The sequence below is a fragment of the Ictalurus punctatus genome, chromosome 21 (genome assembly GCF_001660625.3).
Source record: "Ictalurus punctatus breed USDA103 chromosome 21, Coco_2.0, whole genome shotgun sequence".
In the NCBI taxonomy this organism is placed as follows: Eukaryota; Metazoa; Chordata; class Actinopteri; order Siluriformes; family Ictaluridae; genus Ictalurus; species Ictalurus punctatus.
In genome coordinates, this window is record NC_030436.2 from 2,333,480 (window position 1) to 2,405,568 (window position 72,089).

A 72,089-nucleotide genomic window follows, 5' to 3' on the forward strand; every position below is an offset into this window, starting at 1 on the left:
GGAATGTTGAGATCTGAGGGAAAAAAATGTGTCATAAGAGCCACTAGCAATTACTTGCAGGCCATCTTTTTTTCAGTTTTCAATTGAAGTGAATGACTAATGGTCTATGTCTCATTAACAACTGACATCATTGAAGCACAGCCGCCGGGAAGGGTGTTGCGGGGAGGCAAATCCCACAACACTTTCAGATGAGGCTCAGAACGAACATGTTTGTATCATCGACTAGCTGACAACTGAACGTAAGTGTACATTGTTAGGAACAGAGACTTAAACGATGTAACTAATGTTGGAACAAGCTAGTGTTATTTAATCTACTTGAGAAAGATTGCAATAATTCCAGTATTCTCAAATGGAATGGAAAGTTAGCTACTAAACTGTTTGCTAGCCAGCTATGTTGTTATCAGCTAGCTAGCTGGTCTAACAAGCTAGCTATCAGAGAGAGAAAGACCAGTTATGATGGTTGAAGGTGACGTGCAGCTAGCTAGCTAGCTAGTAGCTACCTACCAAGCCAACTATCAGCCAGATTGGAATCCAGGTCCAGATGATCCCGTATGCAACTTGTGCTGTGAAACCGGGTCCAAACATTCTCAGGTGTAAATGCAGCTCTAATACACATTGACATTTTTGAGTAAAAGTTTTATATCCGTACATAATAATTGAATATTATTAAAAACTAATGGTGGTATTGATATCTGTGTAAGACTGTCACTTCTATAGAACAAGGGCAGGGGAATGTGAATATCCAGCGAATATCGAAAAATAGTGAAAAACTAATTTTATCCTGGTGGACATGTCATCCTCCAATACTGTAACCTTCTTAATGCATTTGAAAAGCATGTAATGCATGTCATAACTTCTCAGAGCAAAGCAACATTTTTTACAAAGGCACTGACATTTTTCAGTTAGTTAAATTACACTTGGGTTATGCGAGCCACAAAACAAAATAACTCCAACTCCAACAAGCAAAAACAGGTTTTAAACATTGTTAATTAGTAATTTTCAATATTAAGACAAAAAATTAGTGAGCACATCGTTATTTGTATTTTGGTTTTCAACACGGACCGTGTACTTTTGCATTAATTCATTATTCTATTTTTAATCTTAAATTTTTTTAAACTATTTTTAATCTTAAAAAATGAAAACCAACACACGAATGCTTTTATGATTTTTTAAAAATGCTGTAATTGATGTTTTAATGAATAATTGTTCCTTTTTCAAATGATTTCGAAATGTAAAATTAAATATGATCTGTTTTCTCAATTTATTAAATGAATGTGCTGATATCATAAAACAATAATAATGAAAAATATCAATTCTGCTCATCTCCAGGGGTAGGTCTCTGGGATATGCTGTTTGTAGCATGGAAGTAATTTAGGCCCCTAGGCTCAGCTGAATATGACTTCACTTGAACCATATTCTGATATCACTGAATATATGTTGAGAAAGCAAACAATCAGGGATGCAGAAAGGTGTTTTAGGCTGGGGGTTCTGTCCAGTTCAAATATGTACGTATATATATATATATATATATATATATATATATATATGTACATATAACGAGTTATTTCTTTTTTCTGTACTGTTATCTGGAGATCACATGAAAAATAAGTTGTGATCTCCAGATAACAGTACAGAATTTGTTTTCTTAAGGTGACGAGTTATTTTTCTCATGATGTCAAAATGCATGCTTATCATCATGGATTAGCACATCCATTTTTACTTTAATAAATGCAGTTTCTAAAAGCAAAGTAAACCCTTTAATGGTTGCTGTAATTATTCTTATGAATAAGGAGAGACCATTGTCCAAATTTTATTTCAGTTTTAAAAATAGAAAATTGAATGAACACAAAGGAACATGGACCACAAACATTTTGTTGCTTATTTGAATTAATTTCATATAAACAAAGCATAAAATTTTACACCTACAAATTTTTTTTATACAGAAAAAAAGACTCTCAAGTATCCCAAATCATGAGGGACAGTCCTGTTGTGATGTGATTGAAATTATCATGGAGACGCGGAGGTTTTATACACAAACAAAGTGTGCAAAAATGGTAATGAGAGTTCTCATTCTCGTTACTGAACTGCACACAAAGACTGATTATGTGTCTTGTCTCAAACACCCCCCCCCCCTCCCCTTCAAGATCAGTGTAATCTGTACATTTTCCATATAACTCTAAAAGACGTACAGATTCAGTCCTTAAAATCACAGATTTGAAAAAAATGGAAGGCCTCTGATCATCTGGAAAAATATATTGAGACATTTACCATCTCACACCACCAGATCAGTTCTGATCAGTCATAAAATTTAAATTCCAGTAATAACTGGGCAAATTCAGTGAAAGATTTTGTAGTGTATGCCCAGCTTTGAAGTAAAATTTGCCTCAAGAACAACTTAATAGGGAAAAATTAAGCAAAAGTCTACATGTTTACATCATGTTTACACGAACAGGATATCTGTATTTTGGCTTTTAAAAAAGTTTGAAGAGAATTGATTCATCCATCCATCCATCCATTTTCTATACCGCTTAGCCTACACAGGGTTGCAATGGAGCCTGGAATCTATCCCAGGGAACTTGGGCACAAGGCGAGGGATACCCTGGACAGGGTACCAATCCATCACAGGGCACAATCGCACACATATTCACACACTACGTACAATTTGGAAATGCCAATCAGCCTACAGCACATGTCTTTGGACTAGGGGAGGAAACCAGAGTACCTGAGGAAAATCATGGGTTCAACAACTATGATGTAAGATTTCAATCATGCAGATTTAGAGTTGGTCAAAAGTGACATACCCTAATGTTTCTGCCATTTATTCTGCCATATACTGCACAGTCTCTAGTTTTTTTGGATATTAGACTTCACTTTGAAAATATGGGTCTGTGGGTGATTCGGACCACATTGTAAGTGTTCAAACCTGGTGCATCAAAGCCAGGGGATAACCCAAATTTACCAAACATATAGAAATTGAAGAGCTGTCCATCCTGGGCTTCCAATGACACTGAGGCAGAACCCACCTGTAAAATGCAGGGGTATTGTTTCTCAAACACAACTCTAAAAACTCGATCTACAAGGTAAGACAACTTTATGGTTCGATATTTCTCAGGAATCAAGCTCTCAATTTGAGGCCCAAACTGCTGCATGATGAGGACTCCTTCTGGTCCAGCTTTGATCTCATAAAAGGTGATGTTACTGTATGTGTAGAACCCTACATATGGCACAGGATTGGGGGGAGGCACAAGGACCTGCTTGGCATCTCTGAAAGCTTTCTCCATGGCTGGAATGATATATGAATAGGCCTTGGATATCACATCCTGGTTCTGAGGCCTTGTACCTGCCATCAGAACAACCATACTGATTTTGAGTCGAGGTACTAGGGAGAATGTGGCGGAGTACCCATCCAAGTCCCCATCTTTACGAAGTAACTCATAACCAAGCTGTTCGTTCACCTCCCATGGAGTTCCAGTGCGGTTGGCAAAGTAATCTTTATCACAGTGGAACAAGGGAGTGAGCATTATCTTTACAGTGTCTGGCTCCAGAAGCTTGCGATGATAAGTGCCAAGAAGCATCATGGCTAGTTTGGCCAGATCAGCAGCTGTAGAGAACATCTGCCCCGATGGCTGATACCAACCTAGGTCATAGAGTGGTGCAGGTTGGCCGTTGGCATAGACGCCAACAGCCATGTGACTCTGAATGCTGGGGGTGATATCAAAGCCCGTGTCCTCCATTCCCAACCGGTCAAGGATGTTGTCAGTAATCCAGCGCTGGTAATTCAAACCCAACACCCTCTCAGCCAGGACATGGGCCAACAAGGAAAAAGCCAAGTTGCTGTAGTGACATCTTAAGGAAACAAAATAGATTTCTTAAGAAACAATGAATGAAATATTATATTAATGGTGTTTTACATGGTTTACATAGGTCTACTTTATGTCCAGAACTGTGTTACACTATATGGCTTAAAGTATGTGGACATCTGACTCACACCCTTATGTGGTTTTTGAACATCCCATTCCATAAATAGTCCTCCTTTGTTTATATAATAACCTTCACTCTTCAGGGAAGGCTTTCCACTAGGTTTTGGAGCATTTTTTGCATTGCAAGGGCATTATTGAGGTCATGCAGTGAAGTTGGGTGAGAGGGCCAAGGGTGCTGTCAGCATTCTAGCTCATCCCAATAGGGTCGATGTTGGGACACTGTGTAGGCCACTTGAGCTCTTCCACTGCAACCTTGGCAAACCAAGGTCTTCTTTTACTTTGCTTTGTGCACAGTGGCATTGTCATGTATTTGGGCTAGGCCTCTTAGTGCGAATGAATAGAACTTATAATGCTTCAGTATATGAAGACATTAAGACATCATATACAGGGTTGGAAGCTCTACTTTAAAAATGTATTCCGTTACAGTTACAAACTACTTCATAAAAAATGTAAACAATATCATAATCCAAGTATCACAGTATGAAAGTAATGTAATCTGATTACTTTTAGATTACTTAATGGTCACATACAGTGGTGCTCGAAAATTAGTGACCCTTTAAACATGTTAAAAATATCTGCATAAATATGCCCTAAAACATCATTAGATTTTCACACAAGTCCTAAAAGATGATGAAGAGAATCCAATTAAACAAAGAAAAATCTTATACTTGGTCATTTATTTATTGAGGAAAATGATATTACATATCTGTGAGTGGCAAAAGTATGTGAACCTCTAGCATTAGCAGTTTATAGGTGAAAATAAAGGCGAAATTAGAGTCAGGTGTTTTCAATCAAAGGGATAACAAACAGGTATGGGTGTGCGCCCTGATTTATTTAAAGAACAGGAATCAGAATCAGAGTCTGATCTTCACAACACATGTTTGTGGAAGTGTATCATGGCATGAATGAAGGAGATTTCTGAGGACCTCAGAAAAAAAGTTGTTGATGCTCATCAGACTGGAAAAGGTTACAAAACCATCTCTAAAGAGTTTGGACTCCAGCAATCTACAGCCAGACAGATTGTGTACAAATGGAAGACCATTATTAACCTCCCAAGGAGTAGAGACCAACAAAGATCACTCCAAGAGCAGGAGATGTAATAGTCCACGAGATCACAAAGTAACAGCTAAGCAACTACAGGCCTCTCTCACATTGACTAATGTTAATGTTCATGAGTTCACCATCAGGAGAACACTGAAAACAATGGTGTGCATGGCAGGGTTGTAAGGAGAAAGCCACTGCTCTCCAAAAAGAACATTGTTGCCTGTCTGAATTTTGCCAAAGATCATGTGGACAAGCCAGAAGGCTGTTGGAAAAATATTTTGTGGATAGATGAGACAAAAAGAAAAAATTTGTTTCAATGAGAAGGGTTATGTTTGGAGAAAGGAAAACACTGAATTCCAGCATAAGAACCTTATCCCATCTATGAAATGTGGTGGTGGTAATCTCATGGTTTGGTCCTGTTTAATTGCATCTGGGCCAGGACGATTTTATCAGTGATGGAACAATGAATTATACCACCGAATTCTAAAGGAAAATGTCAGGAAATCTGTCAATGATCTGAATCTCAAGAGAAAGTGGGTCATGCAGCAAGACAACGACCCTAAGCACACAAGTTGTTCTTCCAAAGAATAGTTAAAGAAAACTAGAGTTGATGTTTTGGAATGGCTGAGTCAAAGTCGTGACCATAATTCAATAGAAATGTTGTGGAAGAACCTGAAGCAATCAGTTAATTGAGGAAACCCAACAACATCACAGAGTTGAAGCTGTTCTATACTGGAGAACGGGCTAAAATTCCTCCAAGTCGATGTGCAGGACTGATCAACAGTTGCCAGAAACGTCTAGGTGCAGTTATTGCTGCACAAGGGGGCCACACCACATACTGAAAGCAAAACTTCACATACTTTAACCACTCGCAGATATTTAATATTGGATCATTTTCCTCAACAAATAAATGAACAAGTATAATATTATTGTCTCATTTGTTTAATTGGGTTCTCTTCATCTATGTTTAGGATTTGTGAAAATCTAATGACGTTTTAGGTCATATTTATGCAGATATAGAACAAAGGGTTCTAAAGGGTTCAGAAACACCACTGTGTGTAAATAAAGTCAAGAGAAAAGCAATATGATTTAAAATACTTCTAGTTAGAGCTTATTTTAGAGTTAGAGCATGTGCAATGTTTGGATTTGTTTTAAGAAAATAAATAAACAAATGAATAAATAAAAGATCACTGTCCCTGACGTGGGTAACATTACATCACAAAAGTTAGGGTGACCATACTCTGGTTTTCCAAAAAGAGGATGCCTTTTTTTCGTGTCTTAATAACATTCAAAACAGTGTTACTATGAATGCAGATTTTAATACACTGAAAAAGTCACACTATTAGCATCACATAAATATATATAAATTCCTACGTTATTTTGCATGGAATAAAATAAAATATTAGATGCCACGAGTGTACCTTCTGCCCCGTCTGCCATTATTTACACATTTGAATGGCCATGTAATTCGAAACAATGTGATAACTTGAAATTAAAAATGGACTTATATGGCCATGGGCATTGTTTCGACTCAGGACAGCTGTTTGCTGCTATTGTCAGACAACTGTTTGACACCGTACACAACAGTACTTCACCTTCGTGTGTTCGCTGAGAGTAGAGTAATGGTTGAGAGGCAGAATTTGGCCAATAGTTTCTGCAAGCCTTTTATAATCGACCAGCTGGTGTGCGAGAAGGTGGGAATTACAGAGAGGGGTTAAACCAATGCAAATATGTGCACACATGTTGCAGTATTACACCATAAGCACATCATAAACTAAAACCGAATCCCAGTCATTTTCTCAAAATTAGAAATCTTTTTTAAGGTCTCAAAAAGAGGACGTATGGTCATCCTAACAAAAACATTTCAGAGGACGATGTGTGTTCATTTCTACCAAAGTAACTGTACCAGGAGACCGCTCATGTGAGTCATGACTGGCAAGAGAGAACCAGAATTATAATCAAATAGCTGTCTATATTGTGTTTTGTCAAAAGATTCATTTATTTGGTTTTAAATGAAAAAATGTAATCCTGATAGTATTCACATTTTAATTTTTTAGTTTTTTTTTTTTTTTTTTTTTACAAAATGTACCTGCAATCCGATTACGTTGTTTTTTGACATAACTGTAATATATTACAGTTACCAGTTTTTTGTGTACTGATTAAGTAACGCCATTAAATGTATTCCGTTACTCCCCAAGCCTGATTATATACAATTGTGTGCTTTCAACTTTGTGCCAACAGTTTGGAGAAGGCCCACATATGGGTGTGATGGTCAGGTGTCCACAAACATTTGGCCATGTAGTATATTTCTTTCTTATTGTGTTATTTTCTAACTCACAATGTCAGTCCTATGGTGTAATAGAATAGAGAGGAAATTAAACTCTACAGTGTGCTGTACTATCATGAATTTAAAAAAGAGACATACTTGGTTCCTGGATCTGCAACCAGCACATCATCCTGTAGAAGATTGATTGCAGCTTGAGTCTTGCCCTTCCACAGCAGGTTAGTGGAGCGAAGTCTTCTTGGTAAACCTACATATCACATAAAATGGTTAGAAACTCATGCAGAGATAAAAAAAAAAAAGTTTGTTTATTTATTGCAAGGTTGGATATATTTGTATAAATGCTGTGTGGATTGGTACAAAGAGAAGGAGTCTGCACAAGCCAAATCATGTTTAACCCCTTTTATCTCATTATTTGGAAAATCCTTTTTTTCAGTTTATTAGAATATTGACTTGGGTTTTGTATAACAGGATTACAAACTTGCATAGAAACAATCTTAAACTACAATAGTATGATTATTTTAAAATATGCATAAATAGTAATTATGAAGAAAATGTACATGATATAGATGAAGCAGCACAAGTAAAGATTTCACTCATATCAGATTATATGCTATAAATAAATGCCTTGAGGATTATTTTGTGTTTAGTGGAGGGGGGCTCAGGCTGATTCTTTCTAGCCCAGAGAGTTGATTCATTTTGCCTTCCAGTGACAGTCATGTTTCAGGTAATTACACAAGGGAAAACACTCCCTAGATTTAGTGTGCTTTGGGGCTAATATTTTTCAGCGTGTGTTGCTGGCACATCCATAACAATGCCTAGGGGCACTTAGGCACTTATCAGAAGTGTGTGGCTCCCCTACCAAAAAGTACTGAAAGGCAGGAGTGCTTTCTGTAGTCAGTAGAAGGTGGGACCAGGGTGTGGTGCTCTAAAGGCATCTTGCAAATAGATTGTTTGGGGCATGCTGGGGCAAAAGAACCTGAACCCTCATTCTTTTGCAGCAAGCTTAAAGAGCGACCCAGACACACAACTCAGGTTCTGCAGAGTTCATTTGCACATACTGCATCCAGCAGGATGGACTGAGATAATCATACTTCATGACATTTATAAACTAAGTTGGCCCTTGTCCTGGCCCAGAAGCCCCACTTCCAGTTGTGAGGTCTCAATCAGCCTTACTGAGGGGTCTTTTTTTTTTCGAATGACTGCTCCAATGTTAGCATCTGTTTGCTACAGTGTTTGTGGCATGCAATTTCATATGTTTTAAGCAGACGCCGTCATTACATATCTGTGAATTATCTGTGTATGAGCATATCTAGGCATAGTGCTTCAAATAATGAAACTACAAGTATCAGTTACATGCATGTGTCAAATAATGACCTGCTTATGATTCATCATATTATTCATAGCTTGTGCCACAGAGCCTAAGTGCATGTGGTACGCTTGCATGAATTCCCATGAAAGCTGTCAATAAAGTCCTTGCACTATCGCATGGAAAACATTGCCATCATATGTGCTGTTTGATGTTGTAAGTTGCGTTGCATTGTCCAATGATATATGAGCCACAGCCATCAATTCTGGTTAGATGTTAACTGCATTTCATTGGGTTTGTACATGTACTCTCCTCAATGACAAAGTTTAATCAAATCAAATCAAATCAAATGATAAAAAAACTACAGTATTGCATGGCCAGGTGTGAGGCCCTGTAAAGGCGTAGGCCACATGGCTCTGTGTGGTCACACACTTGGCACAGCCCATGAGTGCACGTGTGGACACAGCACATCAATGGCTGTGGCCGGTACAAAAAGAGAATAGAATAACTGTAATGACTACAACACCCTGAGGAAACCCGGGAGTCTATTGGTTTAACTCCATGAAGAATAGAACAGTTAATAGCCATATTGCTCCCCAATCACAAGGTTTCATCTAAATAATAGAATAAAAGCAGAGATATGAATTCTTAGATGCATTCATGTTTGTTACAAAGAAAGTTAAAAACATCTTAAATCCAATAAGGTTGAATAAAATCCAATAAGCCTGAACAAATTCGGAACAAAGAATATAAAAAAATGGAAAAACAGAAAAGAAAAAGTACATAAAAGTGCTACATTACAAAATTAAGGGGAAAGGCAAAAGACAAATAGAAAATACACTACTACACTGAACACACCTTAGTCCATATAGGACACTTGAGAGGAATTAATTCAGTTCTGTGATAATGGGTACAACTCACCTCCACTGCATAGTAATACCTTAATGAGCCACATAAAAGAAAAAAGCTTCCAATTAAGTCCAAAGGGCTAACAAATGAGGAATGACTTGGCTGCAGGCCTAACACAGTGAATGTAGTCACTGACAGGTGCAACTCAATCAGGCAGTGAACACAAACACTGTCACTTATAACAAAGCCATAACAACACAATGAAGAAATTGTACCCGAAGCAGCGTGGCAAGGCCAAAGCATGGCTAAAGTAAACAGAATGCAGCATGGCAAGGCAGTACATAGGGAAAGTTTCACCAAAGCAGCAACACAGCAAACAGACACACAGCGAAGCAGTAGAACAGCGGAAGAGTAGTTGGTAGCATCTGGCACTGCTAACCCTAACACCACCACTCTCTGAATGCTCCTAGAGTGTATACAGCCATTCATAATCTTTGGCTCAATCAGACAGCCCCAGGCTCATTGGAGGACCCTTTGATCTCTAAAAAATTTTAATGGAACATCGAACTGGAGCTGAGTTTCTCCTACCAACTAGGAAAGGCATCACACTGCATCACATGCCGCCAAAAAAAGCATGCAAGTCATCTACACAGTGAATAATATCTACTTAATGCAGATGAGGCCACAAACACAGTGGAGAAAAACTCCCCAACCCCATATAAATGTAGAGTTGAATGTCCAAATACAAAAATGGTGAGTGACTTGCTAAATACAGGGCACTAGTGCACACAAAGGATAAACCAACTTCAGTCTAATGGGTGCTACAAATCCCAATAGTGCGTTAAGAATAAGTGTTGTAATATAATAAGAAAAGACACCGACCAAGTAGAAAGCAAATAAGAGGAGGTTATGACCAGTTTTGCAGGAAGGGCATTGATACAGTAACTCTGACAATAGTCACAAGCTGCTAAGTAGATAACTTCATACTGTGGTCAAGCAGTCCAACATGCTCACAGGCAACGTAAAAGGGAATGGCTGTTGTATGGTTGTGGCAAGAGTTTATTCATGTGTTTTGCACTGCCCTTGGCAGTTAGGAGGGGTGAAATAGCTTTATTGAGTGATAAGAGTGATAAGGCCATATAGTTAAATTCACAATGAGAGACGTGTTGGTTGGAGATGGGTCATAAAGAAAGACAGAAACCGTAAGATGAAGTAGGAAGTCACTTACCAGAGAGATGACTGGCCATTCTACGCAGCGTAACTGAGGAAGAGCGAATCTGAACCTCACTGCTATCCAGGAAGATCAGACCATCTGTCACATATTTCAGCTCGGAATTTTTGCTCTTCCCCAGTGGGTTTTTGATGGTGAAATTCTCCACATACTTCTCCAGTGGGTCATCTAATGAGCCCACTTTACCATCCTCCCATAGTCGGTAGAGCATCAGAGTGGGGAAGATCTTAGATATACTTGCAATCCTAAAGACAGCACATACACATATGGGGATTTTCTTCAACAGTGAGTCTAATATTTTTGACTCGCAGACTCTCAAAGGGTATCAACTAGGACCCTAAAGGGTTCTCGAGTTTGTTTCCCTTAGGAAAAACTACAACAGACAACAAGGAAACTTTCTTTTGATGTAGCACCTTACAGAGAGCGTTTCCATTTTAGAAAAGGTTCAGTGAACGGTTGTATGTTTAAACTATTAACTGTTAACATCCAAGTAACCTTTAAAGATTTTTTTAAACCAATTTTTTGTACTGCTGTATAAATATGAATCTTTAAAAACAACAACAAGAAGATTTTAAAAAGTCATAGGCTCAATAAAATATGTTTCCTTGTAATTTCAGCCTTCCCTTTTTCCCCTGAATTGCTGTTGTGTTGTCAGGTTCAGTTTTATTCTTGTGATAATTCCTGTGGTGTGTCAGGAAACGGGCGTAAAAACGGATGCAAATGCAATAAAATGCTTTTATTGAGAGGCAGGCAGACAAATCTAAATCGTGATCAAAAATCTAATCCACAAAACAGGCAAGGGTCGGGCAATGTACAAACAGTGATAACAAGGGTAATCCAAAAGCATAAACCAAGATCAAGAAATGATGTAAACAGCCGTGGAATCAAGTGGCGAAACGCTTAAATCAATACCACAAGATGCACGAAGACACACAGGTGGTTTAAATACACCGAATAATCATGGGGGAAACTAGGAACAGGTGAGACAGACATCACACGTGAAAGATATAACAATGAGAAGACAGGGAAGGAGATGGGACATGAATGAAAACAAAAACACCTGTTAAAATAAACAATCTGTCACAACCTGGAAGCACCGCTTATGCCCGTTTTGGTGTTCAGTGCTCGGTGACATCCCTGACATGGTTTTGCATTTTTCCAGCATTTGTGTTGTTGGAAAGTATTTGGTGTCTTGGGATTTTGTTTTGTGTTGTGGTGATTTTGTTCTGCTGATGCACTCTCAAATGAAACTAATATAACGTCAACACAATGCAAATTATAAGAGCTATAAAGAATGTAAAAAACAAAAACAAAAACAAACTCACAAATGTTGCTGAAAGGAGAGTTAAAGACCAGACAATATTAGCAAAGCTGACAACATGTTAACTTCCAGGAAGCATCTTCTATGACAGCAGCTTCATCTGAATTCAGCATCAACATATAACAGCCTGGTGTCCAGACTTCTGTTATTTTCTCTGCTGTGGTTGAATACCGCATTTGTATTACTGGAAGATTTTCTATTGCCAATATTAGACACTGCAAGCTAATGATTCATTAGGCACACTATTGTGTGACATGCAATTGACCCTTGAAAAAGGAAACCGTGCTGACTTGTAATTTAATATTTAGAGCATTAATTGTGTTTAGTTGTTTTATTTAAGTTTATTTTATGCAATGCTGCAAGATGCAGACAGATTTATTATATAACAGATTTATTATAATTGTTATTGTAAGGGGCTCAAATGTGCCACACCAACTGTAAAATCAAAGTTCTAGTATTGGATTTATAGCATTTTAGATGAAAAGAAAAACCACAGCACATCATAACAGAATTAGAGTAGTATTTGAGTATTTGTCCATCTCCACTATAGATGTTTTTACTAGTAATACTAATAGTAATTTTAATACTAGTATTAAAATGTATTACTCATAAAACGCTTTGGCATTGTAATTGTCATTAACACTTAATAATAGCATTACCAAGTTTTTATTCAGACTTGAAATGAAACCTCTTGAGTATAATTCATGAATTATCAGAGCAAGTATAACTCTTAATTGCTTTTTCAAAACATGAATAGGAAAATCAGCATACGCTAATTTGGACATATCACTGCCTTCTTTCTCAGTTGGGAATGAGCCTGAATGCATATACAGCAATTAGCCAACATAATTTCAGATTAACATGAGGTAAGCTTATTGTTACCTTTTGAAAATTATGGCCACATTACATTCTAAGGTATTACTTTGAAACTAAACAATCTACCGTATAAAAGAAGTCATTTCATAAGAAAATTACAGTTCAGGTCCCATAATTAATCCTTTCCTCCATTCTTTTTTCATAAATTAAGTTAAAAATGCAATTTGTTTATTTTTCTTCATGTATTGAAAGCACTAGTAGTGCAGTTATACAGTCGATGCTTCTGGCTGCAGACCCACAGGCAATTTATTCTGAAAGAGAAGCATATAAATAGATCGATTTGAACCTCTGAAAACAAGAAGTGTCTGTAGCTTGTAACTGACACTCTCTCATTCCATACAGGCACCAGTCCATTATACTGAGAAAATCAGTTAGAGGCAGTTGGAGTCCAAAAATACTTACAGTCTGTTACATGGATGCTATCTCCTTAAATCATGGTTTACTTGGCAATTTGATCGTGTACTGTGCCAGCTAGCGGTAACATCTCTTATCTGTCTGGCCAGTATGTCTCAGAAGAAATTTACTTTACACAATAATAATACTTGCAGGAAGGCTATTTATACATGATAATGAAATTCAATATATATTCATATGTATATTATATTAAGATTATCTACTTGTGACATAAAAAAACAGATGCATAGTTCATTACGATTCTGAAAATAAATAAAAGGAATATAAACACTAAAGAGTGTTTGTGCATTGTGTTCATTAACCAGATTTCAAAAGTAATTATTATAACTTTCATATTAAATATTTTTACATTAAGTTGGTTTAAATATTACATATATTCAATACTTGCACGGCCAATATAGTATTATATGTCTTTAATAGATTTGTCATTACATCTTTAAACACAGTGTGAAATTCTGAATGTGTTTTTTTTTTCTGTTGTTATTCCTGGTTTGACTTTTGCTTTTTCTCTTGATTTTGAGTTCATCCTGCATTGCTCTGTTTGAATGATCAACTACCTGGTTTTTGGACCACAAAATTATCTTCTAATTTGGATTGTTAATCAAATCAAGCTCGCACTTACCTTCACCAAATCTACTTGACGTTACTTCAAAATGCTCTTCACAGTTTTTGAGTTAGTCTTCACATAATAGAAGGTCTTCAGTTATACAGTTTATAATTGTTCTAAAAGTTCTATAACCTATGAGAAAGGCAGGGCTTGTGGGAGGATTTAAGAGACCATGTAAGGGAAGTAGTTTTAATTCATTAGTAGCCAGAGTAAAATAGTTAATTGGATTGGAAAGTGTTTTGTTTGCAACTGTTTAAAATGATAGCTTTTAGAAGAATACCTTATCTGCATTTGGAAGAGGACTTGTTTGAGTGTGTGCTAAATTACAAGAAAAATAAAGAACAATGCCGTAAATGGGCTGAAAGTTGTCCACCCTACTGTCAGGAGCTCACCTGTAGATGGTATACTCATTAGGAGGTGCTGATTTAGGGTCACTGCCATTCCTCTTTCCAAAGTTTCCTGTCCACAACACGGTGTCATTGTAAATGACGATGGCAGATATTGTGGGGAGGCTGGTGGGATTGATGCTATGTCTGAGAACTGCATCCACCTGGAAGAGGACATTGCATATTAATACATAATTATTTACAGCTTTCAGAAACTTTCAGAACAACTAAGGCTGCTGGAAATAGTGGTCATAAATTCTCTTTCCAAATAATTTTTTACTGCCTGATATGTGCTGGAATAACTGGCTTTAAGGAATATAGAGCTCAAAAGGAATATGAGTTGAGTAGGTTTGGACTGTTTAAGGAAAGCATACAGTTGAATTTCGATGGAGTAATTGAATTTCTATTCAGATATCCTAAAGAAAGTTTTAAAGTGTGACTTATGAGAGATTAGTGTTTTTGGTGGGGTGATTTGTAATTGGGAAATGCTTACTTTCTCCAGTGCTGCCTTCAGGTAGGGGATTGGGTGCTCCAATGGAGTGGGCTTGGGGTATCGGGGACATAGCTTCTCAGATTTAAGAGTTTTTGCCAGATCTTCTTCTGAAGAAAGATGCAGGAGAAAATGTTTAGAAAAAAAAAGAAGGAACCCTAAAGCAGCTAAAAAGCCATCATTAGACATGTATAGCGAGGAGTTTTCTGAGCTTGCAAGGCGGAGTTTGCTGAAATCTCAGTTATTTGTGAATCATACCTTGAAATTAAGTTGATTTTCTTGTGCGATACTGGCTCGAGAGAGGAGCAATGTTAAGTCCAGGGCCACTGCCTGACAACTTGTTGTAATCACAATATGTCACACTGAAATTCATGGTTGGACTTTGTAAATGTAAATCAATACACAATGGAACAGCATTCAATGGCAATATTAAATACATATATACGACACTACTACTTAATTAATTACTTGCAGCATACCTGTAAAAGTTCATTTTCACACTGCCGGAGACAGCATCTTAATCAGTGACATTGCTTATCTCAAGGAGCAATTTTCAGTGCCAAATTAATGTTCTATTTTTCGTAGCCTACTTGCCACACAGGCTGCGTCATAATTCATGTTTGAGTACAAGTGGGACGAGAGGGGAGAGGACATGCAATGCGTAGCGAGAAGGAAGGAGTCTGGTGCAACTGTGACAAATAGATGACAGCTAGACACATCACAACCATCAAAATGTCATCAAAACTAGAAAAGAAGGATATAGACTTTTACTAAATGTAGATATCTGTATTTAATATCTCTATTTTAAAATTTTGTATTGATAAATGTTACTATCAAAGTCAAATACTGTATCTAACTAACCTTAATGATTAATGATCAATGGTGGGATAACCTTGTTGCTTTCTAGCTAAAGATAGTGGACTTGGCACTGTTTTGATTTGCTTGCTAGCTCAAAGGCCCTCATAGACCAAAGACAATGAAAAAAACAGCACATTTCATTCTGTACCACTGTAGCCTTCAGGACTACATAGATATCAATATACAAAACTCAGCCTGAATTGCAATGAGGATTGCTGTTTGTTTATATGCTTTGTATATAATTCTGCAAACTTTCTGTCTCCTATGATGAGGTAGTTTGGAAAAAAATGTGGTTAAACTCAGATTACTCAGTTGGCTCCAGTTGTGACATAATAAACTGTACAGACAGCAAAGCAATGTTACCTGAATATTTTCTGTTTTGGGATATTGGAATATTTAACTTTCAGATAAGAGTTTAAGTTTAAATCTATTCTTTTTTGAGTGCAATTATTGTTCATTATCTCCATCATAGTTTGCATTCATAGAGTTTTGTTGTGTTAGTTGTTCAATGTTTTGCAGTAAGCAGTTATGCAAAAATAAAGGATGTGCTCTCTACTCATTGCAGCTATTTTATAAGCTGCCTAATAATAAGGGTAGAAGCCACATTGTTAAATTAATCCAAGTTTGCAGTGATTATTATAGTGATTATGTGACAATTATAACTAGGACTATTCATGCAGCAATATTGTGGCGATATTAAATGTTAATACTTGACATCTTCTCATTTATATCTCATTATCTTTCTTTATATTTTGTTTATTTATTTTTAAGTTGTCTCTTGCTTTTATTTTACATTGTATTGCACTTGACAGCAGTATTCTAGCCACAGGGCTTTTTTTAGAGGGCTTATAGACAAGTAGTTCCATTTAGAAAGTGCATAATTCTGCATACATTTGCATAATTCCCATCGTGAATAATACCCGTTATATTATGTTTGTATAAGCGGAGCTTTTTGGAAATAATAAGGATTTATGTACACAAGTACACATATAAAAACAACTTTTTACATTTTTATGTTCCTTATATAATGGTCACAGAAAGTTCAGTTGGTGTAATCATATCTAGCTACATTAATAAAGTTAATAGAACACATTGTATCCTAAAGAATAAAAATCTATAATGAATTTATCATGTGATAAACCATATGTTTACAAGTTAAAGTAAATGATAGCATTGGGTCAGACAAGCAATCCATTTGCCGTGTAAATGTAGGCCTACAACCACAGACATTGCTTATCCAAATACAGTGCTGTGAAAAAGTACTTGCCCGATCCTCTACTGTTTTTGTGTATATCTCATACTAAATTGTTTCAGAAATTAAAACACAATCTAAAACAAAGGCAACTTGAGTAAACACAAAATACAGTTTTTAAATGATAATGTTATTTACTGAAGAAAAAAATTATCCAATTCCAATTGGACCAGTGTGAAAAGGTATTTGCCCCCATAGTTACTCATTTCAAAAATCTATGAAATTGCATTCGTAATGCAAATTGCATTCATATTGCATGCATGAAATTGCATTCATAATGCAACCAGACCTGATTACTGCAAACCCTGTTCAATCAAATCAACACTTAAATATAACTTTTTCAACAGCATGAAGTTGGTTAAAAGTTATTACCCAGTAACACACTATGGCAAAGTTGGAAGAAATTCCAGAAATGATGAAGAAGGTGACTGAAATACATCAGTCTGGGAAGTGCTATAAAGCTATTTCAAATACTCTGGGACTCCAAAGAACCACAGTGAGAGCCGTTATCTCCAAATGGAAAAACTCAGCACAGTAGTGAACCTTCCCAGAAGTTATTGGGAGAGTTTGGTTTCAGTTATTGCTGCTAAAGGTGGCACAACCAGATTTTAAGTTTAAGGGGGCAATTAGGTTTTCACACTGGTGATAGGTGTTGCATAACTTTTTTTGCTTCAATATATATATATATATATATATATATATATATATATATATATATATATATATATATATATATTATAAAGTCTGTATTGTGTGAAGAAATCACAGCACTGTATAAATCTACTCCACTTCTTCCTTAACTGCTTTTGAATGTTCTAATCCAGCCTCCACCCAACAAAAGAGCATGTAATAGGATCAACCATTAACAGAGAATGACATTGACACATGAAATCACTATTTGCACCTTTATATTACAGCCTTCAAATAGAAGGTTACAAATGAAGATTATAACATTACATTCATAGAAATGTGAATACTGAAAGAGGAACTTTACGGAGAAATACATATTTAAAACTAATCTCACCAGGCATTAGCTTGGGCAGATGATATTGCCAGAGGAAACAGCCTGTCATAATGATAGACAGCATTGCAAAGAAGATGAAACCTAAATGAGTCCATTTCACATCCATCCTGCTGGTTGTGGTAAGTCTCTTGATGGCAGCCGCTGGAGTATGCTGAATAAATACATATTACAGGATAATAAACACATGGAGTAAAGCTTAGGCAGAAACTGATTCTTCTGATTTTTTTGTTCATGGTGTTTTTGATAAACACAAAGATGCATCATTTAACCCTATTGGATTGGACTTTGTCACTTGCTCTTTAAATACACTTTCAGTTTTACTGTTTAATTAAAGAAAGGAATAAATTACTATTTTAATTAGATGTAAGATCCATTCAAATAACAGCTTCACCATGAAGTCTGGATTAATTCCCAAATACAGTAAATCTGATTAGTGTGTGACAGAATAAGAATAGGAAGAAAATCCCCAATAAACCAATAAATCAGCAAAAAAAAAAAAAAAACGTAGCAATAAACCCCACACAAAGTCTCGTCTCTATTTTTATTGGATTAACACGAAACACAATGATGGTGTTCTATGAGAGATAGATGATAGACTGAAAAGTCCAATTCAAATCTAACAGATGTATTTTTGGGGTGATGGTGAAACCAGCTAAAAAACAAAACAAAAAACAACCTAATTGTTACCAAACCCAGTGATACTTATTGCTATATTTTTTTCAGACAAGACTGACTGAGCTACACAGTGGTAATTCTACAGAGTGAAACCCAGTAGAAATCCGTATAATAAAGCATGCAGTACTCACCATATAAAAATACACTTTCTTCAGTCTCTACAAATATGCTGATTCTTCATGTTGGAATTTACTTCAAAAGTGCTGAACATCATAATGGCTGACCTTTGACTATTGGGCAATAGTTTGGGATTGTCATTGCTGTGAAATGCTTTGAAAATTCTATTTCCTTTCCCACCTCAGGACACTACTTGACATTATAATCCTGAGATTTACTCCTCTCAAGCCCAACCACAGTAGGGTTGCCCTTAATCCCTGCAAATCGAGTCACTTCTGGCTGGTTGGCTTCTGACAGCAGAAGCGCAGGCCATACCTTACTGTTTACTATTGTAAGATCTCTCAGGCTTAATTATCACTTCTATGCAGATAATACTCAGATTTATATTCACTCTAAGCCGGCGCTATTTCTGAGTTCAAAATGAAAAAAAAAAAAAAATTAAAATTAGGAGTTATTTTTGATTCAAGTATATCTTTTGACCCACATGTGCAATATACTTTTCCTGTGACTGAAAGGCTTATCAACACTTTTGTTTTTTCTCGTATTGATTCCTAAAACCACACTAAATAAATTGCAATGTGTGCACATTCTGTTCAAAAAGACTGGTGACATCGATACTGAAGTCCTTGCGCTGTCTCCTATTCAGGTTTCGCACTGATTTTAAAATCTTTATGCTCACATATAAGGCACTGCATGGTCTGGCCCCACAGTATCTGTCTGCACTTTTAACTTTATATACTCCCAAGCATCATTTGCGCTCCTCTCGAGCTGGTTTACTGGCTGTAAACAGACATGGTTGCGATCTGTAGGGGACAGGGCTTTCTCACCATATGCTCCTAGACTCCGGAATGCACTCCGTGCTAATATTAGAGATGCACAGAATTTAAGCGTTTTTAAATCTAACCTAAAAACAAATTTTTAGGCTAGCTTTTTCTTGATGGTTTTAACTATTTTGTATTCAAGTCTTTTTTTTTTTTTGTACGCTTTGTGTTTTTATCTATGTATTTTTATTTTCTTTGTATTTTTATTGTGTAAAATGCCTTGAGAAGCTGCTTTAAAGGTGCTATATAAATTAGGTTGTCCTTTTTAACAACAAATGCAGTCCAACATGAAGATCAGAGAGCTGACTATGGGAGAAAATCAACCCATTTTGAAGCTGATAAAAGAGGGAAAACCAGTCAGATGCATTGCACAAACATTGGGAATAGCCAATACAACATTTTGGAATGTCCAGGGAAAAAAAAGAACCCACTGGTGTACTAAGTGCAAGAGGCCGAATCGATCAGCCAAGGAAAACAACAGGTGATGACAGAAACACAGTGACAGCTGTGAAGAAAAACCCAAAAACAACTGTCAATGACATCACCAACAAGCTCCACAGGGCAGGGGCTAAGGAATCACAATTCAATTTACAAAGAAGACTTTAAGACCAGAATATAGAGGCAATAGATGCACAGGATGCATGGCACTCATCAGCAGTAAGAATCAGAAAGCCAGATTGGAATTCGCAAAGAAATAGAGAGATGAGCCACAAAAGTTCTGGAACCAAGATTAACCTATACCAAAGTGATGGAAAGGACAAAGTATGGAGAAAGAAAGGATTTGCTGATGATCCAAACATACAAGCTCATTTGTGAAAAATGGAGGAGGTAGTGACATGGTTTGGGTTTGCATGGCTACCTCTGGAACAGGCTCACTTATCTTTATTGATTATTACAGGAACATTTTGTCTGCCAATTTACAGAGAAATGCATCCTTATTAATCGGGAGGAACTTTAACATGGAACCAGACAATGATCCAAAAAACACTGCCAAATCAACAAAGGACTTTTTCGGCTGGAAAAGTGGAAGGATTTATACTGCTCAAGTCAATGACCAGACCTTAACCCAGTTGAGCAGCATTTAACCTCCTGAAAAGGAGACTGAAGGAAGAAACCCCTGAAAGAAACAACGAATGATGCTGCCGTAAAAGATTGGAAAAGCATCTCAAAAGATGAAACCAACAAATTGGTGTTGTCAGTGAGTCACAGGCTTGATGCAGTTATGCCTGATAGGGCAGCCATCAGGGGGCAGCACAACTCAATCCAGAAGCTGATGAGGCAGTCTCACCACCCAAGCTAAAGCCAGAGACCTACAGGCTGGCCTCTCAAGACAGAGGCTGATAGCGTAGCCACTCCAACCAAAGTCAAGCCAGAGGCTGATAGGGTGGCCACTCCAGCCCAGCTCAATTCAGAGGCCGACAGGGCAGTCTCACCAAACCAGATCAAGACAGATGCCTATGGTGTGGCCTCTCTAGCCATGCCTTGTCAGCCTCCCATTCTATGATGCTGATGAGGCAGCCTCATAAACCATGCCCAAGCATGATGGTCGACAAGGCTTCTCGTGTCCAGTCCCCTCCATCACCTGACTCTGGCAAGGACCTCATCACTCCTCCACCTTACTCAGTCAGGGACATTGTTGCTCCACCACCTGACTCTGGTAATGACATTTTCACTCTGCTACCTAACTCCAGCAAGGATGTTATCACTCCACTACCTGTCTTTAGTAAGGATGTTGTCACTCTGCCTCCAATCATGGTGGTCATCTCTCCACCTACCTGCTTTGCTGGGGGCTTTACTCATTATGGGCAATGCCTGCTTTGGGACCCAGAGTAATTCTGAGTCTAAGGTATGTATTATATCACATTGTTTTTGCTCTCACTCTTGTTTTTTTGCTCTTGGATGATCCTGTTTTTTGTTAAGGACACAGAGACTGGGGGACCCAAATGCAGAACACAGACACAGTGACGAAATAGAATAGGACTGCAATAAAGTGTAGCTGGGGTCGGTATTTGAACTTGAGTCCACCACGGCAGAATCGAGGGCTCAGCTGGAGCAGGCTTGAGTGCTGTTGGCAGTGTGAAAGCAGTGTGAGAGCTGACACAGCACATGTCAGGGGGCTGTCATGAACTGGCTTGAGCTGGGAGACATGAAAGATGGGGTGGATGCGCAGGAACCTAGGGAGCTGGAGCTTATCTGCCAATAGATTGATAATGCTGTCAACAGTGAATGGTCCCAAGTACTGGGGTGAGAGTTTTTTGGCTTGTATCTTGAGTGGAATGTCCCTGGCCAAAAGCCATACCTTCTGACCTGGTTGATAGTTGGGTGCGGGAACCCGACGGCGGTCATCTCAGTGGTGCTTCCAACTCCTGGTTGGCCTGCTGTACCTGGCCATTGGTCTGGGGTGAAACCCGGAGGATAAACTGAGAGTGGCCCCAAGGACATTGCAGAATGCCCTCCAGACCTGGAAAACGAATTGCGGCCTGCGGTCTCAGAAAATATACTGGGGGATGCTGGGCAGGAGGAAGATGCTGGCTGACAAGGATGTCTGTGGTTTCTCGGGTAGTTGGGAGCTTGGGAAGGGCCAAAAAATGTACAGCTTTTGAGAACCGGTCTATTATGGTAAGGATGATGGTATAAAGTCCAAGGCGATGTGCGACCAGGGACAACTGGGTATCAGAAGGGGTTGAAGTAGGCCGGCAGGTGGGCGGTGTAGGGCCTTATTACAGGAGCACATGGAGCAGTTGGAGATGGCTTGCGTGTCGGCATCCATTATAGGCCACCAGAAGTGCCATTTCAAGGAGCCTAGGGTGCGGTTGGAGCCAGGATGACATGCGAACCAGGACCCATGGATCCACTGGAGGACCTGGGAACGTGCAGCATAGGGGACAAACAGGTGACGAGGCGGCCCATTACCTGGGTCGGGTTGGGTGTGTTGTGCTCTCAGAACCTTGGACTCAATCTCCCATGTGACTGCCCTACCATGCTGGGCAGAGGGAATATGGTGTTAGGGTCTAGGGTGTCCTGTTCCTCTTAAGAGAACTGGCAAGAGAAGGCATCGGGCTTAGAACCAGGGCTGTAGGTGATCATAAAATTGAACTGCCCAAAGAACAGGGCCCAACGTGCTTGACAGGAGTTGAGATGCTTTGCAGACTCAGGGGTCCACACAAAGAGGGTAGAGGTGGAGGTAAACCTGTAGACTGTAGTCTCATATGAACTGGCAGTAGAAGTTCGCAAACCCGGGGAACTGTTGAAAATGTTTCCAGGTGGTAGGTCTGGGCCACTCGATGACCGCTTGGATCTTTTCGGGGTCCACCCTCTCCCACCCACTCTCAATGATGAACCCCAGGAACCTGACTGAGTTGACATGGAATTCACACTTCTCCTCTTTGGCAAACAGGCGGTTCTCCAACAGTCTCTGCAGGACCTGACGGACATGACAAATGTGCTCAGCAGGGTTTCGGGAGAAGATCGATATTGTCGTCCAGGTATACAAAGACAATACAGTTCAGGAAATCTCGGGGAATGTCATTGATCAGGGCTTGGAACACTGCCAAGCCCTGATCGGTGAGGCCAACTGGCATAACCAGGTATTCAAAGTGGCCCAGGTAGGTATTGAATGCTGTCTTCCACTCATCCCCCTCTCTGATGTGGACAAGGTGGTATGCATTCCGCAGGTCCAACTTAGTGAAGATGGTGGCCCCATGCAGCGGTTCGAAGGCAGAGTTGAGGAGCGGTAGGGTGTACTTATTTTTGACTCTGATGTTAATGAGACCCTGATAGTCAATGCAGGGGGGAAGGGTCTTGTCCTTCTTGTCCACAAAGAAGAAGCCAGCACACATGGCGAAGGAGGAAGGACAGATTATGCCAGCCACAAGGGACACGGATGAGAGGTCTGGAGGCCTTAGGGTAGGAAGTGTGCTAGCAGACCCCATGGGAGGAGGTGCAGATTTCAGACAGGAGGAATGGCAGAAGTGACTCCAGGTGACAACTCTCCCAGCTGACCAGCTAGGGGAAGAGATGATCTTGAACTGGATGAGTTCTCAGTGGTTACCTGAAAGAACCAGGTGCAATGGAACAGTATGGTGAGTCACCTTGGCCAAGAGTCTCCTGTCCAGCATGTTAACCATTGGGGGGATCCAGAGATTCCACAGGAAGGCCAGACTGGGATGCTAATGCATGCTCCAAGAAGCTGTCCTGAGCACCGGAGTCAGTCAGGGCAAGTAGGCGGATGGATATGAGATGGTGTTGCAGGGTAGCAGAAACTTGGAGCCAGGATGGGGAAATCTGAGGTGAGCAGCTTGCCAGTAGCTCCCTTTCTACTGGCAAGCCTCTCATTTCAGGTAAAGGGGACAGGTGGCAATGAAGTGGCCTGATTGGCCACAGTAGACACTTGGAACTGGCGGTCACGCTCAGCTGGGGTGAGCTGGGCCTGACCTACCTGCATGGGTTCTTCGGCTGCCAGGGGGGATCTGGAAGGGCCCTAAGGGCTGAAGCTCTTCAGCTAGGTTGCTGGACAAGAGGGAAGGCAGACGGGGGGGGTTTGGGGCCAGCCGGCCCTCTCTCAGCGCCGCTCTCACAGGTGGGTATCCAGCTGAATGGCGAGGGAAATCAGCACATCAAGAGAATCTGATTCATCTTTCACAGCCAGCTCATCCTTCATCTGCTCACCGAGCCTGTTCAGGAACTCTCCCTGGAGTGCCTCCTTGTTCCACCCAGTCTCTCTCGGCCAGGACACAGAGCTCCACTGAATACTTTGCTACACTGCGGGGCCCCTGGCGGAGGGAGAGTAGACACATGGCAGCCTCCTTCCCTTGGTGGTGGCAAACCCTCTGGAGCTCATCAGTGAACGAAGAGATGGAGGACCGCAGAGGGGGCTGTTACCCTCACACAGCAGTGGCTCAAGCTAGGGCATCCCCCCTTAGAAGTCCCATGATACAGGCCACCTTGGCTTCATCTGAGGCATAGGTATGGGGACACCGGGCATACACGAGGGAACCCTGGAGCAGGAAGGCCTTGCACCTCCCTAAGTTGCCCACATAGGGTTCTGGATCTAGGACATGGGCTTCATGCCATGATGGACAAGGAGGAGGAGCAGGAAGGGTCAATGGTGTAGACAGTTTGGGATGGGAGCCAGAAGATGTCTGGGTCAGTTGGGGGAGGATACGGTAGAGCTCCTCAGTGAGGAGCCCAATCTGGTGGGCCATGGCTTGGTGGGTCTTGGTAAGGGTGCAAAGTTGTTACTCATGCTGTCCCAGGAGCGCTCACTGATGGGACAGAGCTCACGGCGAAGGGTCTGGTTCTGCTGGGTCCATGGTGGCCAGATTGTTCTGGTAAGGACACAGAGACTGGGGAACCCAAATACTGAACACAGACACAGTGACTGAAGGTTAGGAGGATTTATTGATGAGAAGAAGAAGCAGGATTGTGTGATAAAGGACTGGCATAAAGTGCAGTCAGGGTCGGGATTTGGGGCCGCCACAGGAGAGTTGAGGGCTCAGCCGATGCGCCACGGCACAGAGTGCTGTTGAACCACAAGGGAGGCAGGTGGTGCTGGGCATAGCAGGATGTGAGCCGTGGGAGAGCAGGCAGTAGCATGGGTGCTGGACCTGGAACACGAGGGAATACAGACAGGATAAGCATGGGGAAACTTAACTAAGAAACACTGGATATAATCACAAAGAAAATGCAAAAAAGGCTGGATGTGTACCACACTGAAGCCGGAACAATCTGGTGATGAGTGGTTGGTGAATCTGGGTTTATATATGCTGCTGATTGATGAGCTGATGAAAAGTAGGTGTGTCCATGATTCAATCAGGTGGCCTGAGATGTGGAGTGCTATGTCCAGAGACACATGCACACACACACACACACACACACACACACACACAGAAACACAAGGGAGAGAAAACACTGAACATGTGGGGAAGGGAAAAAACAGGGACACGGGGAAATGCAAGGGCTTCTGGCTGGATCATGACAGTTTTGCACTTGACTTGTTTGTGGTTTCCTCAGTAAATACCCACACTTATAATCCCTGACACCTATTAGTCTTTTTTTGTACAGCAACCTTAAGTGTTAGAAAGGTGCTATATAAATGGAATGCATTAAATTTGGCTAATGGAGGCTGGGTTATTTAAAAGGAAGAATTACTCCTCACTATAATTACATGAGTAACTTTGCATTAAATCATCTCTGCTATGCAAACTAGATAACAGACCTTGTGTAATTATTTTTCCTTGTGATAGTCATGTACTATGTCCAATGACTAATGAGAATATGATGTTCAATAAGTACCTACCCTTTCTGTTTTTAGTTAATGCTAAAAATACAGGCAGATTAATTCATCCAAGATGGGACATCAGTCTATCGTAGGGCACCATTCAGACACTCATTCATACCAAACCCTGGACCCTGTAAATTTATGTCATTTTGGCAGATACAGTACCCTTATCCAGAGCAACTTATATTTATCTCATTTTACACAACCGAGCAGTTGATAGATAAGGGTCTTGCTTAAGAGCCCAGCAGTAGAAGTTTGGCAGTGTTGGGACTGGAACTCAGAACCTTGCTAGCAGAAGTCCAATGTCGTAACCATTCAGCTACCACAGACCACTGGCTCATTCATGAATAATAGATCACCATTCACATGTAATTATGCATAACCTGGAAAAGTTTTTTGTTTGTTTAGATTTTTGCCTTGTTTTTGTTAATGTATGTGTGGAACTTCACTTGTTCTCCATATGTCCACATGAGTTTACTCTGGATTCTCCTATTTCCTTCCACCTTCCGTGCCAGTTGGTAGAAGCTATGCTAAATTTCCCTTAGGTGTGAACAAGTATATGTACAGTATGTGTGGTACATTTGTACAGTTTACCCCTGCTTCAGATTATGATGATAATTTGCAGATTTACCCTAATAAACCTCACAGTTTGAGCATGTACTTGCATCCTGCCTCATCACAGCATGCAAGCCTTAAAATTTTTTCATGCAGATTTAGGATTTGCACAGCTAAATTTAGGTTATTTCAAATTATTGAAACATACCAAGTCAAGTAATACTGTGTATTGAAACAGTCTTCCTTACAGACAGTCATGCCTTACCAGTGATTGAACTCCATCTGTTGAGGACTCAGTCCGGACAAACTTACTTCCGGTCTTCCCCATTTTTACAGCCCTGAATTTTACAGCCCTGAAACACACAAACAGTTCAAATCAGACCAAGCTTGCTACCACAGCATTTCTGAAATTTGTGTGTGAATGTTTGAGAGCCAGCAAAGATACAAAAACTTTAATTTACCATTAACTGCACAGGAGGGAAGAGTGAAGATGCTGTAAACTTGTAAACTGTATGTCATACGATTTAACAGTGATTTAGAATAAGAAGGGATATATCTACAACCCTCAAGTGGTCCTTGTTTTGTTTGTCTTCAAGGTTCTATATAGAGCCAATCTGAGTTCCAAGTAGAATTTCTCCAGAAGAAATGCTAAGAACGCTTGAAGAAAAATTACTTTAAAGAGTGTTGGTTACAAAAACTGCAGAATGTTCAGACTAACTGCTAATTAGCCTGTCAGATAGCATGCAATTTTTAATTATATATGTGACGAGGAGGGAGAAGCCAGGTTGTGAGGATGCACGCTTAGCAGTGAGTTGTCTAATCAGTGGGAGAAAGTAATAAAGGAGCAGCTGGAAGCACCAGAGAGAGAGAGAGAGAGAGAGAGAGAGAGAGAGAGAGAGAGAGAGAGAGAGAGAGGTGGAGGCATATGCACCTTTATGTTTGACCTACATTTGTGTTTTACCTTCTGTTTGAGTTCTGTTTATGATCAAACTTTATATTTATGTGTCGGAGAGGCCTTGTGGCTGTGGGAGGATTGTGGCGCTGAGAAAGTGTGGCATGGAGTGGTTGCCAGGGAGGAAGGAGGAGTTGCTGCCATCCACCAGGAGGTGGAGGAACCACTGCTGTCCACCCGAAAAGGGGTGGCATGATTGCCATCTGCCAGGACATCTGGGGACAGTAGAACCAGTTTTTTTTCTTTTTTCTCTCTCCTCTCTCCCTCTTTATCTGTCTCTCCTGCTTGCACCTTCTCTTCCTCACCTCGTCTCTCCTTTCTCTCCCAGGATGCGGGTTCGACTGGACAAGGATGTAGCGGAAAGGGCAGCACTGCTCATCCCAAAAGCAGGGGAGGGGGTGTACATCAGGCTGGAGGCCTGAATCTGGCTGTAGAGGGGTGTGATGAGGAGAAGGGAGGGGCCAGGTTGTGAAGATGCACACCTGACACTGAGTTTCCACATGCCCCATTTCCACATAATCACTTTGCTTTCCTAATATGTCTCAACCTTTTTTCTTAAACAATTTCCTAAATATAATAATATAATAATTTCATTAGATTTATGTAAAATATAATAATACAATAACACTTGTTTAAAAATGTTTTGCTCAATATATTTGACAGCCTAGTTCCTTATGAAATATTGCCACCAGTATTGGAAACATTAACAGTTAAGTTGCTATCAGTAGCTAGAGATAAGAATATTTCCTACTTCCCTACTGTGCAGTTCAAAATATATGAACCTTTCATGTTCATATTTCTCTTTTCTATTTAGTGCAAAGTACAAAATGATGGAAAGACAGAACAGTTGTTTGACAGAAGAGAATTAAATTATGTTGAATACTAAATTATGTTGTTTCCTTTCAGCACAGTCTATACTGTAGGAGCTGTTTACCAGATTGTTCTTTCTCATTCTCATTATTAAAACTGGAAATTTGTTTGTTTAATTTGGGATTGGAAATTATCCAATTAGACTGGTGTTAGACACATAATGCTGATTTCAAAGACCTGTATTGTAATGTATTGCTACGACGCATCACTTTTTGGAGAGCAGTGGGTTTCTCCTTGCAACTCTGCCATGCACACCATAGTTGTTCATCTAGGTCCCTACTTTGTGCAATCCAGTCTCTGTATGAGAGCAGTGAGAGTTGTGCCTGCATGCTTGGCATTATGTTGAAACCATTTAAAGTGGGTGTTGGACTTTGTCAAGGGTGTGTCTTGTCTCCACTCCTGTTTCTGCTTTTCATGGTCAAGATCAATGTGCAGACGAGGTTGGAGAAGTGTTCGTATGTATTGGAGGGGCCTAAAGTAACATCCCTGTGGGTAGTGGGTAGCTACTGTGCGTAGTGATCGTAAGAATAAGGTCACGAGTACATGTGGCAGAAATTTGTTTCCTCTGCAGGGATTCTGGGCTTACTCTCCATGATAGTTTGAGGAGCTTGACAACCCAGGAAATCCTTAGAATAGAACTACTGCTGCTCTGAATAGTGAGGAGCCAGTTGAGATTGTTTGGTCACCTTACAAGGATGCTCCCTGGTCAGCTGTCAGTAGACATGTATCAGGCACATCAGAATACATCCATGACTAAAAAACATACTGTATGTATCTAGAGAACAACTAGCATCAATTTAGCATGTAATGTGAGCTGTCACAGTAACACACATTATGATAGCAATTATGACATTTACTAATCAGTGACTAGCAATGGTTATATGATACTGCTACTATTCAGTTGGGCATGACAACATAGCTATAACATCTTCCTTGCCACGTTATGACATGTCTATGAGAGTCTTATGATGCATTAAGTAAGGTGCTTCTCATTTATCTTATCCATATGTCTTTGCGAATCTTTCTTTAAACTATCCTGCATTTTATCTAAGAATTGTCAGAATTACATTACTTCTCGGGCTGTAGGAGGTGAAACCAGTTCAAAATGGATGACCATGTAATAGCGACTGTCAAAACATGACGTTTATTACATGGAATTCGAAAGTGTGTGTAAAGTGTGCATTAACTCTTTTTCTCTTAGGCTCCTCATGTCATTGCTCCCTTAGCTATCAATAGGTGTTGAAGTGTTTCCCCACTGAACTGGAGAAATTCTTCACAAACCAGACATTCTCATTTTGCTTTCTTCAATGTACATGAAAGACAATAAACAAATCTACAGTGATGTATGTGGAGTGATGAATAACATGGTGGCTTTATAAAAGGTGGTTTTATAAACAAACCAAAAAAAATGTTATTTATTTTTTTTGCATGATATTTTTCTGACCTCTCTTTATCGCTCTGAATTAAACAGGCTGTTTCTGTTTCTGTGTCATTAGGACTGCTGTATTTAAATATCCACTTGGACATAAACAGGATCGACATTTTTGTGAGGTCAACATTGCAGAAATCCATCATATTTAATACAGCACAATGATAAATGGGCAATACATTTATTGCTAATTTTTAATCTATATTATGTTATCCTTTCATTCTTCCATAAACTGCTCTGACTACAGTTTAATTTACAGTCTCATATTATTGAGTTGAATATTTTGGTTTATAAAACAGTCGATATCAGCCTCCAAAAATAGTGCAAAATTCAGAATATCATAGAGCTTTTTCTAAAGTTTGCTTTCATATTACCTAAAAAAAATAATAACACAGTGAATTAACTTCATAATAAAGTCTCATAGTATAAGAGATCCTTGGCAAGAATATACCATTTATTTTGTCTAATGAATGGAAAGTTTTTATCAGCACATCAAAACCGAGGTGCTGTGTAAACTCCACTCTGTCATTCTTACGTTTTTTTTTTTAGGGATATATATTTCTTGGATCTACCACTGGAAAATTATTATATAATACAGATTAAAAACGTTTTGCAATGGGCAGTAATTGCTTGTTGCAACAGCACCAATAACTGGTACAGACTTTAATCTGACTAGAGATGGCTAACCCACTCTAAAGTGAATAGGCAGGTATATTTAAAAGTGGCCTATTTTTGTAGATTAGTTATCGGGAAAAAAATACCATAGTTATTATCAGGCTGATCACTTATTTCTTCTGTTTTTGTGTATATCTCATACTAAATAGTTTTAGATCTTCAAACGAAATAAAACATAAAACAAATCCAACCTGAGTAAACACACAATACAGTTTTTTTTTTTTTCCATTTTATTGAAACAAAAAAAGTTCAACACCTATCACCAGTGTGAAAAACTAATTGCCCCCTTAAATTTAAAATCTGGTTGTGCCACCTTTAGCAGCAATAACTGAAACCAAACATTTCTGATAACTGGACATCAGTCTTTCACTTGCTTTAAGGACTAGGACTTACTCCTACACTTTGGATCATTGTCTTGTTGCATAATCCAGTTGCATTTGAGTTGCACAGAATTCATGATTCCCTCAATTATTACAAGTTCCCCGGACCCTGAATCAGCAAAGCATCCCCACACCATCACACTTCCTCCACCATACTTGACTATAGATATGATGTTCTTTTTGTGGAATTCTGAGTTTGGTTTATGTCAAATGTAATAGGACCCCTGTCTTCCAAACAGTTCCACATTCGACTCATCAATCCAAAGAACATTCTCCCAAAGGTTTGAGGACCACCAAGGTGTGTTTTGGCAAAATTCAGACAAGCCTTAATGTTCTTCTGGGCTAGCAGTGGTTTTTGCTTTGCCACTCTTCCATGGATGGCATTTTTGCCCAGTGTCTTTCTGAGAGTGAAGTCATGAACAGAGACCTGTAGGCCCTTTGATGTTGTCCTTGGTTCTTTTGTGACTTCCTGGATGAGTAGTCGCTGTGCTCTTGAAGGAATTGTGGAAGGTTAACTGGTAAGGGTCACTACTATGCCGAGTTTTTCCATTTGGAGATAACGACTCTCGCTGTGGTTCTTTGGAGTCCCAGAGCCTTTGAAACAGCTTTGTAACCCTTCCCAGAGTGATGTATTTCAATCACCTTCTTCCTCATCATTTCTGGAATTTCTTTCAACTTTGGCATAGTGTGTTACTGGGTAAGACCTTTTAACCAACTTCATGCGGTTGAAAAAGTTCTATTTGTTTATGCGATTGAATAGGGTTTGCAGTAATCAGGCCTGTTTGCATCTAGTCCAGCTGAACCCCGTCATGAATGCAGTTTCATAGATATTAAAATTAGTAACTATGGGCCAAAAAACATTTTCACACAGGCCCAGTTGGTATTGGATAATTTTTTTATTTCAGTAAATAACATTATCATTTAAAAACTGCATTTTGTGTTTACTCAGGTTGCCTTTGTATTCTCTTAGTTTTAGTTTTAATTTCTGAAACAATTTAGTATGAGATATACACACAAAATCAGTATTGGGACAAATACTTTGTCACAGCAGTGTCGGTTTATAATGTATGATGGATTAAAAAGAAAAAAATCTTCTGACATCACTGACACATAAAAAGCTGACACACTTTAGTGTTAAGATGAGGTCTGGTAATATTAAGAGAATATCAGTGGATGGATTCTTTTCTCGTCCCGCATAGAAAAAATGTTATAGAGCTCTCAGTCCATCTTCTTTTGGAATGACTGTATATAGACTTTTGATTCCTATAGCAAAAATGTGTTTTCATGCAGGGACTGTTACATTCATATTTCTTCTTTGCTGTATGGCTTCTAGTACTTTGAAACCCAATTATAGTTATATAGCCGATATACAGTACATCCATATTATAGATCATAGCCTAGCCATGTCCAGTTGCCTTTCCTTATGTGCAGCTTGGATGCCCTTCATCAATTCTTTCAAGGACTAGTCTTTAGCCCTTACATAATACTTTACACAATATTTAATACAAAACTCCATTCTGAGTCCAATTTATCTGGATGTGGAAGGCAAATACAATGCTCTTCAGTGACGATTATGGGAAAACATTATTAAACAGAATGAGATGACTGAGTGTATAGTCTTTAAATAGAATTTTTAAGTTGATTAAAAAAGCTCTTTGTATTAGTAATGCTGGCCTAGATTTCATTCGCCATCTGAATCACAGCGTTTTGCCAAAGCTTTTAAAATCCCCACAAATGGTGGAGATAAACAGTCTGAATTTTTTTCCAATGGTCACAATGTAAAAAAAGAAGAAGAAGAGCGAGTTTTAAATACCATTGATGATGGCAACAATGAAAAATTTTGTACTACCACATTTAGTACTATGCATCATTATTTATTTAGAAAAAAACAAGCAGTCCTCATACTAACAAATAATTGCTGTTATTCCATTATGAGGTATACTCATACTTCCCACTGAGGAATATACATTATGAAAGTATTGCTTTGGGATACAAAATGATCTCATCAAATGCACTGTTTATTGAGTATGATCATATTCATAATTAAGGTTTGAGGAAACATTCTGTACCACATTTATCTTTTATTTATTCTTGATTATTTCCTCTTTTTTTGTTCTGTTTTAGCTTTAAATATAGCTGAATTAAAAATCAAAACCTTATGCATAAAGGCAGCCATATTCGCACTCAATTACAGCGCACACTAAGCTGACAATAGCTTTGTTTTCCTTTAGACTTACCTTTTGTCCCAAGGAGAAAATTAGGAGGAGTTTCCCATAAAAAAGGAGATGTGCATGGTACGTTTGTTCTCTGAACCAGCTAGCTCACGCTGGAGCCTCACCAGATGTTTGTATCATGGCTGAGTTAAATCCTCCTTATATCAGACCCAGGAATTCAGATTATCTACCATCTGCAATATCTGGGAAACAGACAGCCCAGCAATTGCATTGCAGAGTGCACAGGAGCATGAGTGCACTTTCTAAGGCATTGCATGATATCAGTGAGGTTTGATACATTGCGTTTCTGTGTTCCTAAACACATAATCAGTCATAAAACCTTGTTTATGACTGAGTTGGTTTCTATTTGTTCTCAGTCGTCTATGTTCTTTTCCCCCAGGACTTGCTGATTGAACATTTTCAGTGTTATTACACTGTGTTCTCGACTGAATCACCATGACAGCATATGACGCACTTAACATAAAATGAGTAGACAGACTAAACATTGTTACTTCAATATGATCCAATTTCACTTGTAATATGCATCGCTAAAGCAACATGGTGCTTACTCTATAATTGCAGAGAGAAAAACACAGACATCTGTCTGCCCATTGAATTTACATTTCATTTATCCTCACACAACATACAATGTGGAACTGAAACAGAGAAGTGCAGGAAAAGTTTCCCTCTGAGATAAAATAATTTTGGTAACACTTTTTTGAAGGGTATGCAGGCATTTACAGCACTTACAGAATTGCAGAAATCCTTTATAAAGCATTACTGGATTTATGAAAGCCTTATGTCAAAACTCAGGTTTTAAATATCATGACTGCCTGATTAAATAAAGAATATTTTATGGATAGATGGAAGAAGATTATGGATTTGTAGTGTAGATTTGTTGACACTCTAATTAAATTAACCTCCAATAGGGTCTTCTTAAATAAATGCAGCCATGGAAGGTATACGTGATGTTTCATAACGGTGTTATAAATCCAAAATAGATTTGATAAGATATGGGCTGTATAACTAAGTGAAGTATTGAAATAATAGCTTTGAATGCAAATAAACCACCACCACTTCACCTGGAAGATTTGATTTTAGACTGCTACATGAATCTGATACAGTAAATACTAGTGTTGGGTCCGAGTCCACCTTTTGTTCAGTTTGAGTCGAGTCAGAGTCCAAAAGGGGCCAAGTTGGACTCTAGTCTGAGTCATTAATCCAGTCCGAGTCGAGTCCAGAATGTAATTAAATTGAAAAAGATTTCAAATTGCAATTGTAAATTCAACACTGAGCTGTTCGATTAAAATTTTATGCTTCACAAATCAATGGCAACATAAATGTAACAAAAAACTACCACTGTTACATCTTTCCATTACCATTTAATATTACTATCATTATTTATGTCATCAGCACCTCAACTAGTTTCCTATCAAAAATGGTTTCAAAGAAACCAAAGGGATATAGAGGTGTATGTAGAATTTTATTATATTACAAGTGTATGAACATACAAATGAAGCTGTTTTGTTATTGTATCACACTATATTGTGTCCTCCAGTTCGAGTTAACATTTTAATTATTTGATGCGTCTCCCCCACGGTTATATAGACTGAGAGAGAGAGAGAAAGAGTACAGAGTAGAGTTACATTTAGCAGCAGGTCATAACAACAAGCTTCATGCTTTATTACTGCTTTTAATCTGAATATTAATAACAACAAACTCATCTCTGAACACAGCTCTGTTATTGTAACTTTTTTCATTTTAATTCCTAAAATAAAAATAATAAAACAACAACAACAAAAAAAAAAACAATCCCTATCAGCAGGGTTTATGATATTTACTACATTAAGAAGTACATTTTACATTTTACATGAAATTCAAGACTGGAATCACCAAATGCTAATGTTTAGGGGTGGGCGATATGACTACATATATAATACTATGCAAAAGTTTTAGGCACCCTATATTTTTAGTACAAACTTTATTATCAATTTTTTTTTTCTTTTATGACATCAACATTATCAAGTCAGTACAAGAAACATTAGTTTTCTAGCACAAAATTAAATGTTACAGAAAAATGTTGGTATGTCATTAAAGAAAGCAGCGTATTACATAAGAGACATTTTTCACACACACACACACACAAAAAAAAACACAATGAAGACTGCTGGGTTTTGCTGCAAAATTAAAAAGTGCGACAGTAAAAAGCTCCAGAAGAACTGCCGGCCCAAATTGTAGACCCACCTGCCCACTTCATGGCTCTGCCTGCCCAGCCTGTCCGTTCTGTGGCTCAACCTGAGGTCTGCGCTGAGACATTAACCTTCTCTGTCGGAGTCCCTAAAGTTTTTCCAGAAAATGGCTTAATTATCTGCCTTATATGTATGCAGGGGTGGAAAATACTTGAGTTGTTGAACTTTATTACTATACTTAAAGGTGCAATAGTCACTTTTTTATTCCTCACTTGCAAAAATAACCTGAAAGTTATGTAGAACATGATTAAAACAGTGGATTAAGCCATGGCCTTAGCAAGAGTGTATTAAGTCAAGAAAACCTGTTCAGAAAACTGACTTCCTGTCTGGAATGCTTGTTTGTGTTTGGATACAGCTCCTTGTCAGTCATTTGAGAGACACTCTATGAGCCACTATAAACCCTGCGGACGGAGCTTCATCAACATGGATGAGAATCATTCAAATGTCAAAGTCATCTAATCATTATAGACCGAATCTTTTTTTTAAAAGACTATTCTTACCTAATGCACCTTTAAGTTTTTTTACTTCACTTATGAGTTGGTGAAATTTAATACTTGTAAACTTAAACATGTGTGCATGAATGTGTAACACCACCATTTCAAAAGAAAATCCTGCTAGTAACTGTGAGGGAAATTATACATTTTTACTTTGTAATAGTTTTGTTCTTGTTCTGTTCATGTTCATCTGAACAATCAACTAATCACGTCGTTTAGATTAGTACAGAATGTTTATCTGCTTACAGAGACACAAACATGCTCTTCTTTTAAGGGTTCGACCCTGAAACAAAGCCTGTTTGAGCTGCCTCAAACGGCTCCTTATCGGTACATAGAAGTGTATCGTGTCCTGCGTTTTATATATAGTAGATATGCAGCACAAGCGCCTCAGAGCGTTCTCATTATTCTATCCTGCTTTCTTCTATCCTGTATTATTCATCCTTCTGTAATAAACCTTTTCAACTCAGAGGACGAGTCTGCGAGTGTTGTCTAATTTCTGTGACATTTGGCATCCCTTTGGCTGGGCTGCGTGAGTCTTTCAGCTTTTCTGGAAAACAAGCAAACCGGAGGATGTTCATGAAAAAGTTTCACCCTGAAATCCGTTTTGAAGTGAAGGCGGTCTGTCCTTTGTTCTGCAGAGCGAAAGACTGATGCAGCCTTACCACTGACTGGTAGGAATCATCAAGAAACAGCCTTAAGGTAAATGAGAAGTTTATAAAGTCATTGTGTATTGCTGTCTGTGTGGAAGGGAGTCAATGATATAAGAAATGCATGTATTACATGGAGCGATTTCTTATAAGAAGTTCCGGGAACTTCGCCTCTGCGACGGCAGAGATATCGGTGTTTCTTAGATCACAGCTTCAAAACTAAGATATATACCGACGGGTATATATATATATAGAGAGAGATGATAATAATGGTAAAATATTTGCTAACGGAAAGAGTCAGTTTTGAGCAGTCAATAAGTAAAGAGAGTACTGATTAAGATGCACAAGAGGCGCAGTATTTTTGCGACAGGTTATTATAAAGTGGCATGCCCCATTGACTCATTCCATCATATCAGCGGTCCATGATACGTTTGGCAAATTTAACACAAATTTTGCTGAGAAAAAAAAGATGGGGACTGTAAGTTCTACCAAATTGCTTTATATGGACCCTCACAGGTAATTTCTTCCTTCGCTGACTTACATTTTCATTTTCTGAATGTGTATGGGTTGACAAAACTAGATACATGTCTAGGATTCAGCCACATATTTCATATTTCGCTGTACCTGATTACTGGGAATTTCATTCTCTTGTATAATTTGGGTTTAATCAGATAAGGTTGTTATATACTAGAGATAGCCCACGTGTGCCTGAATTTTATCCTTTCACAGCCAGAATATTGAGACAAGCAGTGCTCTGCACTCTATCCACAAGCAGGTAAAAGCAGCATTTCCAGCTCCAGCCACAGGTCCGTTGCATGATTTCAAGCCCCGGAGAGTGGATAGTGATAAAGGATTTCCGCAGAACCAGGTGGAACAGGCTACGGTGATCAGGGCCATTCTAGTTCCTTTTCGTCACTCATTCAGCAGTGAAAGTCAGCCAACGTGCCACGTGGATGCACGCCAGCCACTGTAGGAGAGCGCAAGGGCCAAGCAATGAGATGGAGAAGACGAGACTTTGACAGAAGGACTAGAAAGTAATTCTCTATCGAGAGGCCTCTAGGAGGCCCGATGCTCACGAGCGACGATCTGCATATACACACCCACACACATGACACACTGCATTCAAACACACATTCTCACACCAGTTCCTTGTGGTTACACAACACAAGACACCAAGTGGTATCTAGTAGCCTGTGAAATCACGGACATGTAGTTTTTGGAGAAAATGTTGACGACACGGAAACTGTACTCTTAGGAGGACTGAACTTCGTTAGTGCGTACTATATAGCCACGTGGCCATGACAGAGAGGGCAGGTTAGTTGACGTGACTTTGCTACCTCACCTCTTACACCCCAAAGCTCACTGACCACAGACTATTGTTGCAGACTAGACACAAATCATTATATGTCATCCTGCACATCCACTCACACATAGAAACCTATTCCTAATCATGCACCCTTCTCCTGGTACACGTGGTATCTGTTAGTAAGCCCTGTCACAGAAATAAACTCACAAATCACTGGGACCGTTCTTGACAACACTGGGGTCCGGGGGTAGACCCTTAAGCTGGAAAGATAAACCAAAGCGTGATACTGGAGTTTATTGGGTGGAAGACTTATTGATCAATCACACCAATCACATCGTTGCGGCAGAAAAAGTGCATGACGCTCACACTTTTACCCAAATTTGGTAAAATTTCGTGGTGATGGGACTATGTGCCTAAAGTGACGTGATTTCTATAGGTCCCAGATAAGCCCACAAAGTTCTTTAGTAGACTATTGCTGCAGATTGGATGACAATTAGTAGTTAAAAGCCCGTATGCCAAGATAATGGCCGCCTCCGTAAACCGTTCTGTATCGCCTTTGGTCATAAGCATCATCACCAACAGTGCTACCCACACAACGTCACATGTCCCCTCATCACACAGACACGCGATGGTTATTCTATCATTGAACACAGGCTGTCTGCGATACGCAACTCTCCGCAGACTAGTGAGATGGGGTTTGCTGAACTTAGTACTTGGGGGATGGGGCTCGTGGATATTAACCGTCTGTCTACCAATAGGTGCAATGATTCTTCTTGTCCTGCTTATTTTGCCTTGTATTGTCTCTCACGCTCATTGAAATCACTAATGCCCAAACACTGCTGTTGACAAAGAATGATTATGATCCCTATGATGACCAACCTGACTTGTATCCTAAACCTGACTGGTACTAGATCCTCCCAGCGACACTGAGGATGACGACACATTGACATCCATTTCACGTCTATTGTAAAGATTCCTTAGACCATGACGATTCTCATTTCATCCTAAATGAGATTGCTTGACCACAGGATATTTTTTATTTGCAAGAAACATCCTTAGTGCCTTCATTATGTCTGTATTATGATGAATTCACTTGAACCATGAAAGGATTCTGAAGTTCTGATGTATTCACAGCATAGTAATTTCTCTGTTAATTTTAGTTATCACATTTTGCAATGATAAAAGGGGGAAATGTGAGGGAAATTATTCATTTTTACTTTGTAATAGTTTTGTTCTTGTTCTGTTCGTGTTCATCTGAAGATAACGTCAAAGAAGGTCATGTCACGTCATTTAGATTAGTACAGAATGTTAATGTGCTTACAGACACAAACATGTTCTTTTAAGGGTTCGACCCTGAAACAAAGCCTGTTTGAGCTGCCTCAAATTGCTCCTTATCGGTACATAGAAGTGTGTCGTGCCCTGCACTTCATATATATATAGTAGATGTCCAGCACAAGCGCCTCAGAGCGTACTCATTATTCTATCCTACTTTCTTCTATCCTGTATTATTCATCCTTCTGTAAAAACCTTTTCACCTCAGAGGACGAGTCTGCGAGCGTTGTCTAATATCCGCGACATAACCTCTATTGCTTACAGAGATTTAATGATGATTTCTGGCAAAATGGCATAGTTAAAAAAATAAATAAAAATAAAACATTAATTTAATGTATCAGTTAAAACCATTTACTTTGTAATACTTGAGTACATTTATTTTAATTTATTATACGTTCTATTTTCATTTTAATGTACAAAAATTGTCAATTTTTTATAATTATTTTAATTTTAATAGAATCTTGACATACTTTCACTTAAGTAAGCTTTTTCGGTATTTCTTCAACCCCTGTTGTGATTATTGTTCTCGACAAATTAATCCTTTTATCACTCATGCTCTACTGAAACTAAAACAACAGAGATGCAAGATGTGATTAAGTACTTACTTTGCACCTTCACTTATTTTCCTTTACTCAGAGAGCACAATGAATCACACAGAACACTATGATTACATTATATGTAGAATAATTGATTGGATGCAATTAGATGGCCAAGGTGCATTCGGTGGGCTTTCTGGCGAAGTAAATGTCCATTTCACTACTTAGTCAAAACAGATCAGCATTCTGAGATTCAACAGCTGGAACAAAATCACGCCCAGCTGCATGCAAATACTGCAAGCTGTGGTGATCTCTACTCAAGAAGACTATCGATTCACTCAGTGTGTTTGTGCACAATTTATTCTGACAGTAGGATGTTTATATTTCAATGGAAATGGAAAACCCATGAGACTGGGAAACAGAGAACTAAACACATAAATTAGAGTTTATGGGATGAAATTAGTCTCAAAATTATTAACAAATGCGTGCACAATTATCCATGAACTTGGTAAATGTTGCAAATGCATCTTACTATCCACAAACAAACACCTTACAATTTGTGTCTGCGAAATTCAGAATTAAATGAATGTGCAGCAATTTGTACAGAGACATATTTGTGAATACAAATGTACTATTTTTTATTAATGTATCATAATTTGCGCATGCAACAAGTAAGATGTGCGTTTGTGGATCAAGTGACACACGTGCATTCATATACGTCTTTTCTGACTCGATCCTGTTCGGTTCATTTGGATTTTAAGACTTTCTTTCCTAGGTTTGCCCTGCACAATCCACACATGAATATCTCCCGATCCACACACACATACACACCTGTACCTAAGAAAAGCAGCTACCACTAGATGGCAGTCTCAGCTTCACAGAGTTGGCAGCACCTGCCTATTGTGCTTGATTCGAAATCTAATGCTACTGGATTTAAACCAGCAAGCTGGATGGGTAAGTACAAACAATTTGAACTACGTAACGGTATGAAAAGTCTTCAAGCTTACTTATTTATCTAGTTAAAAGAAGAAGAAAAAATGACCAGTATATTGTGTACATTAATACAAAATCGAACATTTGTATTCACAAATGTCTCTATTTGTACAAATCACTGCACATTCATTAAATTCTGAATTTCGCAAACACAAATTGTAAGGCCTTACAATTTTATGGATAGTAAGACACATTTGCAACATTTATCAAGTTAATCGATAATTGTGCACATATTTATTAATAAATCGGAGACTAATTTTATACCGTAAGTGTTTATTAGATGATTAGAAATATCAAAGGGAGGTCAGACATTGCAGAATGAACTTTAGGTGAGGTGTGACTTTGTCTACAATGGCCCTACTATAAAATGCATCAACCTGGCCAAAAGAAAAAGATGCTGTCACAGAAAAAGGAACACCAAGCATATTCATCACACAAAAGGGCAATGTGAAATGAGCTGACAGTTGGCCTGATATTGTTCTCCATGTAGCAGCACAGAGACTGCATAAGGATTACTGGCTTGATTGATCTTCTGTGCCAGTTTTCCCACATTTAGGATACCAGCAAATTAGATGAGAGCTAATACTTGTTTCTGCAATACACAGCAGTGGATCTGAGGCTATATGAGCATAGCTGGCTCTATAAGGATTGGTCACACAACTAGATCTACTAGCAGTTAGCCCAGTATTTCAAATCTATTTTGTTTCTACAGCACTTGTAACAAATAAACATAGTCACAATTGTATATATATTTCAACCAAATTATGCACGTTTATGCATGTCACGATTTCAAGGCGGAGACGGACAGATGCAGGTGCAGATATACAGCTTAATCAATATCAAAGCAAAACACCAATAGACACTATGAACACGAAAACAATACATAGGAGCCAAGTGATAACGTGGCAATATAAGACAATCAAAGCAAGACAAAGAGTGCAGTGCAGTGTGACTATATACACACACAGGTGCTCGTTAACATGAACGAGAATCAGGTGTAGGTGGTCATGTGACAGTGATGCAGAGGTGCAGTGGCTGCTGGGAACTGAAGTCCAGAGTTCCTTCGGGATATCCATGACAGTGCAACTATCTTAAGTGAGTTCAACACAAATATGGTATTACAAAAACATATTATAAATACGTTGTTCCTGATTATTAGTGTATATATTAATTGTTCAGATGGTTGTCTCATAGATTTGTAAATTCATGTGGTGGATAAAATGACGTGCAATATGACCATTATCTGTAAATGTGTATTTTCCCACTGAAAACCTTAATTTAAAGCTAAGGTATGATATTTTGCTCATTGCAAAGATAATGTCATTGAAAATTGTTAGATTGCTTAAGGCATCTGTGCATGTTCTCCCATACCTGTTCATTCCTTTGAAACCACTAATTGACTGCCGGGGAGTCAGAGGGTTTAGCATTCCAGGGCAACAGGGGAGGCTGGTACCCGAGCATACACTAGAACAGGATTAACTGTGTCAGTATGTCTTAAAGAGTTTTGGGTATATTTGGCCCATGGTAGAAACTGGGCCCAATCCTCCTGATTTTTAGAACAAAAAGTTCTTAGGAAACAGACGATTATTTTGGTTTGCTCTTTCCATCTGCCTGTTAGTCTGCAGGTGATGCCTCGAGGTTAGGCTCACCATTACCCCTAATTTCTCCATGAAGATGGACGAAGTGAATTGCATGCCTCTGAAATTCGCCCTTCTCTCCCTTGACAAATAATTGGTTCTGCAGTAGACATTTGAGGACTTCTCAGACATGGTGTATGTGAAGTTCCAGAGACAGGGAATAAATCAATGTCATCTATGTATTTTCCAAGCATGTACTTCAGCACATCATTACTCAGGCACTGGAACACTTACGGGGTGCAAGGGAGCCCATACAGCATTACACAGTGTTCATAGTGGCCAGATGTGGTGCTAAACACCGTCTTCCACTCATCGCCATCCCGGATGCAAACTAGATAATATGCACTGAGTAAGTCTAGTTTTGTGAACACTTTGGCTGAGAGCAGTTATTCCAGGGCTGTGAGGACAAGTGGCAAAGGACACCGAGACTTGGTTGAGTTCTCAATAATCTATGCATGGTCGAAGGCCACCCCCTTTATTTCTCCACAAAAAAGAAGCCCCTCCACAGAGGGAATTTTAAACGGCAGTATTGTCCTTGGGACTTTCCACTGTGGTTGAGGCATACATAAGCTGAGGTGGTTGGAAACAGTGTTGCAAGCAGTGAAATGACCAGTGCATGATTTCTTTTTCCATCCAGTATATCTGTGGATCATGGAATTGCATCTATGGGAACCCCAAGGTGATGAGGAGCTTAGCAGTCATGGTCAATAGGAAAGAGATGCATTATTGGTGACGTGTGCTAACTTGGAGGAGAAGAGGCTGGGTGTGTAGCATGATGGTATCGGTCCAGCAAGGTTTCTCCCGGTCCAGTTCGGCCAAGCAAGGCCTCTCCAGAGGGCCCAGCTACATCCTGATCCAGTCGCTCAGAAACACCGGGGTCTCTCTGTCTCTCAGGACAGGCCTGGACAAGATGCCCTGTTTTACCACACTTAAAACATTTTATGTCTGCATCCGAAGATACAAAAATGCTGTAGTCATACCCATCATTACTGAATTTATAGACTATGTTTAATTCTTCAGCTCCATCCTTAAGGATCATAAAAAACATTCTCCAAAAAGACACCAGGTCTTTAACCAGAGGGGACTTACAACCAAGGGGGGTTTTCTTTATGGAGGAGACCAGTCGCCCATACCTAGACAGCCCCTTGGAAATTATCTCATCAGAGATCAAAGGAAGGACAGTACACAGCACAATCTTTTTAGATGGGGAACTCAGGGAAGAAACCATTCTAAGTACGTTGTTAATCACAATACCATTCTGAACTAGCTTGTTTGCCCTATCAACGTCATTTAAGAAAATTACAATTGAATTGTTCATGCTGGGGGCCGAGACAATGTTCTCGTGACGCAGCATTCTCCTACCGCTAACACACTCCTCCACACTCGCCCTGCACACCTCCCTCACACCATGCCGGCGAGTCAAACTCTCACACAGCCGCGCACTCGGAGCCGCCATGCTCCTCCACCGCCACACACACACACAGTTACTTGCTTACACACTCATTCACAGCAAAAAAAATAAATAATAATTAATCCGAGATGTTTACACAGACAAAAGTTGCATTAAATGCGAAAAAAGTGGGCAAAACGCCAACCCCCGTCGCACGCTCAACACACCACACTCGCTCCTCTACCGCGCATGCGCAGAGAGAGTACGAGAGAGAGCTGCACATTCAGTTTGAGGGAAAAAATAAGAAAGACATTCTGTAACTCCCAACATTCTCTCTGAGTGATTATTTTACATGTAAATATAGCCGAGATCCAGTGTTGGAGAGTAGCTAACTAAAAGTGACAACACTACTAACTTAACTACATTTTTCAGAAAATAAACTCCAGTGTTAATTTATTACTGTATTCTCATTTACCCGCCCCATACATCACGGACCAACATGTGGTTGGCCGCTTTACGTGTCCATCAGATGGTCTCTTCTGTCCATGTTTTGATTATTGTATTGATGTATTGATTATTCCTCCTTATTGTCCATGATAGAGTGGGAGATGGTGACTGATTCCGATAATGAGAAAACCAATTACCCGTGGCTTTTTTGTACAAGTTTATGTGACTTAAGGAATCAAATAATAAATCTGTACATTCTCACTGAAAACCTTAATTTAAAGCTAAGGTATGATATGTTGCTCACTGCAAGGATAATGTAGTTGAAAACCGGTTGGTCAGAAGTCCATAACCTAGATAAAGATGATGTTGTGACATTCAAATGACCTTGTAGGCCTCCAAAATGTCACTTCCATAATACTGAAGTCCACCTCCATGTCAAAATCTTACTCAATTAAAAGTGAAGCACATGTTAAAGTTAAAAAAAAAATCACTACTTTTAAATATACTCAGGCATTAAAAAGTAAAAAAAGAATAATGGTTTTAAATGGTGAAATTAAATGAATGTCATGCTTTCAGTGAAAAGTAATTTTAAATGCTGAAATTGTCATGGTCTGGGGCAAGACTCCTACTTGTTTCCCCGTGTTTTTCTATTTTCCAACTTCCTTGTGTCGTCACATGGACATCCACATGAATGCCCAGACCCAGGGTTTCTGTGCAAAAAGTAGCATCACTCTCTCACCACTGGCTTGTCTTCTTTCCACAGTGCATCCTGGTTCCATCACTCCCACAGGTAAATGGTAAACACATACCGGACTGTCCATGTGATCAGACCAAGCGAACTTCTTCCATTGCTCCATGGTCCAGTTCCACTGGTCACATGCCCATTGTAGATGCCTTTGATAGTGGATTTACAGTAGATTAGCATGGGCAGTCTGACCGATCTGTGGCTACACAGCCCCATATGCATCAGGGTGTAATGCATTGTGTGTTGTGACACATTCCTTCTTACCATATAAAAACGTTCCTTATTTTTCAGACTGGTCTTTCTCAAGTTATTACATTTGGCGAGGAGGGTGAAAAGTTTTGGAGGTGGAGAATTTAATTCCATATAAGTTGGAGCTTTTGGAAAGAAGATGGCTGGCGTGGTAGGAACAGTCACACCATTCGATAGTCAATCCCAGTGTTAGGAAGAATATTGTGAAGTCTTGCAACATTTTTTGAGCCAAATGAGATCACGGAAGCAACAAAGCAAAAAGCTATATTACTGAGCTCTGCTGGAAGTCAAACATACGGTCTATTAAGGAGTATATTGAGCCCAGTTAAACCAGGAGAAAAGACAATTCGGGAATTAGTGGAATTGTTAAAAGAACATCTCAACCCAAAGCCCAGCAGAATCGTGCAGAGCTTTAAATTCAATTCAATATCAAGATGTACTGTATTATGTGGCAATACTGAGAAAAGTAGCGCAGGACTGTAATTATGGAGCAAAATTGACAGAAATGCTTCGTGACAGACTGGTACGTGGCATAATGTAGCCTGTTGTCAGAGGTGGATTTAACATTGGAAAAAGTGCTAAAAGTAGCTCAAGCAATGGAAACCGCCAATAAGGATGTAAAGGGTTTGCAAGCTCAACACTCAGAAACATCCATTTCCATGAGAGTGCAGAAAATGGCAGTAAAGCATGAAGACAGTCAGAGTAGAGCATGTTACAGATGTGGAAGTTTGCAACATTTAGCTAATGAGTGTAGGTTTATTTCTGAAAATGTCACAATTGTGGGAAACAAGGACACAAATAAGAATGTAGATCAAAAAGTTCCACAGGGGAAACAAAGTTACAAAGGGGAAAAAGATCCAACACATCCAACACATTATGTGAGTAGAGAAGAAAAAAGTGCACCTGATGAAGAAGACATTCTTACAGTTCACAGCTTGAAAGGAACAGAGATTGTGAAATTATCTTCAGTTACCATCACACTGAATGTTAATGAGTCAAATGCACAATTTGAAGTGGATACAGGTTGGTGGTGTGACGTAATGAATAATTTTTCCAAGTTATGGAAAGAAGATTTCCAGAATTAGAGACCTGTGCCTTGAAAATAAAAACCTATACGGGCCAAGCTTTAACAGTGTTGGGTTCAGCGCAGGTGAAACTTAAACACAGGGAGATAGTGAAAGAGTTACAGGTAGTGGTAATACCCAGAAAAGGACCAAATTTGTTGGGGAGAGGGAGGATTACAGAATTAGGCATGAAATAGGAGGCCATGCATAGAATTCAGAGGGTGGAAAATTTTATCTTGCCTAAAGTGCTCAGCCAACATGCAGAAGTGTTTAAAGAGGAATTGGGCAAATGAAGCCCAAGATTTTTCAAAGCCAGACCAGTCCCATATGCAATGGAGGCAAAAGTATAGCAAAAAACAAAAACAACAACAACAACAACAACAACAACAACAACAAAAAAAAACACTTTACACATCTGCACCTTATATAACATGTGATGTAAATAATAAATGTACAATGCATATGTGTATCCACACATATATACATGAATATATCAATAAAATGCCAATAAAAGATTTATATTCTCAGCAAAAAAACAAACGTCCCTTTTTCAGGAGACTATATTTTAAAGATAATTTTGTGAAATGAAAATAAGGAGATATTTTCTTGCTTGTGGAATGAACCATAAACAATTATTATACATGCACCTGTGGAACAGTACTTAAGACACTAACAGTTTACAGGTGGTATTCAATTAGGGTCACAGTTACAATAACTTAGGACACTAAAGAGACCTTTCTACTGACTCTGAAAAACACCAGAACACACACCAGAAGAAAGATGTCTAGGGTTCCTGCTCACCTGCGTGAACATGCCATAGACCTGCTGCAGGGAGGCATGAGGACTGCAGATGTGTCCAGAGCAATAAACTGTAATGTCTGTAATGTAAGACGCCTAAGACCGTGCTACAGGGAGACAGGAAGGACAGATATTCGTCCTTGCAGTGGCAAACTAAATAAAATAAAATATATTCAAAATAAAAAAAAAAAATATTCACTCACATATCCATAACAAGAGAAATACATTACTGCTACAGTTAGAACAATTTACCTACTGTTACAGCACTGTCACATAAAGCAAATGTATGCTAAGCACTCAATACGGCGATTAAACGGTTAACTGTACATCTGATCGCCTCCAAATGATTCCTGTCAGGAGTTGAACGACGAACTGCTCCAGTACCAGCAGCTTGATGATCCAGTCTGCATCTCGCTCCTCTGCCACCATCAACTGGAGTTCTTCAGCTGCTGTGCATAGGTGAAGAGGTGGATGACCTTGGGAAGCTGCAGTGAACGGAAGCATCAGCAATGCTCTACGCATTGCAGAACCGCCCACTTGATGCTGGAATACTCCAGCTGTGTCCATGGTGACAGCTGGTGACAGCAGCTGCTGGGCTGCAAGTTGTGTTTCCCCTGATACCAAGAGGAGGAGTCGCAGAGCCCATTCTTATGTAGATGTCGCATTCTCACAGAACTCCAGAAAGGTCTCCAGATCGTCTGTGGAGGCCATCTTGGCGAGCGTCACATGTGGCATGGTAGCAGGAGACACAGTTGGAGATGTGCTGGGCTGCGGCAGCTTCTGGAGTGCCTGCCGGCTCTCGGCCTGCTTCTGCGTGAGGGCTTTGAAGCGCAGCTGCTTCTCGTGGTACAGGTGAAGGAGCGCTTGATGTTGGGTTTGGTGGAAGATGGCGAGGGAGTTGACAATCTCGGCTAGTGAGGAGGCTTCCATGGTGGCGGCAGAGATCTTAACTCGCTCAACGCTCGACCTTGCTCCTGCCGCCACACATGTTGAACTCACAGGCAGTAACCTGAGCTCAGGATTGAACCAGTGACCCTTGAGCTGTGAGGTGGTAAAATAAATAAGTATGTATTGGAAGCTCATGAGTTCAAAGCCCAGCACCACCAAGCTGTCACTGCTGGGCCCTTCAGGAAGGCCCTTAACCCTCAACTGCTCAATTATATACATGAGATAAATGTAAGTCACTCTGGATAAGAGCATCTGCCAAATGCCATAACTGTAAATAAAATAGAGACTTCGACCATGAACATTACATTGTGCTTATTTACATCTACCTTTATTATTGCCAGTTTCATCTGTGTAGTTTTGGGGTGGGGTTCCCCCTTCATTTTCCCCTAAGAATTAAATTTAACAAAAAAATGAATTTGGTGTTTATAAAATACATATGACCAATACACTGGAAGGAAATTTTAATGGCAGACTGTTTGTCATTAATATGTCATCACTTTATACTCCATTCATTCAGTCTAAACTAAAGCCCAGCGATGAAATACAAACTTATAGATTGTTAAGAGCTACTCCAGTGACGAATACTTTGGATGCATGTAAAATATACTTTTATGTTCCATGAGTCTTCTGAATACGTGAGGCCCCTCGCATATAGTTTTTGAGTGTTGAAAATGACAGGAAATGGCATGGCTAAACACATAAAAAGCTAAAAAGCAATGTAGTAAATTTCTATAACAGGGCGCTCAGTGCTTTACCTCTTTGTCCTCATAGAGATGGTTTATATTATGTCCAATGGTCCTTATTTTGTCCAATCCGAAACTTGGAAAACATTTTAGCAAAGATGTTATTAGCTTGTGGGTGAATATAGGGAATCTGTACTTTATGGACAGATCACTCTCCTTTGATCTTTCTTCTTTCTTTCTTTTTCTGTATTTTCTCTTCATCTCTGTACAAACATAGTGCCGTTAACAAACTGTGAAAAAATGCTTTAAGAACATCTATTACCCGTAAATCGGGGGCTTAACACATACAAATACATGGTTTTGTGACATTTAAACTAGAAAGACAGTATTTACACAGACTGTTGGAATAACCTGGACTAGAACGCTGTCTAGTGTTGATCATGAAATTTGCACCCACTCAATTTTCATGCATCCTTTTCTGCCTATTTTAAAGGTGTTGTGATGTTAAAGGTATTGTGATTTTTGTTAATTATCAACTTTAAGACAGTTAGAATTTCCAAAAGCATGAATAAAACCTATATTCTTTATATAGAGATTTGGAGGGATTAGATGATACACAATTTATTTATGTGTAGTGTTGCTTGTATTGAAATTAACAGTATTGCTTCCTGATTTTTTTGCGGGGGGTTTAACAGTATTCAATAATTGTACACAGAATCAGTGCTACATATGGCTTTGCATACCATTGGCAAAATATTTGTAAAAGCATCCTGCCTTTCCTTTCAATGAGTCCACAATATGTCTAAGCTAGTAGCAGTATAAACTATGTGGATATATCTAGCAAAAGGAGAAACCGGAATCTCATATATATTATGCATATTTTAAATATATTTAAAATACATTAAATGTATATTTTTTGAGATATACTGGAAAATGAATCAAATAGTGTTTTTCAGTATATCTCATATATGTTATTTCTGTAGTTAAGGGAAATAAAGTTGAATAAAGCCAATTTTGTGCACATGAACAAATAAGTAACTGGAGTGAAAGTATTGATTGTCAAAATTGTGAATGCATACATATTTATTTGATCAAAATAAATCCGCTCCAGAATTCTGTGGGAAAAAGCTTGATTAATTAAAACAATTAAAGAATAATGGTGTATACATAATTAAAACAATTAAAGAATAATGGTGTATACATACAGTCTCCACCAAAAGTATTGGATTGGGAGGGTGTCTGCTTTTGGTGGTTTTTGGTGGAGTTTGCAAATGTTGGTGATAAAGTGAGAGAGAGAGAGAGAGAGAGAGATGAGACATTCGGAACTGTCTCTATGTGTGACTGCTTATGATTTGGATGAACAAGGCTGAAAGGCAAGCTTCTATTAGCTCATTAAAACCCCTTTTTGAGTTGTACCATGCCTGTCTCCCATGTCCTCATTCCCCTGCTAACATGAGGAGTGTCACAGTAACTTAAAGTAAATAACACTTAATATTTGGTTGCATATCCCTGGCTTGTACTAGCTGCCTCAAGCCGGCGACCCACTGACATCACCAAACTGTTGCATTCTTCTTCTGTGATGCCTTTCCAGGCTTGTACCACAGCATCTTCCAGTTGTTGTTTGTTTGGGGTTTGGTTCTCCCTTTAGTCTCCTCCTCAGGAGGTGAAATACATCACGAGGTCAAAGTCTGGTGATTCACTTGGCCACTCTAAAACCTTCCATTTTTTTCCTCGATGAAGTTCTTTGTTGTGTTGGCTGTATGTTTTGGGTCATTGTCTTGCTGCATGATGAAGTTCCTCTCAATTAGATTGGAAGGATTTCTCTGTAAATTGGCAGACACAATGTTTCTGTAGAGTTCTGAAGTCATTCTGCTGCTACCATCATGAGTTACATCAACAATTAAGATAAGTGAGCCTGTTCCAGAAGCAGCCGTGCAAGCCCAAACCATGACACTACCTCCACCATGAGCAAGATACAAGATGAGCTTGTATGTTTTGGATCATGAGCAGATCTTTTCTTTCTCCACACTTTGGCCTTTCCATCACTTTGGTAGATATTAATCTTGGTTCCAGAACTTTTGTGGCTCATCTCTTTATTTCTTTGTGAATTCCAATCTGGCTTTCTGATTCTTACTGCTCATGAGTGGTTTGCATCTAGTGGGATGGCCTCTATATTTCTGCACTTGAAGTCTTCTTAGAGGGGGGCATGGCATCTTAGTGTTAGCACATTTGCCTTGCACTTCCAGGGCTGGGGGTTCGCTTCCTGCTCTGCCCTCTGTGCATGGAGTTTGCATGTTCTCACCATGCTTCAGGGTTCCAATTTGTACATAGTGTGTGAATGTTTGTACGCGATTGTACGCGATTGTACCCTGCAATGGGTTGGCACCATGTCCACGGTGTCCCCTGCACCAAGTCCCATGGGAAAGGTTCCAGGCTCCCCGTGACTATGTGTAGGATAAGAAGTACAGAAAATGGATGGCTGGATGAAGCCTTCTTCAAATGGTGGATTGTGATACTTTCACCCCTTGGAGGTTGTTGATGATGTCACTAACTGTTGTTTGGGGGTTTTTCTTCACAGCTCTCACGGTGTTTTTGTCATCAACTGCTGTTGTTTTCCTTGGCCGACCCGTTCCATGTCTGATTTTTAGTACACCAGTGGTTTCTTTCTTTTTGAAGACATTCCAAATTGTTGTATTGCCCATGCCCAATGCTGGTGCAGTGGTACTGATGCATTTCCCCTCTTTTCAGCTTCAAAATGGCTCTCCTATAGACAGCTCTCTGGTCTTCATGTTGGTTTATCCTTTTTACCAACAAATGCGGTCTTCACAGTTAAAACCCAGGGCTCACACCAAAATTTGACATTCAGGGCTATTCATTGTACATTCGTTATACATTATACAGTCAATCAAACAAGGCACACCTCAGCAACAAGAATCACCTGTCATGTTCCAAAATGTTTGATAAATTTTGATACATTTTTGAAAAATGTGTGGGTTCAAACAAAAATATCAGGACATGAAAGATCAAATTCTGTTCTATCAACTTTTCATCTCAAACCTAAATGTGTATAGGAAAAACAAAAGAACTGGCCATACCATTTCAACACTTTCAAGAAGGGACTGTAGTATATGCATATACAATACGTATTTTGAATGTATCACTCTTACCTATAAGTCTCACCATAAATAATTTATTCTTCACTCTCTAGCTGGCAGTCATATTCTGAGCTCCAGCTTCACTCTCTGGCTGATCTGTACTTTTTGGAGATTCTTTTTCAGGACATTAGATACAGCCTCTGACATCTGGACCACTCTAACAGAAATAGCACGGAATGTCCCAGTGAACTTTGTTTTGGTCCAGGAGTTGTGGGCAGCCACCGTTTATCCTGCATCACATTATGAGACTTAAGGACACAACCCTTGTTCACTTTATTAATTATTTTCAGTGACTTTTTTTGTTGGTTTCTTTTTGAGCTTTTTGTTGGAAAAGGATCCTTAGCCCTGGGGCATTTCAGAGAAGTTCACAGTTCCGTTGCCTACATTAACTCCAGAAATTCCGAAATGAGTGTAATTTAGTAGGTAAGCCAGCTGGTTCTGCCTCAAATTAAACTCAAATGCAGTAATTTCTGGATTGATGACAGCAACATTTACAAGCACTGAGAAATAAACACTCGGCTCCACAATTTCAAATGAATGTCTCAAAGGCTTGCTGCACTTTGCTGGCTATCTAAAGCAGTTCTGGTTCCTTTTTAATCATAATAACAATGTGTTGGTATTCGTTTACTTGTATGGAAAATGATTTTGGCCTGGCGCAGCTTTGTTTTCAAAGAACAATATCCCAACATCCCCCCCCCCCCCCCCCCCCCCCCCCAAAAAAAAAAAAAAAAAACGTAATTTATTTCAAGTCAAAATGGGATAAAAGTTTTGCTCATTTGGCGCAGAAAAAAAAAAATTTTAAAAGCAGACTCCCCCCTGACATAATTAGGCATTTGAGTACACAATTGCTTCAGAATACCAGGCCACAAGCATGTATGACAGAAGTTTCTTCTAATTTCCAGAAAAAGAACATTATTTAAGGTGACCATGCATCTTTTTTAAGCTGGAAAATTCTTTTACACTAATTCACCTGTTCATTTTACTTTTTATCCTACTGTAATGTGTACTCATTTAATTTATGTACACTATTCTGTATTTTAGATGTACATGATTTAATTATGTCTTTATGATACACTGATTGTTTTTATTTTATATATCTTGTTTCTGGGATAGGTTCGAGATCTGTTGAAATCATGAGAAATATATATATAAGGAATATTTGGGGTGAGGAATGACCACTAGAGGGACCCAGAAGACTTCTGCAACATTTCAGAACAGTCTTCTATTTATTTATACTGAGCAGCTTAGACGCTTTAGAAGAGTAGCACAAACGCTGCTTGTCAGTCTGTATTCATCGGAATATATGAATGATGTCCCCAGTTGTACAACCTTAGCTGAACTGTACTTTGATGATGCCTTAAGCTGATTTGTTTTTAAAAAACAGACAGTCTCAATCCTCCACAAATGAAACCCACATGGCTGTGACATCCTGCCCCAATATCACTGCTTCACTCAACAAAACACATGGCTGGCATTTTCCCCTTTCAGTCCTGTTGAAAGAAAACAGAGCTGCCTGCTAGTGTTTATCTTACAGTCATCTTCCAAACATATTATTTGGCTTTTATATCCTAAGTATCAGCCATCATTGCCAACTATCGCCACCGTCATGAATCCCACAGGATTTTCCACCTCAAGATAAAGTATTTGCAATCAAGACCGACCCTTTGGGGGATGATGGAAAGTAACTCCTCCATTTCATCATCTGCCATGAGGAGAAGTTTCCAGAATTCAACCAAAATGTTTACACTTTATTATCAAGCTGAATGGAAAAAGAGAACAGTGCCATGACTGCCGATTTGACATATTTTCAGTTTGACGTGATTTCAGTCCTCTGCTGCTTGGGAAATTTCTGAATGCCTAAACATTTTGAACAATTTGAATAGAATCCCATTTAAAAGCAGTGGTGCATAAACAAATAGCATACCCGCTTGTCATACAAATAGGCCCCAAAACACACAATGAACCTTCTGCGCTCACACCCCAGTATGCTGTTGTGTATGGCCTGCTGTATCTAAAGTGTTGCCACAGACTCTATAATAATGAGGCGACATGAAAAGGTCCTTTGCCTCTCTCTTTGCTTGTTTGGGGTAAACAGATTGGGCCACTTTTGTGCTTGTGTGAGGCTCTCACACTGCCTGTGCTGCTTATTCATTGATTTGCAGTGACCTACGACCTATTTTCAAATCACAGCCAAGTGAGGGGCATCTGTAAACAAGGCTATTTCATAGGAGTCCATGAAGAAAAGCAGTACAACCCAATCTAGGTCAGAGAACTGCTATTAAATCTTTCTGATGAAGCACAGCTCTGTGCAGATGAGAGGTGGAGACTGATATTTGATTTGTTTAGTGCAAAGAAGTGGAAATTCCATCTGTGTTTCACTGTTAATGACGCCATTGCTCTACTATCCAGTATTGGACCTTTAGTGTGCTCTCAGAACTATGAACAAAGTGAAACATTCTGAATTTTTAATGTACTGTGTATATACTGAGTGATAAAATGTTCTCACTGCTCTAAATGTGTGAACACATTATCTGGTTGAATGAGATTTACTTTCTCAGGTGTCTAGTTGATGGAGGTCTCCTCTAAATGTCAGTCTCACAAGAAAAAAAAAAATCAATAAGTAATTAGACAGTGACTCAGTTTTGGTTATTTTGAGCACCCTGGTGATGTAAATATTTTCTTCTAAGTCTTCACCCCCCTTGAATTGTCCCACATTTTGTAGAAATGGTGGATCTGAAACCAAAAAGGACTTAACTGGGATCGCATATCATCAAATGTCATTATGCATTATGTGCACCAGAACTAATTTATGGGTTTAAATAATATTACAAATTACATCGATTATCCCCCAGTTAAATACGATGGGCTGTTTTGTGCGGATTCATCGCATATGATGCCAGTTAAATCCATGTCAGTTCCAGATTGTAAAACAACAAATGTGGAAAAATTTAAGGGGTGAATACTTATGCAAAGCACTGTAAACTTGAAAAAAAAAATTGTAACTTTCCTCTGCACAAATCATCTGCAATCAATCACCACCTGACATCTGCCACCTATAAACACAGTGTCTGTATCTTCCATTAATGAAAACGTTTCCTGTTCTGCCTTGTTCTGACTGAAGACCTTGTTGTCTTCAGTTACTGAAGGTTGATTCGACCAGTCAGGAGACTGCTGGCCGCTTTTTTATTTTTGTCCACAAAAAACTCTACTAATTGCTTTAATAGTATTAGTTCATTGTTGTCATGAAGAATGCAGTAGCACTCACCGAGTTTGTCCTGTAGTTTAATGTCTAGCCAAAAAGTAAAGTATCATTTACAGCTTGGAACCGTTAGATGGGAGGTCACCAGGGGTTAAACTGGGGCAAAACGGACCGGAATGGCTTTCCGGCACTTTCTAAAGCCGGGTGCACACTGTACGATTTTTAATAGTCCTTTGAGACTATTGCTTGTCAGACTGTACAAACATGATCTGCTGTAAGCCTTGTTACACTGTAGGATCTCAGTTATCATTAATGTCGGACTGTACGACAGTCAAGACGCGAAAAACGGACGCACGCAAGAAGACTCGTATGGACTAGGAGAAGCCACACTACAGGACTACGCCTCAAATCTTCCGACACTGACAGAATTTAATTGGAGGAAAATTTTATCGCAACAGCCATTAATCGGCTGTCAGGGGACACGTTAATCTAGCGATCAAAGACTACGGATTTTGGCCTAGGATTATAAGAATCTTTTAGGATTCTCAAAATTTGTCTCAAACGACCAAATCGTGGCCAAAATTGTACCGTGTGAATCCGGCTTAAGTCAAAAACAACCCATATAATGAAAAAATAAAACATGATTTGAACCCCCATCTGTTCATTTTACGTGTAGTCTGAAAGGTATTTGCTGTCGCTGTCAATTCGGGAGCCAATCATGTTTCAGCTTTTTTAAAAGGGCATCGCAGTTATTGCCTGCCCAACGTTAGTAGCAGAGAAAGCTTAGAAACCCGTCCACCAAATGCGAGAGGCAGGACATGCAAGCACAAACTCACAAATCTACTCAGTTCATTTTACCCACGATAGCGAGGTAAGTTTACTGTGTCCACCTAACCAAACTTTTTGTAATAAATACGATAATCTTATGTACGAGTTACGGTGTGGTGCCATCAGAGCCGTCGCATCATAGGCTGTGTCAAATGTACAACCGCACAGGGCCTCGCGAATCGTGCCTTTACAGGTCCTTGCACCTGGTCTGTAGTTTTTTATGACTGTTTTTGACCCAACATGCTTTTAAATAAAATGTAGGCTATATTATACCTAAAATATTGAATTGTAACATTTACTGTCATACTTCAATATGTAAATTAGCAGGGCCCAGCTGCAAAGGGCCTGGGTGCTGTATGTACCCTGATAATGTTCGAGCTTGTTTCTCAAATTATGTTTATTGGAGCTAGCCAACTGGTTGGTTTGCATGGTGTAACATTAGCTTTGGTGATTAAGTCCATTGCTGTAGTCTACATAAACTAGTGAATTTAAATTAGACAGCTGAACAGAACTTTTTAACTCGCAAATCGTACTATTAACACACAAATTCAGACAAACTAATTGATCATTACAACTTAATGTATCTTACAGAGCTGAACAGAAGGCGAGCCAAGCGGAATTTGAAGCTGAATGATTTTCAAGGGTATTTCTGAAAAGACGGCATGCTGAATATTTGGCATGTAGAGAAAGAAGTTACTCTGTCCAAAGCTTTTCCTATGCGCCGCTCTGGGAGCTGTTTTAAGGTAAGCTGCCGAGTTCGACTCTGCGCCCCCGTTTTATGTCGAGTTCCCTTACCTGTCAAATTCCAATTTAACCCCTGAATGTCACCAATTAAAGTTTACAATTAATCCTGTAAACAATTAATCAAATTAACAGTGAATACTGAAGTAGTGGCAGTCTTACAGTTGTGGATTTACCCATTCAGTCACAAGAACATTAGTGAGGTAAAGCACTGATTTTGATTGAAGAGACCTGGCATACAGTCGGCGTTTCAATTCACCCCAAAGGTGTTCAGCGGAGTTGAGGTCAGGGCTCTGTGCAATCTACCAGAGATCTTTCACGCCAACCTTGGCAAACCATGTCTTTATGGGCCTCATTTTGTGCAGAGGGGCATCGGCATTGGTTCCAGTGAAGAGTAATCTTATTGCTACTGCATATAAAGACATCCTATACAATTGTACGCTTCCAATTTTGGGGAAGGCCCACATATGGGTGTAATGGTCAGGTGTCCACAAACCTTTGGCTGTATAGTGTAGTTATGCAGTCAATGAACTTTGCATCCCCTGAAACTGAGGGACTGTGTTTAAAAACCCCACATCTCCTATACAGCTCCTTCACAAATTAAAGTTGACAATCAGCACTTTAACCACAGTCATTTGTTTAATTTCAAATACAATGTGCTGGATTATGAAACCAAAACAATGCACACTATACATTTGCACAACTATGTATGGGAATAAATGGTATATTATTCTTACTGAATTACCGCTTGTGTTGACCTCAGTGGGCAGACAAAGAGAAACACTTAACTTGACATCAGCAAGCATTAGAGCCATTTCCAAAATCGTATATAGAATGTATAGTATGTTTGGCTGAAGTCTGTGCTCCAGCTGAAATACACTGTCTCAATAAGCAAATGATGATTTATGTGGATCGCTAACACCAACAGTTTCTCTAGCTTCACTATATGCATAGTTTCAATTAATTTACTTCTAACAGAAAACATTCAAGCTAGATTCTGAGGCCAAGGGTGTACTTACCCCCCCCCCCCCCCCCCCCCAATAATATATATTGTATTAAATACATATGATAGTGTTAGATTCTGATTTTCTCCTAGTGTTATTCAGAAGCAATACGTTTCAGACCCAGGATGTTGACTGTCTAGTACTGTATAACCTCACAGCTGTTGATTGCGATAATTCACTTTTGTTGTAGCAATTCCCCCATCATCTGAGATGAATCAACATCTAACATAGAATCTCCCAGAAGTTCTGCATGCAAAAATGCTTTGTTTTGTACACAGAGACACATTCTGTTGTTTGTCTCTCAGGCTGCCAGCATAATACTACTAAGAAACCATATCTTCCATAAAGTGACAAGTTGTTGATCTTCACTGCAACAATGCAAAAATGACCAGCTTACATTATGTGAAATAAAAATTAGATGTAGGTTAAACTTAGCAAATACGATTAGCAGGCTAACATTAGTCTGATTTTTCTGACAGGACTAGCTAGCAGGATGGGACACCAACAGGTAGAACTAATAAAGGCCTCATTCCAGAAACCAAGAATCAGTAGAGAAATATTTATTTCCTTTAACTAACTTTAAGGCATTTGCTAACAGTTAACCATTAACTTCATCATTAATAAACCATGAGTAATTTTGAGGAACTAACAAAGTAAGTGTGGAGACTGGGCGTGGTTGAGCGTGGTTGAGGTTTGTGAAGTGATCTGTGTTTCAGTGAGTGGCCGCAAGGAAAAAAAGGGGGACAGATGAGAGCCATGGAAGAGAGCCGTGTGTATGTATGTGTGTGTGTTTGTGTGTGTGTGTGTGTGTGTGTGTGTGTGTGTGTGTGCGATAAAATTAGTGAAAAGCGACGGAAAATAGTCAAGGAACATGAAGAGCCCTTTTTGAGTTGTCCCAAGCCTACCTTCCATCTCTTCATTCACATTCCAACCCGTAAAAGTATCACACTGGTGCCAAAACCTGGGAAATTGCGGAAGATCTGCCATCATAAGGTCTTCGCCACTCATAGAGATCGTCAAGACCCTCACCGGCATTCGCCAGACACAACATCAGGCTCTCCTCGAGCTACACATGGAGCAGGAGCAGCGCTTCCATGCGCTTCTACAAGCTCAGGAAGAAGATCGGCAGGTGCTACGGAGCCTGGTCCAGCCCATGGGTACTCCAGCAGCCAGCCCCAGATCACACTCTCTATGATGGGACCACATGCCAACCCGGAAGCATTTGTCGAACTCTTTGAACATGTACAGAAACATGGGCTGACAGTCTGACAGTGGGCAGTTCGCTTGCTACCGCTACTGTCGGGGAAGCCCAACTTGTGGCCCAACAGCTTCCGGTTAAGAACCTACTGGAGTACCCAGACCTAAAGTGGGCTATTTTGCAATTGGTCAGCCACACCCCCAAAACAGCACTGTCAGTGCTTCTGCTCGCTGATCCTCAGCAAGCTTGGCCACCTGTTTGTATACACTCAACAGCTCCTGGAGGCCTGTCAAAGGTGGCTGCGGGCAGAGGAGGGCAGCAATTAAGATGTGGTTAATCTAATGGTGCTGGAGCAGTTTGTCGCCCGGGTACTGGAAGGGATGGCGGAATGGGTCCAGTGCCGCCTTCCGGCATCACTAAAAGAGATGCTCCAACTGGCGGTGGACCACTTGGCAGTGTATGTAGGGCAGGTGAGTCCCCCCTTCTTCCTCCCTCTCTATCTCTCACTCTCGTTTTTCTTCTTTTTCTCTCCACCATTTCCCAAGATACCAGCCCCCTGAACCTGGGCCTTCCCCACCCCTACCTCTCCCCCTGTGACTGTCTCATCTCCCCCTCAGGTTGGTGACTCCAGGGCCACAAGGGTGGGAGTAAGTTAGTCTGGGCTGGTGTGCTGGCGTTGTGGGGAAGCCGGGCATTTCCAGGATCAATGTCACATGATGGAGGTGGGAGCATTAGTCTCGGCCTCAGACACACTGCAGGCCACCCTAATTGAGCTGGGGCATACTGTAAACCAGTGAGTATTCAAGGGGGTACATAACATGTATTGGTGGATTCAGGCTGTAACCAAACATCAATTCAGCAGTGGTTCAAGGCATTGGGTACAGGATGCTGGGTGAAGGTGAGGTGTGTGCAAGGGGATATGACAAAAGCATAAAATAGGTGGCAGTTAATCCCTCACCCATTAGTGTTAGCTCCTCCACCCATGGAGGAGCTAACAGCCATGTTTAATATGGGGTTAATTGAGGAGTCCCACAATGACTGGTCCTGTCCAGTGGTCTTGTTTCCCAGGGCAGATGGTTCGGTCCGGTTCTGTTCAGACTTTACAAATGTCAACATGGTGTCTAAATTTGATGCGTACCCAATGCCCCACACTGATGAACTGCTCAGTCTTTCAGATATGGCTCGCTTTTATTCGAAACTGGAATTAAAAAGGGATATTGGCTCCCTTGACTCCCATACCTCGGAAGAAAATGGCCTTTTCAACTGCATTTGGTTTACACCAAACCCCCAACGACTCATGGACAGAATCCTCCGTGTGCATGCTGCCTAAACCACTGCCTATATGGAGGACATTACTATTTATAGTAATGATTGGCAGCGACACGCTCAGCATCTGAGGGCTGTCCTGAAATCAATGAGATGGGCAGGACCCCTTGCAAACCCAAACAAGTGTGCAATTGGATGGGTGGAACTATCTGGGCTTCCACTTGGACCATGCTCAGGTGCATCCCAAAACTGATAAGACAATTGTGTGACAGTTGTGAGACATTTTCTGGAGCTGGCTGGCTATTATTGTAGGTTTGTGCTTAATTATTCGGAGGGCAACAGTACGCTGACTGACTTCACACACAAAAAATCTGGTGAACGGGCTTTTATTCAGGTAAAAGTGCACTCTGTCGTGGACCACTGTTACGTTCTCCAGATTTCTCTCTCCGTTTTGTTTTGCAGACTGATGCATCAGACAGAGGTCTGGGGCCTGTGTGGTCTCAGGTGGTAGAGAGGGAAACAACACAGCGATTTTATTTCACCACACACACACACACACACACACAGCTCTCTCACCTGTGGCTCGTTTATCCACCTTGAAGACATGCCCATCTTTGTGATTTCTACAGAGGTTGCTTATCCTGTATGAATGGACCATAAGCAACAGCAACATTACCCCATACAAATAGCATTGTACTACTCAGCATCTTTGAGTAGACATAATTTCTATATGGATTGAGTTCTATGTACTACATTGGTTTATATTGATAAGTTAAGCTTCAACAGAGGAGGGTTGTTGGAGGAAAATGACTTCTCAATGTGTTCATTCATATTGTGATAGGGTTTTAAGGTGATTAGTGGTAGAAGGGTCAGAATTACAAACTTTACATATGATTGTTAGTAAAGATATAGGGCATTGTGTGCATAATCAAAATGGAAAAACAGAATTATTTAATTGAACACCAATCTAGGTCAGTGTGAATAGGTGTTAATTACACCAGGTATGTCTTTATTGGATTGCAGAAGATTTTAATCTCACTTTCTGTAACAATTAGTTGTTAATTGCATATGTTATTTATTCTATTCAAGACATTGATTTTATAGTCAGCTGGGCAGAGTGATGCACTGGGGGCATCCAAGCAGTAACTGTTTGCTCTTTTGACCTAGATTACACGGGCAGAAATGCTGGAGGCCAGTGAAGGAAAATTGGCATTTGCTGACTATTATCCCAGAGTTCAAGAGGGCAGTTTCCACCAGTCACTAACCCCTGTCTCAGAGCACTGATTCAGACCAGTGGAAAGTCAGTAGGAGGAAAAAGGAGAAGAAGGCTGACCACACCTATAGCAGACTCAAGACACATTCATGCACAGGATGCTTTTTAGGCCATTATCCATTACAGATAGGTCTCAGTTTCACACATTTTACCTTCTTATATAGAAACAAAAAATCTCATATACCATCATCTCCCTTTGTAACATGGTTAGAATTTGGTTGCAAAAAGAATGTTTGAAAGTCTAAAATGTTTTCACTGACCCAGCAATGCTGAAGTGATTTAAAAAAATCAAAAGAACAACAACAACAAAAAAAAAAGACTAAGACTTGCACAGTACTCACTTTTGTTGCCAGCGGTTTAGACATTAATGTCTGTGTGTTGAGTTATTTTGAGGGGACAGCAAATGTACACTGTTACACAAGCTGTACACTCACTACTTTACATTGTAGCAAAGTGTCATTTCTTCAGTGTTGTCACATCAAAAGATATCATCAAATATTTACAAAAATGTGAGGGGTGTACTCACGTTTGTGAGATATGTATACACATACATATATACATACATTATATATATATATATATATATATATATATATATATATATATATATATATATATATATATATATATATATATATATATAAAATGTGTGTGTGTGTGTACACATACACTGATCAGCCAAGACACTAAAACCACGGACAGGTGAAGTGAATAACACCTTTCAAGAGGTGGGATATATTATGCAGCAAGTGAAAAGTTAGTACTTGAAGTCTATGCATTGGAAGCAGGAAAAATGGGCAAATGTAAGGATCTAAGTGACTTTGACAAGGGCCAAATTGTAATGGCTAGACGACCAGGTCAGAGCATCTCCATAATGGCAGGTCCTGTGGGGTGTTCTCAGTATACAGAGGTTAGTACCTGAGATATCTGTGTACAGATATATTTAATGATTTATTTACTTTTCTTCAAGATTTAGCCAAATGAAAAAGCCTAGACTGAAGAAAACCCCAGTATTTAAACGGGAAAACAGAATGGGAAATTATTTTGGAACAAACACACTCAAAATAGTATTGGGAAAGATTGAAGGAGACTCTTTTGGACAGGGCACATCTAACCCTAAGTGAGTTTGAATCAAAACAAATCTTGTGCGGTTGACTTTGGCATGCACTCTTACTTCTCTTTAATAAAGGCATTATGTGCATGCTCTTCTTTTGATATGTACAACTGAAGTTTAAGTAGAGATGAGAAACCTTTAAATGGGATTAACAGAAGAGTAGCTGTATATAATACAAGTGGTTTGGGTTACCAGAAGTAATATAATGCTATGAAAAAAATAAGGACATTTTGTCACGCATGGTAAGATGATTTATAAACAGTTAATTTCTAGAAATGCCTCAACCTTCCATAAAAACTAAAGAGAGATTAATAATAGTAAATCCTATTATTTTTAGTCATCCAGAGCTTTTAAAAATGCATAGCAGTAGTAAGCTGAGGCAAATTCAGTCTCATTGACTTATGGCTAAATGTTAATTTAGCATTTTCATGTATAATTTCTACCTCATATATATTATAAGCGTACACGGTGTCAGCAGTATTCCCACTTGCCTTGACCGTTGCCCTTTCCCAACACTGACACCCTCCATGTCTTAATGTGACACCTCTTCGGCTGTCTTTCAACCATTTCCTGTTGCTATACTCCCAAACTGTTCAGGGTGTGACAAGAACACTGACAGTTATCGATTTATCTGTCAGCAGCTTCAGCGCATCCTCGGCTGAGGGAGCTGAAAATACCCCCATATGCCTGGAGGAACAAAACGACTGGGTGACATGCTGATGAGAGCGGTTTTGCTGCTTCCCATGGCTGTCTAGGGAGGAGAACAGTGGGATGCAGGCATAGAGTTATGACCCGGGCAATCTCTTACCACTTATCCACTGACCCATGCAACTGCCTCAAGGGATATACAGGAAACAGAGTGAACTGAAAATACGTTTCAGACCATTAAATATTACAATAGAAGCCAGGAGCATGTCAGTTGTCTGAACAACAACAACAACAACAACAACAACAATAATAATTGAGAATAAGTGAGAAGGTGCAGTTTTGGAGGTTATTGTATTTTAAAAGTGAGTCAGATTAGATCCAGATTATTTTGGTACAGGGGTATAAATTACAACTCTTCGTTATCAAAGTTAAAATTGTATTGTACACATTTAAATATTGAACCCCATATTTCATAAAATACTAATGCAACCACTGTTTTTTCATTTGTTTCTTTGTTTTATTAATGGAAGGAGTCTCCGGTCCCAGTGCTTTGTAATGATCAGTAAGTTTTGGGATCATTACATATGAAAGTCTTCACCTTTATATAAAAAAAAAAAAAAAAAAAAAAGATGAGGGAACTGTTTATAGCTGCTAAATATAAGTGATAACAGGAACTATCTTGTCTTGTGTTCCTTTAAATATAACTATAAACAGTTCAAAGTATGATATGTTATTCATTAATTGTCAAATTGCTGTGGAATGAGAGAGGAATAAAACTCTTCTGGACGTGCTTTTATTGAAAAATAAAACTTCAGGGTGAAAAACTTTATCTATAATTGACAGTATCTTCTGATACTTTAAAAACATTTAAAGTATTTAATTTTAATTAAAAAAGCAACGTTAAAAAAAATTTAAGAATCTAAATCCTTTGAGAATCATTAAAATGTTCATTGATGTGTATTCTTGTTATATGAATGTTACCTAAATGAATTTGTGATGCCTGTGCACATTCACGGATACAGTCAGACACCTGTGGACTTGTTTTGAACTGAAGACCAGGTCTGACAGACGTATTAGAGACATACCTGAATAAATTCATCAGCAAATAATAATGTTTGTAGTGTTGACTTAGGCTCATTATAGAATAAAAACAATCATATTGTGAGTTAATAAGCGACTGTTGCTATCAATCCTTCAGGACCACAGGCCTACCCCTCTTGTGTACTCAGCATATAATGGAGGCAATATAAAAAATATTATTTATATTGCAAATAAGACAGACAGATAACGAATTAAAAATAAAATTCAAAGCAAAGTGCTTTAGTAAAGTGTTGCGCAAGCAGCCATAAGCCACCAGAACAGCTTAGCACAGAGTCTGTTCAAGTCTCTGGAACTGTACTCAGAGAATCAATACCATTTTACTAATAGATAATCCTTCATCTGTTGTTTTCATGATAGTGGTGGAGAGCGCTGTCTAACACATTGGTCCAAAATCTCCCAGTTGGGTTAAGATCCTGTGGCTATGAACTCCATAGCATATGATTTACATCATTTCCTTACTCAGCAAACCATTCAGTTAGCCCTTGTGCCTTGTGGATGGAGGGATTGCCACCCTGGAAGAGATCACTCCCATCAGGACAGAAATGTTTCATCATAGGATGAAAGTGATCAGTCAGAAGAACTTTGTATTGATTTACCCTTACCTTCCCTCTAGGGAAACTCAGACCATGACAGCAAAATTCTTCCCACAGCATAACAGAGACACCGGTTTGTATATGTGTAGGGGTATATTAAAATTGCTATACGTCATACAATATGGCCTAGGTCAATGGGATATCTACTGCAGACAGCACAGGGTTACGGCAAACCTTCAAGAGTTTATTAATTATCCCGATGAGTCACATGCATTTTCCACATTGTTGTCCGGTCCACATTAGCTGAAAACAGATTGAGTTTGACCAGTGACCTGGAGTGGGAGGGCAGCTCCAGGGTGACAGGTGGTCAAAACCCTTAGCAGGCTTGTATAATTGCAAACACAGCTCTCTTTCCTTCTTTCCTACCTTAATAACCCCCGCCCTCACGTCCTCTCCACCCCTCTCTCCCGTATATGCTGTCTGCTTCTGCCCCTCATCTACTGAGTGGGGAACCCGTTATGTTCCAGATATTAAATTACTCATGAAATATTCGTTCGGCCTCAGGGCTTGGGCTGGAATGCTCTACTTTAGCCCCTGTCTCAAGCAGCTCTGAGTGCAGGCGTGTGTCACCTCTCTTGGTAAGGTCAATTTTTCCCATTTGGAGCAGCAGCATTAGCGGGGGGTTTTAGCTCGCATTAGAATCAAAGCCCTTTCCTTTGCCATCTCTCTTTCCTTAGTTTGGATGAGATGCTTCCCTAAAACACTGCAGCCCAGAGGTTGCCCTGTACAGCACTGCATGACTGTGAAATAAATGCATTTACTGTATGCCCTCCTGCACTTGAAAGCACCATCTGAAGCTTTTCATCTGTGTGCCCAATGCATTTCAAACTAATGCAGAGAGTTTTTTCCCCCCTCGAGTTTTTAAAACAAAGAATCCGTAAAGAGCAATAAAAAGCAGGTCTGGTATATTGCTAGGCCTTACTTACATGCATTCATGTGCATTTATAAGCCTTTATAATATTGCTGTAAATTAAACATTAATTACAGTAGCTGAAAATGAGCAAACAAAATCACTATGAATCCAAAATGTATTATTTATAACCACATATGTGTTTGTGGAACTGCCAATGCTATTGGAACTGCCCCAGATTTGCACAGGTGTGTGTGTGTGTGTAGTGTGTTTCTCAGAGTCTGCATATGATTCAGAACACTGAGGTTAAGGTTAGGTTTCTGTTTAGGCTTATGGTTATAGTTAGTGACAGGTCATGGTTAAGTTGTAGTTCTATGGTCATGGTAAGAATTAGGGTTTGGTTGTGGGTTAAGCTTAGGTTAAAGTTAAATTCAAGTTCAGATATTATATATATTAGTATTCAGTCTTGTGTATTGAATAGATCTCAGAATAAAGCCATTACTAACACATTCTTTCTGATACTTAACAATCTTGATGTGTAAAAAAAAAAGATATAATGAAAAAATGTGTACTAGTGTTGGACTAAATAGGAGACCCAAATTTTAAAAAACAAAACAAAAAAAACAACTTTAAAACCTCAGACCATTTAGTAAGTCTACAGTAATTTGTCTCAACAGCAATTCAAATGTTAACCATTCTTACAGTGACGTCTCTCTGAACATCCCTCATGTGATCCCATGCGAAAAGTTCAATCACTCCGGAAAGTTCTGAAAGAGATTATCTTTACAGCTGCTGACTAGTTTTCTCCCCATCCACAAAATCGAACAGAAGGTCATCGACCGTCTGGTTCTGGAGTCTGAGTTCTGAGGAGAAATTTTTTGCAGGAGGGCAGAGAGCAGTTAGACCAGACCTCGTCTCTCAAAACTTGCCTCCGAGAGACATTCACATCTGTCTATTAAAAAAAAGCCACCCACTCCCTCCTCCTACTCCTATTTTCTTGAAGATTTCTGTTGAGACCTTACTCGCTGAAAAAGGTGAGAATCCAGTCACCCGTGATTATTACCAGCTCACTCGCCTCTTTCTGAACCAAAGAGACGTTTCAGAGGATTTTATTCACTTGAGGCTTTGTGTGGAGAGGGCTTCATTTAGGTCGAGAGCACAGGAAAAATAAGAACCACAAATATTTCCTTTATTGCTCAGAAATGGAAGAATTTATTTGATGTGCTTTTAACAGTGATATGCCATTGCACATTATTTTTCAGCTCACAAGCTATTTTTAAATAATTTAATACATTTTTTGTGTTTATATTTCTGAAGAACCTAATTCAACGTTCATTCCTGTAACAATCAAACAAACAACTTAAAATGGTTCGGGTTGGGCACTGAACAGCATCGTGACCTTGAAAAGAAAAAAATATGGAGTCAGAAAATCCCACATATTTGAGGCAATTTAGCCATTTTTTCTTTCTTTCTTTTTTATTTGCATTATTTTTAGCCAACAAGCTATTTCTTATTAAAGTTTCTATTTTTCTATATAGTGTTTCTGTTCTTTCTAGTACATCTGGATTTAGCAAGCTTAACATTCCATTTGATGCTGAAAACAGAAAAAAAAAAAACCCTGAATATGTATTCAAACAATGGAACAAAGAGCCTAAAACATGGTCAAGAATGGAAGAACTTGGGGAGTGCGTGGCAGCAGAGCTCCCCCAATTGACATATTATCGTTTACAAATAAAAGCAAATCATAGCGTGGCATAAACATGGAATTAATAATGATGACGTAATAAAGTTACACACTGTGATAGACAGAAGTGCTTTCATTTCGAAATGTATTCCTTCAGGAAACTGTTAAATGCTATGTGTATACAACAAATGATTAAAGCAAAATTATAATTTTGCTAGTTTATTGGATTTAATGTATAATATATCTTTGCCAGTAAAACATATCGGATATTATACTGGAAAGGATATATTGATGTCATTCTGATGTCTTAACAAGTAATAATTAAATTGAAACTCATGCTATTAGTGAAATCATGCTTTTAAAGAAAAGTTTTGATCAGATTTGCATGATATTAATGTTAAGATTGTCAGATAATTACAGAAATTAGCAGGCACTCTTACCATTGTTATCCATAAAGGAAATAGACACTCTCAACCTCCTAAATTCCAGTTCATCTGTATAAAGAGTCAACAATTATAACAATATGCACTGTATAATGCTTTGCTAAGAACGCATACAAGGCTGAAGGGAGAGTGAATAACCACTCATGGCTACCACAGATTATATATTACCAACTAGCATTGCTATTATTTAGAACTTAATTATCATAGAATTATTGACTTATTATATTTGACTTAAAGACTTTTGAAAATCTTTCAGGAATAGGGCTCAGAAACATGACATATAAATCCTTCAGAAATGTTTCTTTCCTGCGTGGTTTGTGACTTACAGAGCAGTAGAAGAAGTCGTGCGATTAAGCCTCTATAAAATAGAGTTATGCAATAAAAATGTTTCAACGGCATAGAGTTTCAAGAGAAAGCTGCTTTCCCGTACATTAAGATAATCATTATACTCATCAAATAGTATTATACTGATATAAATACAAAAACCAACATCATTTAAGTTGGGTGGAACAGAACACGAATAAAAAAACAAAGTTAAAAGTCACTTTTTTCACTTAGATCCCCTTGAAAGGGACATCTCTGTCTACTCCTGCGATATAAAGTACTTTTATATCTAGCGTTTACAGTAATTATCTTACTGGCCATATTTGCAGCAGTATGAAAAATAGAATTTGACAACTGAGAATCTCTTATTCAAATGAGTAGGGGGCTGTTTTTGTTTTACACAGCCAGCCAAGTGCCAAATAGTTAATAGTGTGGCCGTCCATCTGGCTGCACCGACTGCCATATTGCTGTGCGCCGACTCTTCTCATTCCAACTGCAACAGCTACAGTCATGCATCACTTATTCAGCACTCTTTGGGCTTTTTGAACAATGATTAAAATGGCCCCGAGCAGCAGATTCTGTGTCTACGGTGAAGAGATTGATCACCACCAATGGTGGTCTCTGTAGGATCAACCATGTCTGCTTAACAGTTGCAAAGGCTGTGTTAATGCATTGATAATTGGCGAGGGCTTTTAAGAATACTTCATAATTAATTTTGTACTGATCATTTATTGTTTGTCATTCAAAACCTGGCTCGTTACAGTTATATCTTAAAACATATAATTCAGGTACAACTATAAAATATTCAGTAAGTACACTCTTAAACAAAGGTTTCTTTTGGAGTTCTTCAAAGAGTTCTTTGTATAGTTATTGGTCTCCTAATAAGGGTCTAGTTTGGAACCTGTTCTGATACAACACTCAGTTGTAGGATTCTACATAGAAGTTTAAAGATATTTATGAGTATTAGAGGTCTAAATTTTATTTCAATTTAGAACTGAATTAAAATGTTAATATTTCTGTTTCGGAAAAGAGTATAGTGAAACTAACAAGCAAGTATTAAAGGACCAATCAAATTATTCGGTTTGGGCAGTAGACTAGGGAGAAAATTGTGTGCATTAATAATAATAATAATAATAATAATAATAATAATAATAATAATAATAATAATATAGATTATTTAATGTATTTTTCTTGGGCCTACTTACAATTACGTCATTTGAATTTGGAGTTTATTCCAAATAAATATCACTTATGTAAAAGGTTAATGGATTGTCCATTCTAAGAATACCATAAAAAGTGATACCCAAAATTATTATTATTATTATCATTATTATTATTATTGTTGTTGTTGTTTTTGTTGTTGTTGTTAACAATATTTGTTAACATTCAGGTCTGAAGTATTTAATATTGATATCTTTTTTTTTTTTTACAAAATAGAGCAATACCTCTAATGTAAAAATGCATAAAGAATCACTTTTTATCTTTTAAACATAGCTTTTTATAAGCGAAGGAGTAAATTAAAGTCTGGAACAAACATATATTTTTTTTATTTAAGTTGTAATTTTGTGTAGAAAGTTACAGTAATGCTGTCATGTGATTTGGAGATGATTTAATATTTTCTAAATAAAATAAAAAATAAAATAATAATAATAATAAAAAAAACCTGTACAAATGTGTGGACAGTATGCCTGAAAGGGTAGCAAGACAAATAGGGTGTTTAAAAAAAATTTAAAAAATAAAATAAACCTCACATATTTAGATCGGGGCACTTTGGCAAGATTTTATATCTAATTTTTATTTTTTATTTCTTCTGATTTCACACCCCATCTGTCCCTTTTTTATGCAGAGATTGTAGTCATGCCTATTAACAATAATATAGTCTGGCAAGTGAGATAAGCGTTGGTAGAAGACAGTTTTGCAGTTTAATGTCTGATCCTCGAGTCAATCCAGATTATTCATGATTGGAGTGTCAATGCCATATGTGACCTACAATCTGTACTCTGCTTGTATTGGAGGCTGTGGGGGTCAATGATCTCCCTGGGCAAAGATCGCTATGGAGAAAACCTCAAGACCTCTTAATCCTCCAGCATACTGCTTTTTCCCCCTTGCTTATCGTAGGCCAAATTTGTCCTAGATTCTTTTTTCAGTCTTACATTCTTCTGCTACATATCCTCACTGTATTATCCCACAAACAACTTGGCCATTTTTATGTAATGAATGCTTAAATGATGCATGAATGTGTGCATGTTGTTTATAAACAGTCTTAACCTACATTATCTTCCACAGACTGGACAAGCCTGTTTTTATACTAATGCTGAAAGAAAAAAAAGATGAGTTCATCTCCCAAAACAGCATGCACACCCATACAAATGTCTACTGTCAAGTCTAATAACTTCATATCAATTGGCCTGGTAGCCTCGTTCATCTAGTAAGCCAAATACAATATACTTGATTTTTAGAGTTTATGTAAACAGCTCTACATTGAACACAGGATAATGAATATTTCCTGATCTTGTTACTCCAAATAATTTTTTATTGTATTAGTATTTGTAGAATTTAACTGCTGCAGTGTTCAGCTATTAATATAATGGGTAATTACTAATATGCTTAATTACTACTACTACTACTACTACTACTAATAATAATAATAATAATAATAACTATTCTCAAAAATAAATCTAAGCATTTACCAAGATACACCCCACCACTAGAGTTGTACTAATTCGATTACTAATTCAACTCTACGTTTCGTGCCAACTATAAATGTACTTCTATAAATGTATAAATAATTATTTTTTAATTCTTTAAAATTTCTGATGCTTTCTGTACACTAACTGCCATTTCTACCAACCAACCAATGTGAAAACAATTCTAAAAACTTTAAAAGGAAAGGAAATGTTTACACTAAATGAATAGTTATATCATTGACTGTATGTCAATTAAAATTTGACCAATCTGAGATATATTATATTTAAGTACTCAAATATAAATCATTAAATATCAAATATTAAAATTGCACCTCTGTATGTTTTCATGATGTAATATTACAGTAAGGATTTTCTAATGCTATGTAATGCAATGTATTCTGACCTCATGTCCAGTGCTAACGGATGATGAATAAATGATTGTATGACTCAATGGTGCTGTATAAAAAGTTTAAGTAATGGCTGCCACAATCAAACACCTTTATTTCTTTAAAAAAAAAAAAAAAACAGAGCTTTTAAATGAGAGAAGTTATTAACAAAGAGCCAAATGGAGCTGAGAGCTTGCAGCTATATTTCTTTACAGTCACCATGGTACTGGTGAGGCTGAAATGGGTGTTCCTCAGCAATTGAGTGTTCCACGAGGCTGATGATAAATCTAGGCAATATCTTCCAGATGTTGACCAGCAATAATCATAGTATAAGAAAGGTTAGAGATTAAGAGGAGCCAAAACCCCATTCAGGATGAGGTTAGCATACAGCTTCTGGGGATATTTTATGTGATAGATATAGCAAAAAAGTGTCAATCGTGTGTCTTCTGACGGTGCAATTGTGCAATATTAAATTATTATTATTATTATTATTATTACTATTGTTGTTGTTATTATTATTATTATTATTATTAGTAGTAGTAGTAGTATTGTTATTATTATTATTATTATTATTATTATTATTATTATTACTACTACTACTATTGTTATTATTTATTTTATTATTATTATTATTATTATTATTATTATTATTATAGTAATAATAAATCAAAATAGTTTAAAATATTTTTTGTACCACTATAGTTATTTCAGCTATTTGTTTTTCAATTTATTGTATAGTACTGTATTATTTATTTATTAGTTGTTTGTCATTATTATTCAAATTATTACATTTATTTTTAATAGTATATTTCACAGACTGTAAAACACTTTGAATTGAAAATGTATGCTTTTATTCAATAATTATATAATAATACATTATTATTATTGTTGTTATTATTATTATTATTATTACTATTGTTGTTATTATTATTATTATTAGTAGTAGTAGTAGTAGTATTGTTATTATTATTATTATTATTATTATTATTATTATTATTACTACTACTACTATTGTTATTATTATTTTTATTGCTATTATTATTATTATTATTATTATTATTATTATTATTATTATTATAGTAATAATAAATCAAAATAGTTGAAAATAATTTTTGTACCACTATAGTTATTTCAGCTATTTGTTTTTCAATTTATTGTATAGTACTGTATTATTTATTTATTAGTTGT

General features: G+C 38.6%; 1 protein-coding gene across 2 annotated transcripts; it reads right to left on the reverse strand.

Annotated features, from left to right (window-relative positions):
- Window positions 1-1,794: 1,794 nt before the first annotated feature.
- lactbl1b (lactamase, beta-like 1b) lies at window positions 1,795-33,166 on the reverse strand. Of its 2 annotated transcripts, none has more exons than XM_053674176.1 (9): window positions 32,914-33,166; window positions 26,636-26,723; window positions 25,243-25,370; window positions 17,923-25,141; window positions 14,792-14,898; window positions 14,305-14,462; window positions 10,692-10,939; window positions 7,450-7,555; window positions 1,795-3,846 (listed from the first exon to the last, which is right to left on the reverse strand). In XM_053674176.1, the coding sequence occupies exons 4-9, from the start codon at window positions 18,026-18,028 to the stop codon at window positions 2,868-2,870; spliced, it is 1,704 nt and encodes a 567-aa protein (XP_053530151.1). In that variant the 5' UTR covers window positions 18,029-25,141; window positions 25,243-25,370; window positions 26,636-26,723; window positions 32,914-33,166; the 3' UTR covers window positions 1,795-2,867. The 2 variants fall into 2 exon arrangements, with proteins under 2 accessions (XP_053530151.1, XP_053530152.1); XM_053674177.1 differs by lacking the exon at window positions 25,243-25,370 and having other exon boundaries at window positions 17,923-18,073; window positions 22,900-22,914; window positions 32,914-33,144.
- Window positions 33,167-72,089: the final 38,923 nt, after the last annotated feature.

What these genes read in the sequence shown, in the direction of transcription:
- lactbl1b (XM_053674177.1), bottom strand. Translation starts at nt 26,698, where the DNA reads ATGGGGAAGACCGGAAGTAAGTTTGTCCGGACTGAGTCCTCAACAGAT. An exon ending in TCTGCCCAAGCTAATGCCTG is followed by an intron (nt 14,899 to 17,922) that starts GTGAGATTAGTT and finishes ATCTTTCTTCAG; the next exon opens with AAGAAGATCTGGCAAAAACT. An exon ending in AATGGCCAGTCATCTCTCTG is followed by an intron (nt 7,556 to 10,691) that starts GTAAGTGACTTC and finishes TGTGATATGTAG; the next exon opens with GTTTACCAAGAAGACTTCGC.